The following is a 72,089-nucleotide window of genomic DNA, read 5'->3' as shown; positions in this document are numbered from 1 at the left end:
ACAAGAGAAGGAAGGAAACCTGAAATCTATCAAAGGTGTAGGACACCCCTACCTGCTTAGGTACAAGCCCCAGCCCCTTGCTCTATGGAGGAGTCTTTCTCTCTCTATTCTATCCTTCAAATAAAAGTTCTGACTCTTGCTTTGGCATTTCTTGGGTGTTTATTCTTCAACACCAGGGGAATGGGACCTGATCTTGATTTCTAGACTTGTTTCAGCATAACTAAGAGGAGGAGGAGGAGGAGGAGGAGGAGGAGGAGGAGGAGGAGGAGGAAAAAGAGGAGGAGGAAGAGGAGGAGGAGCAGAGGAGGAGGAGAGGAGGAAGAAAAAGAAAGTAAAAGTTTCCTGGTCAACTCTACACAGTGGCATGTACCTATAGTCCCAGTTTCTCAGGAAGTTTTCAGGAAGATACTTGAAACCAGGGTTTCAGAGCTAACCTGGAGAACATTGTATCTAAACAGCTCAGTATCTAAAAAAATTTTCTCATCAACACAAAATTATTGCTATATTTTTTTGTTTTCATAGATAAGAGAAATGTGTTTTTTTTCATGATTCTAAAATTAAGAGGTTAAAGTCAGTGTAATGAGAATTATAATGTCTTATAGAGTGATTGATAATGATTGATAAGAACATTATGTATATATTGCTATATATATGTATACATTGTATATGTGTGTGTGTGTGTGTGTGTGTGTGCGCGCGCGCGCTTGAGAAACTGAACCCAGAGATGTTTATTTTTTGAAACAGGGTCTCATTCAATTGCTGAGGCCAGACTCAAACTTGCTGTACTCCTGCTTCAGCCTCCCTGTCACTGGGGCTACATTTTGTGCCACCATGTCCAGGGCAATATGATGATGTTTTAAACGCCAAATTTTAAAGCTTTTGATATTTTCATTTGTCATAATTTGGTATATCTCTATTAATGCATATTTAAAATACCTGCAAACTGAAATATGTTAAAATTAGTTAAATTTTAAAAGGTATATGTACAGTGGGAGAAAAAAATTAGTATCTGGAAGAGGATTGATCCTTGAATAACAATCCAGTTTTCAACATGATGCAGTAAGAAGTTCTTGTTTGGTGGATGTGGTGGCACACACCTGTATTTCCAGTGGCTTGGGAGGTTGATACACGAGGATGTCAAGTTTGAAGTCAGCTTCAGCAACTGAGTGAGATCCAGTCTCAAAATAAAAAAATAAAAAGGGCTATATGTACTTCAGTGGTAAGTTCCCCTAGGTTCAATCCCCAGTACCAAAAAAAAAAAAAAAAAAGAAAAAGAAAAAATCTAATATTTGCTTTTTCTCTATTTTACTCCATGGTACAGAGATATTAATTATTTCATGTATCCTATTTAATGGCGCCTATGCTTTTTTTGTGTGATTATTTTGGAGATGTTATGATCATAGACAATTATAAGCATGTTAATAGAAACATAGGAGATTTTATTTAGAAAGAAACTGAAAATGCTGAATTTTCTGCAGTCTTGGGCTATGTGGTATAGAGGACTTCCAACCTGATTAATCACAAAATGGATATTGTTAGCAGTTCTTATCATCAGGTGCCTGGATTCTTATCTGATGATAACTTTTTGATGTTCCCATACAATATGGAATAAAATATGTACTTCCACAGCCTTTACTTCCTTCTGTGTGTACATGCCAAAAGGCATTTAAACCAATAAAACTTTCCCACCACATGAGAACAAAGGGAGGTGGGTGAGGGAGCTGTAGAGGGGCTTAAGCAGTGAGGGCAAGATGGTGAGTCAGGAGGTTGGGGGCAGAGAGAGAACAAAGGAGCATGGAGAGGTTCTTTTGATGAGGTCAACTTCCTGCATTGAAAGAAAGCACTCAATGACACAAGCAGGGGACCCAATCAGAGAGACACTTTTGTGTTCCTGCTCCTAAGTGGGTGATCCAATAGAAAACAAAAACAGATATATGGACAAAGGGATACCAATTAATAAAAGTAAGGAGCATATAGATAGAGGAGGAGATAAGAAAAGGAGGAAATTCCCAGAGAATAGGACAAATCTCCACAAGACACCCAGCTCTGGGGCCCCTTCTCTTCAGAAAAATCCATCTCTGTATCTATGTTGTCTTTTCAGTAAATCTACTTCTTACTTGCTATCTCCGAGTCCTGTTCTTCAATTATTTGCTGAATAGAGATAATAAACCCAGTACCCCTAGACAGTAACAGATTCGGAGACTCATCCAGGATAGAAACCATTGACTCAAAGGTTAGTAGCACTCATTTTAAAGAGCTGATGAGTGGAAAATGACTGTTGATCATCTGGCATTTCTTTGATTCTCAGAGGCCAGGGAAACCCCAGCTATGACTAATATGGATGAATTCCCAGACTGTTATTTTTTCTCTTTCTGTGATCTTTGTCAAGAACATAAACAATAGGCTCCATAGTCCACGACAGAACCAGTCACATTTATTTTACTCCTTGTATGAAAATAGTTTATCAGTTAAGGCAAAGTCGCTCCTAATTTGTCTCTACCCTATGCAGAGACCTTGTCCCTTTTATCATGATAGTTACCCCTAATCAAAAGGCCCTATGATAGAGGAATATCTTGACTTCTTGAGACATTTTAGAAACCACCTATCTCTCTCCCTTGTGTCTTTAAGGACCCTGCAAAAGAAAGGAAGGAAAAGAAAGAAAGGAGATATTATTATGATCATCACAGGATTTCTGTCAGAATTGATTTATAGAAGCTGTTTGGAACCTCCTTGTACAGAAAAAAAGCCCCATAAATGTGGACTGAGAGACCATGTTACTAGTTCAGGAAAGTGTCCTCTTCCTGGGGATTCCAGCATAAATTCTTTTACAGTCAGTATTTCCCCCTCAAGATTCTTGTTCTCCTGAGAATTCTGAATCCTTTTTTTTTTTTTTTTGACAGAAATAAAGTGGGAATTACATGCTTCCTGGGAATGAAAACATCAGAAAGATCTGGATAACAAAAAGAATTTTGGGGATGTGGACTGCAGAACATGGGTAAGCTTGGCTAGTCCCTACCTGGACATGGTCCCTCTTGGATAGATTCTGGGCCAAGTCAGTCTACCCAATTCTCAAGATAGAACCACCCCTCTGGACTTGTAAAAGAATGAGGTGGGGTCTGGGGATGTGGCTCAAACGGTAGCACTCACCTGGCATGTGTGCGGCCCAGGTTTGATCCTCAGCACCACATACAAAGATGTTGTGTCTGCCGACGAAAACTAAAAACTAAATATTAAAAATTCTCTCTCTCTCTCTCTCTCTCTCTCTCTCTCTCTCTCTCTCTCTCTCTCTTTCTCTCTCTCTTTAAAAAAAAAAAAGAATGAGGTGGGGATAGAGAAACCCCCCATCAAGATGCCTTACTTCTTTTGATTCCAGATGGGATCTAATTTTTTTCCAATATCCTTCCCAAAGACTCACCTCTTCCCTGCTGCTCAAAAAGTGGAATATTTTGGACCCCCCCCCCAATTAAAGAGAAAATCTTTGATCTTATTTTTCAGAGTCCAGGCCTCAGTACCCACTAGGAGATAGAGAAAAATAGCCACTTGAAGGGACCCTAAATGACAATACTATTCAGCAATTAGATATTTTATGTAAGTGCGAGGGTAAATGGAGCGAAATCTCTTATGTACAATCATGCTTTTATCTGGGAGATTATTTTGAATTAGCAAAAAATTGCAAGGTTGACACTCAGAGCCTAGTGACAATCTGCTGCTTTAAACTAGACACAAAATCCAGATCAGAAAATCTTAATTACAGAGATGATAAAGGGACATTTACCATTAAACAGGAAGTTATATCAGATCCAACTGAAGGGAAAATAGGTACCTAAGACTGCTTCCCCATTATATCCCCACTTAAAAGGATTGGAGACCAGTCCTCCTTATCATGGGACAAACTTCACCTATGATCCCAGAGTTGCTAGGACATCTGCTTGTTCAGAGCATATTTACTCTCAGGGCAATGCCAGACAAGGATTCAAAACCAAAATAGTTAACATTCAATTTTCATTCACTGAATTGAAGATATAAAGAAAGACTAAAAACACAGAACAATATCTCCTAACCTCCCAGTAGTTACCAAATTTTTATGACTTAGAATGGAAGCATGTTATGTTGCATTTGAGTCAAACCTTAACTTCTTAACTTCTTTGGAGTCTTTGAGAAGGCTATTGAAAGAGGAGAGGACTACTATACAACAAGGGGATGGAAAGTAACCAAAAGTTGAAACATCCCCAAGGGGAGTCAGGTAGATCCCCTCACTGAACCAAACTGAGATGCTGATAGACATACAGATGAATGGGACAGACATTGACATCACTTTGTACACTGTTGTTAAAAGGAATGACGGGGGCCCAGGTTAAGATTTTCAATTATGCCCATCTGGCCTCTGTCATTTAATTGGAAAGGCAGCTCCGGCAGTCTTATAATCAGGACATAAAGAAGGAGACATGGAGAACTGATAGCAGCCATGAGAGCAGGTGCTCAGGGGTACCTCTCCACCTCCTGTTTCTACTGTGGGAAAGAAGGCCATTGCTAAAAGGATTGTCCCCAGACACATTGACCACATATTGGATTGCCTCCCTGAATTTGTTCTCTGTGTCAGGGAACAACTGGAAGGACAGATGTCCTCAGAACCTGAGGGAATTGGGACTTTCACTTACCAGTTACCAATGAAGGGTCTCACGGGCTTTCTTTATGGTTCCCATGACTTATGTCCAACTTGAGGAGCTCAGGGTACACTTGCTCATGGACAGGCACCAGATAAACTTCCTTCTCAACATGTAACAGAGTCCTGTCCTTCTCTCCTTGACCTAGGTCCCAAGATAAAGTAACCATATAGGGCTTATATTGCCAGCCGCTTGAGTGATAGTTTACTAGACCTCTTGCTTGTTCTTTGGGTGATTTCCAACTCTTTCACTCCTTTCTCATTATGCCAGAGACACCAACTTGTATCTTAGTAAGAGACCTGTTATCTCAATTAAAGGTAAATCTGTTGTTGCCTCTGGGGAATATAGCTGGCTACACTTAGTAGAGGAAGAAGTATACCCTACAGGTTGGTCACAGTGAGAAGGACCGTGGACTGCAACCCCTGTTGAAATTTACCTTATTCTTCCTATTTTCCTCACCCTAACAGTATCCCTTAAAATCTGAAGCTAAGAAAGGACTAATATCTACTTTGAAACAACTGGGACTTTTGGTAGAGTTCTCTAACCATTATAATAATTCTATAAGGGCCCTAATAAACGGAGATTAGAGTAGGACATTCATAAAATCAAAGAAGCAGTAGTCCCTTAAGATTCAGTTGTCCTAAACACATATACTTTCCTTACCCAAATTCATTTGCCTTTGAGGATCCTACTTTAAGGCAGGTCAAGTTACCAGGACAGTCCTTCCCCACGGATTTAGAGACAGTCCCTATCTGTTTGGACAAGCACTGGCATAAGACCTCATGGACTGGTCACACCCTGGTAGGGTATTACTTTATTATATAGATTACCTTCTTTTGTGTGGACCTTCAGAGAATAACAATTCTCAATTTTCTAGTCACTAGGTCTCCCAAGAGAAGGCTCAGTTGGAAAGTGAAACTCAAAAGCTTGACCCAGAAAGAATTTAACCCATACTCTTATATCCCCCTCCTCATACAGTAAAACAACTCAGAGCCTTTCTGGAAACACCTGGATATTGTAGAATTTGGATCCTTGGATATGCTGAAAAGGCAAGACACCTCTATGAGCGCCTTAAGAAAACACGGGAACATTCCAAGGCAGTTGTTGATTGACCCCAGAGGCAAGGAAAGCCTTCAATGCATTAAAACAGCTCTTACTCCAGGACCCTGCTCCAGGCCTGTCCACTCAGTCAACTTTTCAATTATCTGTTACAGAAAGGAGTGGAATGGCACTAGGAATGATTACTCAATCATTCAAGGGTACACCCCAGCCAGTGGGATAGATAAGTAAAAACATTAGATAAGGTAGCTAAGAGGTGGCCTGGATGTCTTAGAGCTGTGGTTGCAATGGGACTATGGTCCCTGAGGCAAATGATCTTACTCTGAGAGGGCCTCTAACTGTACTAACCTCCCATGACATAGGAGGAACCTGAAACTCTAAACATAGTTTCTGCTTAACCTACAGCCACATATGCAAATATCAGACCCTGTTGATATGTGGACCTGCAGTCTCTCCACCAGCTCTACCATTTGGGAAGAGATAATACTGTTACGCTAATATATATATACATATATATATATGTATATATATATATATATATATATATATAGATTTTTTTTTTCAGGAATTAGACTTGAAAGACACAGTCCTACAGATTATCCAAAGCTGTAAAATCTGCCTTCCCTTGGAACTCCAGCAGCTCTGGTACTTATTCTTTTGAATTCTTACATTATTGATTTCCTTATTTACTTTGTATCCTTTTGTCTATAGACAACACAACTTCACATGATGTTACAAATGGAGCCCCAGTGAATAGCCTTCCAGACTTCTAACAGGAACCCATTGATGTATATCATGAGTATTGGCCTCTGGAAAATCTTGCTGCTTCTCACTTTCTCTAACCTTCCTCAAAAGGATATCCCAGTTACCCCATTGATGACTTTTGTTAGCCTTAAGTACATAGAATGGTCATTGCTCAAGCTCCCAACAGTTGTCAGGGTATCCTCTGGGAGGGGGATTGAGAGTGATATAGAGGGCTTAGGCATCAAGGGCAATATGACTGAGAAAGCTGGGGACAGGGCCAGAAAAAAGGGCAGGGTGGGAGGTCTTCAAATGAGGTCAAGGGGAAGGAAAAGGGGGGGGGATGATGAACTGAAATCAAATTCCATGAATGTATGAGTTTGTCAGGTTGAACCTAACTACAAAGCTCTAATAAAATAAAACACTATTTGCATAATTTGCAAGATGTTTTTCAGAAAGCTTGTACAATTCTAATATTACAAATAAATATTAGGACAAAATATTTTTTCCAATTTTATAGGTTATCTTTTGATTTAATGTACTGTTACTAATGAAATTTGATTTTATATATATATATATATATATATATATATATAAATAAAATGAGTCACTTTGTTGTTTTGTGAGATGCCTGATTATATTTATATTTTTTGCTTGCTCATATTTCAGTGTGGATGTGTTGGGATTTACTTTATTTTTTAATTATGGTAAATATACCATAATTACAGATTATTCAAAGCTGTAAAATCTGCCTCATGATTTTTACCTTCCCTTTAACATAAAATCAACCATTTTTAAGGGTCTGGATCTGCAGTATAAAAAGTATCTACATATTGTTATTCAACTATCACCACCATCCATAACCAGAAATTTTGCATTATCCTGATTAGAAACTTGTACCCACTCATCAATGCCTCCTTACCATCTACTCACTGATGAACTTCCTGTCTCTATCAATGTGACTATTATGGATATCTCATAAAATTGGATGGACCATACAATCTATCATTTAGGGTCTGCTGTATTTTATTAAGCATAATACTTTCAAAGTTTATACATATCAAAGCATATGTTAGAATTCATTTCTTTTTAAGACTGAAAAATAGTTTATTCTATATATATGAACAGAATGAATAATATTCCATTCTATGGCACATTTTGTTTATCCATTCATCTGCCAGTAATCATTTCACTTGCTTCTAAATTTTGGCTACTATAAATAATGCTGTTATGTTGATGGACAAATATCTGTTCAGGTTCTTTTAATGCTTTTAGATATATCTGAAGGAGTAGAATTGCTGGATCATCTGGTAATTGTCTGCTTAATGCTTTGAGAATTTGCCATAGTGTTTTCCGAAGTATCTGTACCATTTTAAATTCCCATCAACTATGCATGAGTGATCCAATTTCTACCCATACTTGGTAACAATTTTATTTCCTGGTGTTGTTTTATACTAACCATCCTCATGTGTGTGAAGTGGTAGCTCATTATATTTTTGATGTGTTGGGTTTTTGTTTTTTTATTTGCAGGATCAGTTTTCTTTAAAAATGAAATTATGTCATTTGCCAGGAAATGAATGGTAATGGAGAATATCATAGTAAGTGAAAAAAGTCAAACTCAGAAACTCAAAGATCAAATGCTTTTTCTCAAATGCAGAAGCTAGAGTAAAATAAAGAGGGTGGGGAAGGATAGGATAACATAAAAAACCAATCAAATGTAAATTAATAGATATTAATATTTTCAGTATTTATTGCACACCTGTTCTGTTGTTTTCATGAAATGTGTGAAATTTTGAATGTAAAATGTTTTATGTAATAAAATCTACTAATCATTTTATTAGCATCATAAGTTCACTTGTATTTTCCTCTCCTTGAAGTTGATATTAGGCATATTGTTTTTTCTTTCAAACCTTTAATCTATCTGAAATTAATGTTGAGTAAGATGAGATAACAGTGCATGTGTCTTCCCGATAGTTATAACCAATGCTTCCAACATGACCTATCAAGTAAGGTTTAATTACCCTGATTCATGACCACAGTTTCCAATGGACACTGAGTTCTTCATAAATGGTAAGGTCTGAGTACAGAGTGGACCCTGTGAGGTGCCTCCCAGATTTCCAACCAGGACTGAAGAATTTATCTGCTTAGCTGCTGCTGGAGTATAGGTGAGAGATTTGGGGACTGCCTCTCCGTGTTCCAGGGATAGATTGCTTCCAATGAGTGGATACTACAGAGCATAAAGGTCCAGCCACTTTTTTCTTTCAAAGAAGAACAATTATCAAGAGCCATATGACTTTTGGGTTTGCTGAGCTTTTGTTGGGCCCCTACCTCAGGTGACTCCCCTCCGTTCAGTCTTGCATCTTCCCCTTTCTTCACTTCTCTTCTATGAGTGATTATTCCCAAATCATTCCCTGTAAACTTCCTAAATGTTGATCTCTTTATGGATGTTTTGTTTCATTAATGTATTGATTTTAGCACCATATATTTTGATTTATTTATAATTTTCAGGTATATCTTTGCATTTTTAGATGTTATCACCTGAATCCATTAGAGCTATGAAATTGTATACTAAAAACGGACTAGTAGTGTAGGTCAATAGTAAAGCACTTTCCTAGCACACCTGAGGCAAGGTCCTGGGGTGGATACCCAGTACCACATTAAACACACACAAGTACACATTGAATAACACAAAAATATTCACTAATAAACTCACTTAAGTGCTCCACTAAAACATCTTCTTTCATTTAAATCTGGCATCTTGAGCCAGACATGGTGGCTAGGCCTGTAATCCCAGCTAATTAGTGGTTAAAGCAGGACGATCAGAAGTTTGAGACCAGACTGTGCAGCATAGTGAAACTCCATTAAAAAAAAAAAAAAAAAAAAGCAAGGTGCTGAAGTTGTAGCTCAGTGGGAGAGCAATGTTTGGAATGTGTGAGGCACTGGGTTACCAGGTTATGATACACAACACCACATAAAGATAATTTAATAAAGTAAATATGATAAAGAAATTGTGACCATCTACCACTAAAAACATAAAAATAAAAATAGCAAAAATGAGATAAGCCAATCCCATAAAATCAAAGACTAAACAAATGTTTTCTCTGATATTCAGCTAATAAGGGAGAGGGGATTCATTGGATTAGAAAAATGGGAATGAAGGAAAGGGAAGGGTGATGGGAATAAGAAAGACAGTAGAATGAATCAGATATAACTTTGCTATGTTCATATATGAACACACCACCAATAAAAACTCCACATCCTACATGACCCACAAGAATGAGAAGTTATACTCAATGCATATACAATATGTCAAAATAAACTCTACTTCCAAATATATGTTTTAAAAACAAATAAAAATATTAAAAACCAAGAACCCAGCAAAAACCACACTAGCATCTTCCTTTCCCATCAATCTCAGCTGCAATGTAAAACATTTATACAATGACAACTTATTAGAAAGTGAAATTAAAATTCTTGCAAGAGGCAGTATTTCATGACGACAACAGGACTGATTCTAGAATTCCACTTAAATCACTCAAAAAGCCAAACACTAATAAGAATCTAGTCTCAAACAGCTAAAAATTGAAAAGGGGAAAAATATTTCAAAAATTAGTTGGCTCTTCTAAAGATGACTATGGGTTCACTACCAAACCTTTAAAGAATAGGAACCACTCCTTCTCAAGATCTACCAAGAAGTGGAAGAGGAAGGAACAATTCACAACTCATTTTTACAATACTATTCTGATATCAAGCCAGACAAAGATATCACAGGAAAAAACTAAGACTCAGGCCCTTTATGAGTATAGATGCAAATGTCCTTTAAAAAATAGATAAAAACCTAACAACCCAAAGTCAGCAGCATATTAAAAAGATTACATATCATTGTCACTGAAATTTATCACAGAAATACAAGGATAATTCAACTCATAAAAAAGGAATGTAACTGCGTGGTGGCCCACACCTATAATTCCAAAGACTGTAATGGCTCAACTGGTGGTTAAATCCCCAGTAGAGCTATCTCACAGACAAAAAAAAAAAAAAAAAAAAAAGGTACATAGGAGATATTGTGAGACATTATCACCAAACTGGGAACTAGGGAGATGGCCAAGAATGACTGCAACATCATGTAGGAACTCATATTTGTGGTCAAATATTCCTACAGTAAATGCAACAGACATTTTAAAACTAATCTCCTCAGATCATTACAAGAATTGGCAATATTGGTAATCACATCTGTAATTGGAGAAAAATATGCCCAATCTCACACCTCAGGCTGGGATGGAAGAGTTTGAAAATAGCAATAAGATATTACCACACAGAAGAGTTGAAAGTGGCTAGAAGTTCACACTAAAATCTGGAATACATTTTACTAAGCTAAGAATGGTTTCTTGCACATAACTACTATGTGTAGAAAGGTATTGTACCATAAAGTGCATTCTTATTACATACTAGGTCGTTAGTTCATAAATTGATTTTCCCCCTAGTTTCGTGAACACAGTATCTTCACGTCTAGGTCCTGGTCAGTCATGCTGATAATTAATAAACACTAAAGCCTGGAATATTGTTAATTGTGTCATACACCACATTAATAGTGAAGGAAAAATCAACATGATCATTTGAAGCAGAAAAAGCATTTGACAAAATCTAATACAATTAAAAAAGACACACACACAAAACAAAGATAAAAGGAAAATTCCTAAACCTTGTGAAATGAATTTATGAAAACATCTAAAATATTTACTAAAAGACACAGGCACAGAAATTAGGCAAGAAAAAAAAATTAAAGAATCCACTTGAAAAAAAAAAAAGAAGAAAAACTATCTGTTTGCAGATGGCAACATTTCACATACAGAAAACCCTAATCCAGTTGTGGCAATGAACTCTTGTAACACCTTGGGAGGCTATGTGGCAGGCTAAGACAGGAGGTCCACAAGTTGGAGGCCAACCTGCTCAATTTAGTGACACCATGTCTGAAAATAAGAAAGGGCTGGGGATGTGCCTAAGTGGTAGTGTCCTTACCTACAGTGCATGAGGTCCTCAGTTTGTTTGATCCCAGTACCACAAACAATCTCTCTCTCTCTCTCTCTCTCTCTCTCTCTCTCTCTCTCTCTCACACACACACACACACACACACACACACACACACACACAGAGAGAGAGACACACACAAACACACAATAATAAAGAATACACACACAATCATTAGAACTAATAATAAAAGTTTTCTTTTGCTATGATTATTGCTGTTGCCACATTTTAAGGATGAAAAAATGCTAAGTGTCTTGCCCATGGCCAAAGAGCCAGACAACATTGGTTCCTGAGCTTGGGTCTTCAGAGAACAATGCTCTTACCTTCCAGGAGCCATTTGTCCCAGCCCCTCAGAGCTTCCCCCATACCCCAGGAAACATGCTTCTCTGAACCTTGAACAGACAGACAGGACAACATATAAAGTGGCAAAAAGTATTTATAAGGATTAAGCAGTCATGGGGGTCATGGCACTTCCAATAGGGGAGTGAGTGAAGACTCAGGCCCAAAAGGCCTGCATGTGGGGATTATATCCTGGCATCATGTGCTCATCCTGGCATCACCGGGTGGGATGGACCTTCCTGCTGCAGCACTGGGCTGATGGGAAGATAAACACAGAGTTAGTACATGGGGCTCTTCCTCACCTCCACCCCACAGCTCACAGTCAAGTCCCTGGGACCCTGGGGGTAAGACAAAGGAGAAGGCTGGCACCACAAGTCATTAAAAGGGCCCTTGGGGGGCACTATAAGTTACCCATTCCACTATACTCCAAATGGTTCACTCCAGATGTTTCACATGAGACTTCAAGTAACAATTTCCAATAAAAAACATAATCACCTTTAAATCATTCTACATTACTAGACTAATCTCAGTTCTCATTAATAGCTGAAGAAACTGAGACCCAGGACACAAGGCCAACCAGCTAGTTAGCACTGCAGTCTTTTCTTTTTGTCTCTCCAGGGACACCTGGGTGTGTTCTGAAGCCCAGTGACTTGGATGCTATGCTTTTTAGTCCCATTATCCTCTTCAAACTCCAACAGCTTCTGCTTCACAGCCAGCCCCACATCAGGAGCTTCCTCCATCACATGTGCAACCCACAGACACCCCTTTCCCAATGCACACTGACTACTCTTTACCTCCTAAGTAGCTGCAGCCTTGGGAGAGGTGGGTTGCCAACAAGAGTTGAAATCCAGAGGTTGAGAGTTGGGCCCCGGGGAGGTCTGTGAGATGGTATGCTAGACAGTATCTTCGTGAACACAGGGCCTCCATTGGCTCCCACTCTTTCCACTTCTCCCTCTGGAGCCACATAGCGTCTGACATGTACCTAGGAAGTGATAGGCCAAATGAAAGGGGTCACTACTCACCTTGCCCAGGTCTCCCTGATGGCCCTCATCCCCTTAGCTTGGAAAGCGTAAATCTCAGGGCTTTCATCTAGGATCTGCATCCAGAATGAAGTTCCCCTCTACCTCACTTCTTGAGTCAAGAACCTAGAAAGGCACAAAGAAAAAAGTTCCCAGAGGCTCCCAAAGTGCCCTGGAGAAAGGAACAGTGAGTGTCAGGGCCTGAGGGACAAGGGAACAAGATCCAGCTTCACCCCACCAGGCCCAGGTCCACGACTTGAGCCTCTGGTTTACCAATTCACTTGGGTTCCAGTGGTGCACAGAAGGTGATATAAGAGTTTCTGACACAGCCCTGGTGGAAGGGGCTGTCCTCCTAAGGGAATTGGTCCTGGAGGAAGATGGGGTTGGGAAGAGGAGCTCAGAACCAGAAGGATAGGGCAAAGCCATTTTCTAAAGTTCCTCCCTAAGTTGGTCAGCTAAGCCAGGGCTCAACCCAGGCCTGGAGCAAGACTCCAGGATCAGGAAAGCCCAAGAGTGACCCAGGGTCTCCTGCCTTCCCAGGCTCCTAGGAATGACCTACTTGTGATCAAGCCTTCCCCAGACTCTGCTGACACTACACTCACCACCCCTCCTGCCTTCTCAGGGCTCTTCATCACCATATGCCTCCCTGTGCAACATCCTTGCTCTGTCTCCATTGGACACTCATGCCCTCCAACCATGTCCTTCTAGACACCTTGTAAGACCTTTCTTGTGATGCTTCACAACTTCTCCAAAGAGAGTGTTCCCACCCTAGTCCTGCTTTACTTTCCCACCTCTCATTTTTTTTTTTCTAAAAGTATGCCTTCATTGAATTTCACTATCAGGGAGGGTAGTGGTATCATGGATGTTCCATCATAATTTCCCAGTAAAAAAATCACATGACCTAGGACAATCTGGGCTAAAGGCCTTCAGTACACAAAGCAGTGAAGGTCACACACAAAGGTCAAGCCCTTCCCTAGACACTTCCTGGCTTCTCCTCTTCCTTATTCCACTTTTCCCTCACTCTATCCATCAGCTCCACCCCACCTCCTCTTTCAAGACCATGTTGGGTCTCACCCCAGCTTAAAAGAGTTTTAACCAGCAAATATTCTGCACAAGAGTAAGTGGCCCAGCAGCAATTTTGTCCAACTCTTTCAAGACTCATGCATAGAGATTTTGATCTTCAACACTACTCTCTACTATGCAGAACTAAGACTCCACATTAGGAATGGGAATATCTGACCATGTCCAAAAAGCAGCATGAACCATTGTGCTCTATGAGGTTCTGCCTCCTTTATTGCATTCAGAGCACTTGAGAAACTCGTGTCCAGCCAGGTGCAGTGGTGCATGCCTGTAATCCCAGTGACTTGGGAGGCTGAGACAGGAGGATTGCAAGTTCAAAGCCAGCCTCAGCAACTTAGTGAGACTCTATCTCAAAACAAAATATTACAAGGATTGGGGATGCACCTTCAGGGTTAGAGCACATCTGGGTTCAATCCCTAGTAACAGATTTTATAAAATTAACAGCAGACTATTAAAAGATTGCAGAAATTTTAAATAAGAATTTTTGATTATGTGTTTATAAAGTATAGAAAATGTTGATTGTACATAATGTACAGAAAAATCCTTAAATGAATGATATAGTATTTAAAAACTGAGCAGTAAATTCCAATTCATTCCTTTCCCCACAAGGAGATGTGAATAGAATCCAATAGCTCTGAAGAACTTAGATCAGCTTTTCTCACTGGCTCTATTCCTGGGGTTCCCTCTCCAATTCTGTGTCTCAAACGCCCTCACACTCCACAGGACCAAAATAAATTGGCATCTTCTTCTTGCCCCATCAGCCAAATTTCCTGCTGCTTCTCCTTCTTCCCCATATGTGGGGGTGGGTGGTGGTGGGGATATCAGGCTTCTCTCTGTTTCTTTCTTTCCTTCTATCTCCTTTCTCTTCTATTTCCTTCTTTTGGTTTTTTGTTTCACTCATTTATTCAGATTCCCTTTCTGTGTGCTGGAGATTGAAGAACCCAGGGCCTTGCATATGCTAAGCACATGCTCAACCAGTCAGATACATCCCCAGCCAGAAATATTTTGAGGAGTAAAAAATGCTTTGGGCTGGGGTTGTGACTCAGTGGTAGAGCGCTCACATATGTGAGGCACTGGGTTTGATCCTCAGCAACATGTAAAATAAATAAAGATATTTCTAAAATATTTAAAAAATGCTTCAATCAAGCTAGGCATGGTGGTGTACACCTGAACTCACTGTGACTGAGGGGACTGATTCAGGAGGAAGGCAAGTTCAAGATCACCCTTAGCAACTTAGTGAAAACATTTCAAATTAAACACCACACACACACACACACACACACACACACACACATACACACACACACACACAAATAGAATTTCCTTGTGTTCAATACCTAGTAGCAAAAAAGTAAAGCCAGTCACTGCACTGAGGGTGGAGCATGACCAATGACAGTTGGTGGCGAGCTTATCAGTAAACCAAGGCCCTGAGCACCATAGGGAGTGGTCAGGGTAGCACAGAGAGAGAGAGAGAGTATCCTGGGAAAAGAGGAGGCAACCCAGCCCACAGCACCCAGGCACATGCAGAGGAAAAGCCCAGAGAGTTAAATGCTAAGACATGCAAGAGGGCTATTTCAGCTACTTCAACTTTCAGAGGCTGTGTACAGTCCAGACAAAGAGAAGTCTGAACAGTGTCTGCTGGCTTTGCCCATTGAAGAAAGCAACATCATGGCAACAAGACTGAGTCTGGGTTGAGGCAGGCCACGAAGTGAAGGGTGGAGCTAGTGAGCATGGCCAAGGCTTTCATGAAATAAAGCACAGAGGATACAATAGGTGGAGTGGAGGGCTGACATATTAAGAGTGGGACTTGACTGGCTTTTAAGATGAGGGCAAATGTGTTATAAATGACTACAGGAAGGAATGGTAGTAATGTAACAGCAACACATAGGGCACTTTCTGGTGTCAATTATTGTTCTATGTGTCTTTTGAGAATTAACTTATACTTTCCTCTTTTAAAGATAGGAAATCTAAGTTACCTGGTGGCTAAGTATCATACACAAGTTCTAACTGCTAGTACCTTGTAGACCTGCGATTTAGTGGTCTGGCTCCAGATCATTGCTACCAACCACCAAGCAAGTGACAGGAGTTGCAGTCAGGGAACGGAATAGGGAGGGAATGAAAGTGGAAGCATGGAATCAATGCCTGAAGTGGGTGCTGCAAGTAATGGACAGGAGCCGTGTCTGGTGAATCCTAGAAGGCAGGCCACACTTAGGTCCCTTGAGACTAGAGATCCTGGACTTGGAGGGCTTCATTTTGAGCATAGGAGGAAGGACTTGGGGCTGGAAGAACCACAGGATGGAGAAAGAAAAAAGGCTGCCAGGCAAACTCAATGATGGAGTGAAGCTGGAGAGAGGAGAAGACAGGCAGACCACAGGGCTGAAGAATAAGGTCTAAGCACAGGAGTCACAGGTGGGAGGGGAACCAGATATGGCAGAGGAGGGGTGGTGACTAAAAGGATGAGAGGTGATGAGCAGAGAGGCTTCTCTGTTTGTTCAGCTGTCTAGGGGTCTGCAGCTTCCCCCTCCCCCATTGATGCTGCCCACCAGTCTTCCTTTAGTCCAAAGATTGTCATACTAAAGGAATCCCAGGGAAAAGATGTCCACGCCTATCATTCCTATTCAACTCTACAAAGAAATACATGCACACAGATTGGAAAGAAAGTATCAAAACTGTTTTTCACAGATGACATGCCTTTTCATGTTAAATGAACAAAAACACTTAGGAGTAGAGCACCCCTGATTTAATCCCACTACTGGAAAAACACAACACTAAGAATGTATGTTCTTTGGGTTATGCTATGCAGAAAATGAAGTGACCCACAGCTTGCAAGAAAATATTTCCAAAATATAGATCTGAATCCAGTATAGTGAATTTTTAAAACGTAAGGAAACAACTTTTATTTTAATGGGCAAAAGATTGCAGCAAACATGTTATCAAAGATATACCAATGGACATTCAAATATGCTCAACATCATTATTCATTAGGAAGACAAAAAGTGGAGCCTTAATGAGATGCCACTACTCATTTATTAGGTTACAATGAAAAGATAAAACACAATAACAACAAATGACAGTGTCAAATCTGGGTGAGAATGTGGAACAACTGGAATTCTCATACATTGCTGGAAGAAATTAGAAATGGTGCCTGGTTTTGGATGACAAATTTGAAGATTTCCTATAAAATTCCACACACAGTTACCTTATGACTCAGCAATGCCCCCCCCTAAGAATTTACCCAACAGAATGAAAACTTATGTTCACATGCCTGTACACCAATGATTGTAGCAGCTTTATTTATGACTACCAGAAACTAGCTAGTCACACCTGAATTCCAGCAGCTTGGGAGGCTGATGCTGGAGGATTGAAAGGTCAAAGCCAGCCTCAGCAACTTAAGTGAGCCCCTAAGCTACATAGTGATATCTTGTCTGAATTTTTTTTTAAAGTTCATTAAAAAATTACAGAGATGAGGGGGATGGGGAGCTGGGGCTGTAGCTCAGTGGTTAATCACCCCTAGGTTCAAGCCCTGGTGTAAAAGAAAAACAGAACATAAACACTGGAGAAAAACTAGATACAATGAACAATCCTTCAATTGTTGAATGTGTAATCTGTAGGGCCTCCATATAGAACTATACAGCAATGAAAATAAACTACTGATATGAGCAGCACATTGACGAATCTCAAATTCATTGTACTAAATAAATGCAGCCAGACTAAAAAGGCAAAGACTCCATTTGGGTGTTATTCTGGACAAAGAAAAACCAGAAGTATACAGGGAAAGAAACTGACAATTGATGAAGTGATTTTCTGGGGAAATGAGGCTGTTCTAATCTTGATCAAGGTGGGAAGTACAGGATGGTATCCATTTTTCAGAAACCCTGACCATGAAGAACAGAGTTGGGAGGAAGAGCATGAGAAGAAGATTAACATTAAACAGGGGTGAGAGGTGGGAGGGAAAAGGAAAGAGAAGGGAAATTGCATGGAAATGGAAGGAGACCCTCATGGTTATACAAAATTACATACAAGAGGAAGTGAGGGGGAAAGGGGAAAAAAAACAATGGGGAGAAATGAATTACAGTAGATGGGGTAGAGAGAGAAGATGGGAGGGGAGGGGATGGGGGGATAGTAGAGGATAGGAAAGGCAGCAGAATACAACAGACACTAGTATAGCAATATGTAAAACAGTGGATGTGTAACCGATGTGAGGCTGCAATCTGTATACAGGGTAAAAATGGGAGTTCATAACCCACTTGAATCAAAGTGTGAGATATGATATGTCAAGAACTATGTAATGTTTTGAACAACCAACAATAGAAAAAAAAAGAAAACAACTATAAAAAAAATCTTGGAAGAATAGGGTATAGGAGGATAAGAGGTAAGATGACAAGTATTTAAGATGCAGTTAAACTGAAGGATTAATTGTGGTATTCTATAACACAGTAGAATGACTATAGTCTACAGAAACTTATGATATATTACAAAATAACCCAGAGTTACCAACACATAGAAATGATGAATGTCTGAGGAAGTAGAAATGCTGATCCCTTTGATTTGATCATTATATATATGTGTATGTAGTGAAATATTGTTATGGATCCCATAAGCTTGTACAAATATTATGTGTCAATAAAACAAAAATAAAATTGTAAAAGAATAAAAAATCCCTGACCATGGACAAAAAAAGTGTGAATTTTACTGGATAAAACTATTCCTCAATAAAAACAAAAATCCCACCATAGCTCCCAGGTTTTTACTTCATCCAAACTAAATTCTACGCTTGATTTTCTGGGCCTTGTTAATCTTGACTCTCACAGTGTCAACTTCATTTCCTATGCCACACCTTGTGCTTGAATTAGAACTTATTCTCATCATTTCCTTAACATCCTACTTTTGCATAGGTGTGTCTGTCATAGGCAATGCCCTCGTGTCCTCTGCCTCTCCACAATCACACCTACGACCCATAGAGTGGCGTGTCCTACTCTACAATGCAGACATCACCAAACTTTCAGTTTCTTCCAGGTGGATACTCCACTCCGGAACAACCCCTCTCATAGTGTTCCTGGATACCTGTTGGTGTTATTCTGATTGCAGATTGCTTATAAACCAAGTGCGGGGTGTACTCATGAACCCTTATACCCATCCCTCAAATAACATGCAGCCCAGCACACAGGAGGCTCTGGAAGCAATGCACCCAGGAAGGAGAATGACCAACAAGCTGCAGGGGGAGAAGAGATCTGAGCTGCATCTTAAGAGGTGAGTCTGGAAGAACTAATGAAGCACCAACAAGGGTCAAGGGCAGTGGAGAAAGCACAGAAAGTGCCGGGTGTCAGAGGTGCAAGTTGCCTCCACACAACCGGGTACCCAGAACAGGCACTGGGCACTGCTTACCTGGCCCTGGTAGGGGCTCCTGTGGTGCTCACCGCTACAGACTGGATCCAAAGCCCCAAAATGAGTGTCAGCAGGGCACTAGTGTCAGGGACAGCTACTATGAAGCTGTGTGGCAGGTTAAGAAGCCAAGCTAGGAGATGGCTCCTCTCTGGCCCAGCTCCTGGACCTGACCCACTGCACTCTTCATGGCTCAGCATCCATGTGACCCCACCCACTTAGTCTTCCTCCCTGGGCTGCACTGCTAGCCCAGTACACCCATGGGAAACCTCACTCCACCATTCTGTCCTCCTGCCTGTCCCTTTTCTACCTTCATTACCCTTTCTGTGGCCCTGCTAGATTCTTAACTCCATGCTCCATCCTATCCTGTCCATCTCCCTGGCCCCACTTACCTTAGAGGGATCCTTGACAGGTCCTCCCCAAGGGGCTTTTCCCTCTAGCCCCATACACATCAGCCCAATCCTTGATTACCAGGCCTCTTGGCTCTCTAGCCCCACTTCCTCCTCTCCACCCCCAATCCCTGCTGTTCCCATTGTAGGCCCTTGGGACTGTGTGGATATGCCGTGGCTTTGACCAAGGAGAATGGCATCTCTCTGATGCACAAAAGGAAGATGATGCATGTTACCAGCAGAGCACCCAGGTACAGGGAAAGGGACACGAGCAGCAGCAGGAACAGCTGGATGTTAAGTGCCCCACACAGTTGTTCATGCGCTGACAGTGGTGGTCATACTCCTAGGGGAGATGAGGCAGGTCTCCAGGATCTATCTGGCCTGCCCAACATCACCTCCAAATGCTCAGGGTTCCCCCAACACAGCCCTCTAGGCCATCTGCTCTCAGTCCTACACATGAGCTCCCATATCAGGGAGAAACTGGCATTTCTGCACAGTTAGGAGTCCATGCCTCATCAGGTCACCTATCATGAGTGAGGTGTCACTTGGAGTAGGATATAGAATAACTCTTGGCCTCTGTTTTCTCAGGTACTGGATAAGAATGTAGAGATCTCCCTGGCCCAGCCAGCCTTCTGCATTTGGAAACCTGTGCTGAATGTGCACAGGAGAGAAGGGCAGTCAGAAACCAGGAAACTCTCCAACTTGAACACCCGGTGAAGACAGGCAAAGGTGCCCAGAACAGAGCAGCAGCTGGCCGAAGTGTCTGGGTATCTAGTTCAGCAAGCCAGGGGATGGGAGAGGCACTGCCTTTCCTCAATCTGACTCCACCAGGCTTAGCACATATGTGATGCCCTATTCATGTCAGCACTTGTGCAAACAGGGCCAGGCCCTCATGAGGGGCAGGTGCACAGAGGCAATAACATATGTAAGTGACCAAGAGTGACTGGAGCCACTTTTAGCAGTCTGGGAAGATTGTCCCACTCCTGACTCACTAAGACTATGAGGTTCCCCATCTTGGCCAGGTGTCCAGTGATGGGTTGGTGAGTAGACAGAGAAGAGGAATACTCACCTCCACAAAGATGTTGCAAAATTCATAGTGGAAGGTCCTGAGTGGGCAGTGGAAGGAGCAATGTGTGCACCAGGGCATTTGAAAAGCCCTTTGATACATTCAGGCCACATATATTGCTTCAGGGTCCTGCTAGAAGGAGCCTGGAATGGAAAGAGGTTTGGACATTGACAGGAGGCCCTTCCATCATGAGGTTGCTCAGGGCAACCCCACATCATCACTGGACAACAAGAAAGGTGGGGAAGAGGTGGGCAGGGGAATCCTGGTCCCTATTAAGCAAGCTGACCAATCCGATGGGCTGGTAGAAGGGAGTTTCCAGCCATAAGAGCTCCCTATAGAGAGCTCCCCACATTTGAATAGTGATCAGTGCTTAAGTCATATGTGAAATGGGAAGGAGGAAGAGAAAATTGTGTGGTTTAGAAGAGCCTGCTGGCCTCTCTTGCCAGCCTGCCCACTCTTCCTTCCTAAAGCAACTAGAAAAAGTCCAGGATTCTGTTTTTTCACACCTCGGTGGCTTGGGAAATAAAGTGCCAGGCCTCAGTACTTGGGGTGCCAGCTCCTTCTTCCAGGGGTCTAAGGCCTTACCTCAGTGTAAGTTGCCAGGGTCAGACAAGTTCAGAGAGATCAGGCTGCTGAAGGTGACCAGAAACTTTCGGCCAGTAACCAGGTTAAAGCCCCAATCCCCATTCAGGAAAAGCCACTGCCTCTGAAACCAGAGCCAGACTCAGTTCTTGTCTGGGGCAACTCAAAGTTCCCCACGAGGCCTGGCTCATCTGAGGTCGGACTCACAGACTTTAAGGACAGATCTAAATATCCAGGCTGGAGACAAACCACAGAAACTCCACCAAATGTCACCAGCATTACCAACCTCCCACAGTTCCCTAAATGCAGCAGGCACTTTAGACCTCTGTGCTTCTAAAGATATATCTTTCTTCTCCATCCTGACCCTTTTTCTCCACCTCCCTGCTTCTGAAATCTCATTTTCTATTTTCACTTTTGTCTCTTTGTAAATAACTTGTCAGCTTGGATGAGAGACTCACGGAAAAGCAAAGAACATGCCACTGGCATTCAGCAGGAACACTACATTCAATGTGGCAAAGAGACTTGGGATAAATCAAATATATCCAATTGGACGTTGGGTAGGGGACTTCAAGTCATTGGAGAACAGCATATTTAGGTCCCCAGTCCTCAGCAAAATGAAGCCACCAGTGAACTCTTCTGAGTTGACACCCAGAGTGCCATGACAACAGCAGGGAAGGAAAGAAGTATCAAGTGTGACATCACAGAGGTTCCGAAATGGGGGCTCTGGCTGCTTCCAGTGACTTCTGAGAGCAACCATCCCCTGCCCCCACATACACACATGTTGTAGACTGGGACATCCTGCTCTTATGATGTTGCTTTTGTTGGAGCTTGTGATGGTGTGATGTGGTTTGTCACCCAAAGGTTCATAGGCTGGAGGCGTGGTCCTCACTGTGACAGTGTTGAGGTGGCAGAACCTGCAAGAATGACGGTCAATGGGGATGATGCCCTCAGGAGAGAGTAATGTGCTTCTCAAGAGCCCCCCAGTCTTCCTGAAAGACCTTTAGTCAAGTGATTGTCATACTAAAGAATCCCATGGCAAAGACGCCCACTCTTTTTTTGTTCCTATTCTATATTGAAAAGAAAAATAAATAAAGACACACAGATTGAAAAGAAAGTCATGATACTCTTCTTCACAGATGTCTTGATTTTCCATGGACAATGAACACAAGAAAAAATGCTAGGGGAGAAAGTCAGCAGTAGGCCATCCCTGATTCAACCCCCAGTACCAGGTAATACAACATTACCAAGAACTCCTGCTTTTTGGAATACAGGACATGACAAGCCACATAGGTTAGAATCCAGTATAGAGAACTCATAAAACTCAAAAAAAAAAAAAAAAGCTTTTTTTGTAATGGGCAAAAGATTGGAGCAAACACTTTACTAAAGAGATACTAATGGATAATGAGACATAAAAATATACTCAAAATCATTACTAATTACAACAATACAAACAGGAGCCTTAAAGGAATACCACTACTAATTTGTTAGGCTAAAATTGAAAAAACAAAATCACAATAAATAACAATGTCACATTTTTGTGAAGATGTGAAGCAACTGGAATTCTCATACATTGCTGGTAGAAATTGAAAATGGTACAGTAGTTTTGGAAGACAAATTTTGGCAATTTCTAACAAAAGTTCTACACATAGTTACCTTATGACTCATCAATGTCATCCCTAAAAATTTTCCCAACAAAAATGAAAACTAATGTTCATGTTCATATCAGCTTTATTTATAACTGCCAGAAACTCGCTGATTAGAGTAGCTCACGCCTGAATCCCAGTGGCTTGGGATGCTGAGGCTGTAGGATAGCAAGTTCAAAGCCAGCCTCAGAAACTTAAGTGAGGCCCTACCTCACTTAGTGAGACCTTATCTGAAAATTAAAAAAGAAAGAAAGAAAGAAAGAAAGACAGAGTGGCGGAGGGGAGCTGGGGATGTAGCTCCGTGGTTAAGCACTCCTGGGTTCAATCCCTTGTTAAAAAAAAAAAAAAAAGACAAAACAAACAAAAAACCAAAACATATGTCCCCAAATAGAATGTAAAAATACTTCAATTTTTGAAGTATAAATAATCTGTAGGGCATCCATACATTATTAGCAATAGATGGAAATAAACTACTGTTATGAGCAACCTTGATGAATCTCAAATGCATTGTCCTAAATGAATGAAGCCAGACTAAAAAGGTCAAAGACCCATTTTATACATGATTATGGACAGAGAAAAGCCATAAAGACATAGGGAGACAAATTGATAGCAAAGATGATGAAAAGATTTTTTGAGGTAATGAAACTGTTCTAATTTTGATCATGGTGGAGAGTGCAAGAGAGTAACCATTTGTCAAAAATCCATAATTGTGGACAAAGAAGGGAGAATTTTACTATATGTAAGTTATTCCTTAATCAATCAATGACTTAAAAAAAAAACCTGCTCCTAGGTTTCTACTTCAATCAAACTAAATTCCATACTTGACTTTCTGGGCCTTATTAATCTTGACACTCACAGGGTTAACTTGTGCTTGAATTACAGCTTACCCTCATCAGTCCTTTAACATCCTACTTTTGGGTTTCTTTGCCTTTTTGCACAGGTGTGTCTCTCACATGTAATGTGCTCCTGTCCTCTGCCTCTCTACAATCATACCTAGGACCAGCACCAAACTCTCAGTTTCTTCCAGCCTGCTACATCATTCAGGACCAACCCTCTCTCAGATTGCTCCTGTGTATCTGCTAGTGTTACTCTGATCTCAGGTTGCTTATCAACACAAGTGCAGGATGTAATTACACACCCCTATAACCATGCCTCAAATAACATACAGCCTAGCACACAGTAGGCTCTGGAAGCAATGCACTCAGGAGGGCACATGACCACCAAGTTGCAGGAGGAGGAGAGATTTGAACTGCATCTTAAGAGGTGGGTCTGGAAGGGCTAATGAGGCATAAGAGGGGCAAGGACAGTGGAAAAAACATAGAAAGTGACAGGGGTGCAAGTTGCCTCTGCACAACTGGGTATCCCTGCACAGACATTAGGCCCCACTTACCTGGCCCTTGTAGGGGTGTCTGGTGGAGCTCACTGCCACAGCCTGGATCAGCATCTCTAGGATGAGATGCTCCAGCAAGTCTCTGGTGGAAGGTACAGCCACGATGAAGCTGTGTTCAGGGTAAGAAGCCAAGCCAAGGGACAGTTTCTCACTGGCCCTGACCATAGACTAGACTCCACCCTACCTGACTCCCCCAGTTAGCCCACCCACCTACTCTTTCTACCTAATCCAGTACACCAACATGACACCTCACTCCACCACCTGTTGTTCTGCCTATCCTTTTTCAGTCTTTATTACCCAATCTGTGACTCTGCTACATTCTCACCTATACACTTCAAAATGCATCCTACGCTGCATATGTCCTGACCCCATTTGCTTTGTCCTTCATGGGTCCTCCCAAGCGGCTTCTCCCTCCCTTACCTCTTACATAACCCCTGCTCCTTGGCTATCCCTGCCTCCCTCCCCAAACCTGTTATGTTCTTAGTGTGGACCCTGGGGATTCTATAAATATACCATGGCTTTGTTCTCAGAGAATGACATATCTCTTGTACACACAAGGTATATCCTGCAGGTCTCCAGCAAGGGACCCATGTAAAGGCCAAGGGACAGGAGTAGCAGCAAGAAGGTGAGAAAGTTTGATGGCCAATGCAGTTTTCACCCACCTGCAGTGGTGGCCAAACTTCTAGGGGAGAGTAGACAGGCCTCAAGAGTCTATCTGTCCTGGCCTCCATCACGCCCAGGTGCTCAAGCCTACTCCATCCCAGCACTTTAGGCTGCTTATGCTTGGCCCTACTCACAGGGTCTTGTCTCCAGGGAGAAACTGGCATTTCCATTGTTAGAGCACAGTTAGGAGTCCATTGCTTATCGGGCCACCTGTCGTGAGTGAGGTATAGAATAAAATAACTCCATGTATCTATTTTCTCAGATACTGGATAAGGATGAAAAGAACACCCTTGCACAGACAGCCATGTGCACTTGGAAATCTATGCACACTGTGCACATGATAGAAGATCACTCAGAACACAAGAAACACTACAACTTGCAGACACAGAGGCTATGACATGTGTTAGTGATCAAGAGTGGCTGAGACCCACTTTTAGCACTCTGGGAAGGTGTCTTCTACCCACCCCTGGCCCACTTGTGCTGTGAGGTTCTTGGTCGTGGCCAGGTGCCTGGTGATAGATTGGTGTGTAGATACTCACCTCTACCCAGATGTTGCAAAAGAAATAGTGGAAGGTTCAAAGCAGCAGTGGAAGCAGCACTCTGGGCACCACATCTTTTGGAAGGCCCTGTGGTACACCCATGCCACATATGGAATGCTGGGATCCTTTTGCAGGAATCTGTCATGGGAAGATGTTTGGCAAGTGGTAGGAGGCCCCTCCATCATTCTGCCGCTTGGTACAGCCCCATAGCATCACTGGGCAACAAGAGGTGTGGGGAGGAGTTGGGCAGGAGAATCCTAGTCCTTGTAGAGCAAGTTCTCAGATAAGGTGGCAGTTTATTGCAAGAAGAACTCTATATAGAGCTCCACCCTTTGGAATAGTGAACAGTGCTTGAGGTCATGTGTGAAATGGGAAGGTGGAAGAGGGAACTGTGTGGATTGGAAGAACTTGCTGGCCTCTATTTTCACACCTCAGTGGCTCAAGTAATGAAGTGCTAGGACAAAGTAAAGATGGCATTGAGAGAAGGAATCCAGAGGCCAGAGGTTGGGATAGTCCATGGTATGCCACCTCCTTCTCCCAGGGGTCTTACCTCGACACTCTCTTCAGAGGCCTTACCTCAATGCAAGATTCCAGGGTCAGAAGTTTGAGAGAAATCAGGCTGCAGAACGTGATGACAAAAAGAAGACCTGTAACCTCTGGAAAGGCCCACTCCCTGTTCTCAGCCAGACACTGGCACCTGAAACCAGAGGCAGACTGAGTTCTAGTCAGGGGTAACACAAGGTCTGGCTCATCTAAGGTACGACTCACAGAACTAAATACCCAAGCTAGAGACAGACCAGAGAGACTCCACCAAATGTCACCAGCATTACCAGCCTCCCACAGTTCCCTAAATGTAACAGGCACTCTAGAACTCTGAGTTCCTAACTATATACCATTCTTTCCACTCCTTACCCTCTTTCTCCACTTCTCTGCCTCTTTACTATCATTGTCTATTTTTTCTTTCTACCTCTTTGTTAAGAAACCTGATAACTTGTATGGGAGACTCACAGGAATGTCAAGAAGAGGACACTGAAGTTGACCAGCAGCACTACATCAAAAGCAGCAAACAGGCTTGGGAGATACCAGGAATATCCGACTGGAGGTTGGGTTGGGGGCATGACATCCTTTGAGAATGGCATGTCTAGGCCTCCTGTTCCCAGAGAAATAAAAGCCACCAGTTACCTCTTCTGGGTTGCCACCCAGAATTCTGACCATATCAGGGAAGGAAAGAAAGTACCAAGTATGTCTACGTCCACTGACTGCTGAGAGCAACCTTACCCCATGACCACATACACACATGTTATATACTGGGACATCCCGATCTTATAATTTGGGCTTTGTTGGAGCTTGTGAGTATGTGTATGTGTTTTTTACCTTCAAAAGTTCAAAAGCTGGAGGCTTGTTCTTCAGTGTGCAGTGTTGAGGTGGTAGAATGCGTAAGAATTGGGGCCAAGTGTGAGGTAATTCTGTCAATGGGGATGATGCCCTTGGAAGGGAGTTATGTAATTTTACTGGGCCCCCATTACTTCCTATGAGAGTGGGGTGCTATTTAAAAAAAAGCAATTCTACTCCCTCCTCAGGTTTCTGGGCCTGCAATCGCCTCCCCTTTCATGCCTTTACCATGATACTATTCACCAGGTTGTGATGATACTCACCAAAGTGAGTGTGATTTGGCAGTCACAGGGGCAGCCAAATCTTGGACTCTGAGCTAAATAAACCTTATCTCTTTATAAAGTACCCATTCTCAGGTATTTTATTAGAGCAACAGAAAGCAGGCTGATGCAGAGGATCATATATCATGGTTTCTGGGGAAACAGCACGAAGAGAAGCTCTCTGCTGATTCTCATCACCCTTTCAGGCCCAGTGCTAATTAAAGCAGACAGTGCTCATTGCTTGTCTTATCTCCACTTCTTCATTTTTATTGCATCAGAGCTCCAATTTGGAGCTCTGATACAACAAATACCTACGTAGCAATCTACCCAGCTAAATAACTTCCTAGTTTCACTCATATCAAGGGTGACATGACACTTTTCTGGTTAAAGAGACATGTGCAAATATCTATTGAGGATTTCTGGAAAAGCAGTTGCCTTTTCAATAAAAGGGAAAATGATGCAGTTGGCAGAGCTCTGTCCCAATTTTTTTTTTTTTTTCTGTTTCAAAGCTAGGAATATTGGCTGGGTGACACCTGGGACCCTTCAGGCAACAAGTCATGCTACCTAGATATGACCTGTGACATTCTTAAGTCCCTGTTGTATTCATCAACTGCCTCCCCCTGAGCTACATATTATGAGAAAATAAATGGGTTACTTTTACATTGGCATGAGTCTATAGGCTACTGAGCACCTGAAACCCTCTGTGTTTGGCAGATTTTTTCCCACTATAAATGTTGCTGAAGGGCAAAAACTATTTCCTTATTCCAGTTGGAGCTGAAAATGGCCAAATATTTGTGGCTTTTCTCACAGTAATTATAGAGGCCTCTGATCCAGGTGACATTAATTTTACTCTACAACTGCTATGACTGACTGACTCAGAAGTCTCTGCTGAGATGCATCAACTTCACAGATGTCCAAAGCTCATAAGTACTGCCCCCTTTTTTTGGACAGGGGTTTGAACCCAGGGACAATAAGCTACATCCTTTTTGAGACAGAATCTGAGGCTGGCTTTAAACTTATGATCCTCCTGCCTCAGTCTCCCAAGCCACTGAGATTATAAGCATGTGCCACCATGCTTGGCCAAAGAAATTAAATTGATTATAAATAGATCAAAATTGCTGTCATTGAGGCCAGGGTAAATGGACAGATAATGAATGCTTGGGTCAGAAAGATGCAGACTGATTCAAAACTAAATAAAGTGTAATATCCCTCCTCCAACTTGTTGCCAAGGTTACTTGCCTCCAGGGAATTGTTCCTCCTGGCCAAGTGTTGTTAATGAGTACTCCCTGGATGGCTCCATTTCTGCATTTCTGGGCAGATATGGAAAATAGGGAGATGTACTAGGAAGAATCCTGAAACATATCAAAGGGGCAGGACATCCCTATTCTCTCAGGCACCAGCTCTGGACCCCATCATCTCTGGAGGACTCTCTCTCTCTTCTAGCCTTTAAATAAAACATTTTGTTCTTGTCGCTGAGTTTCTTTGGTGTTTGATCTTCAACATTGGGGGAATTCTGATTTTCAAGACCAGTTTCAGATGGGGGCTCTGCAGTTATTTATCACCAGGGAAAGTTCTTCTGCACCCCATATCTTTTTGAGGTGAACTTTCTGCTTTTCTTTCTGGAGGAAAACAATGGGCACCTAGTGGCTAATTAAATGCAGTTATTGCAAGCTGCCTGCTACAGGCTTGGGTGCCAGGATTCACTGCCTAGGTAGCTTGTAATCACCTGTCCTGTATTTTAGGCATGTTGTGTTCTGCCAAATCTGTCTCTCACTTTACTATCTATCTTGGAGCATGTCTGGCATGAGTACACACTATATATCTAATCCTGGTCTGCCTTGGATGCGTGGAGATATGGACGAAGGGTTGGAACAACTGTGAGAGATTTTGGTGGTGCCAGTTTGTGATGAACCACAATGGTTTCTCCCCAGACTCCTCTCCTGACTGCCCTTATGGCATTTCCTGGGATAACTGGTTGATTAAAAGGTGCTCTGCAAAAGCCCCAGGGACATGCACCACTGGATAAGCTGAACTACATTTACTGGCACACATTACTCTTGAGCATTCCATTCCTCTACTGATCAGACTCTAGTTATTGAGGGAGGGACATTTTACATGGAGTGGTTCATAAGAAATGCCTGGGTTCCCTTTGTTCACATATGAAGCCTTTACAAGCCTGTAGGGCTTCTCCCCCTTGTTGTTTCTGTGCTCCATGAGTTTCTTTAGCTGTAAAAGGGAGGCATTTTCAAATTACTCCTTCTGTAAACTCCTCCAGGAAAAGGGAAGCAAGAATCTAAGGACCATTAGATGTCCTCCTTTGGCTCAGAGAGTAGAGAAATACACTCCATGTAGATCAATTTTTTACCATGGGCTATCACATTTGGAAGTTTAACTGGGAAAGCAGAGGTCAGTCATGCTTCTAAGTCTGAACTCTTGAGGGTGATGATAGAAGTGTTTCCTGGCCATCAGAAGGTCTATAGGGTGGCATCCCTAATGAAAAAAAAAATGGAGTTTCCTCTGACACAGGCACCCGAATTCTGTTTGCTTGTACTTAGATGGGAGCTTCGTAGTCAACAGCTATGTCAGGTTTACCACTAGCCTGCATACTGTGAAAATAGGGATTTTCATTTTGTTCAGAGGGTAGCCTCATCCTCAAAAAGGAGGGGTGGTAAAGCTGGTGGCTAGAGTGTCTGGAAGCTAGATGCTCAAAAAGTGCCTCATTTCTTTTGCTGCTAGGCTTCATTAGTAAATGACCTAGTCACAGTTGGACAAAAGAGATGTCTCATAGTTTCCTGCTTACTATCACTGAGGTGAATGGAAACTCGATTCTTGAGGAAACCAACTATACAATCACATTGTAAGATACTGTGTTTTTAAAAAAAGCTAAAATGCTCTATTTATGATGTTTTGTCTCTCAAGTTCAGAACAGTAGCTTCTCCTCTTAGCTTCTGCCACATATCTCTCTCTCCAAGGATTACAGAGAATGCAGATTTGCAAGACTTTCAAGGCTTACAGGGGACCAGTTTGAGACCAAAGGTGTCACTTTTAAATTCAAGCCACTGTAGGACCTCAATGTTTAGCTGTTATCTGCTCTTATACTGTACCTCTGTGCTTTCTTAAGAATTTCCTCCCTAAAAATATAAAACAAGAAGAAAAATGAAATGCTGTCATATTACAAACCTCCTTTTAGGTATACAGACTGACTCTATTCTGAGCCAAAAGTGCACTTTGATCTGATGAAGGTGATCTCCATGATCTTTTTCTAGTATAATTATGGCCATATCATTATTTTGGTTCCTTTTTTTTCTATATTTTTGAGGTCATGGTTTTATGTCAAATTCACATGTGGTCCTGTGCCTTAAATTAATAACATTTTGCGATCATTCTTGTTTTATCTATCTATAGAGGTTTTTCCACTCTTTTTTCAAATCTATTTTTCAAGGGTTGGCTTTCAAATATATTGAAAAATTTCCTTTACCAAATCCTAAGAACAACACAGACATGGTGATGTTCGGCATAAATCTGATAGCCACCAAGGACAAGTGGCCAGCTGAACAATCAATTTCAGTGTTCACCATGGCTGTCAGACTTCACTCTGGTATTTGTAACTATACAGGCCTGCACTAAATTAAAATCATAATATAAAAGTCTGATAAGCTCTATTTTAATTTCCAATAGATTAAATCTAGTGGATGCTTTAATAAACATCTATATTCATTGCCTCCCACCTTTGGGGATCTACCTAAAAAAAGCTACAAGATCTCTGTTTCCTGTCTATTTTATATATGTGTACACAACTTTATGTTGTATTATACTGTCTATGTGTGTGTGTCCATATGGCATGTATGTACATGGTATCAAAATTGGCATATACACTTGCATACAGATTTGCTCATGAGGCAAAATTTTAAAAAATGGATCTAAATACCTTTTAATCCACATGACTTTTAAAAAGTCCATTTTAAATTATATAAACAGGTAAGAGTAGGCTGTCTTTAAAATTACTAACTCACATGATTTTCTAGGAGGTCAGACAATTGACAGAGAGGAGGTTTCAATAAAATATCTAGAATAAAATATCCATTGCTTCTAGGATTTTTTTCAACAGGGAAGTTAACACTAATTATTACTTTTCTCTAATATATATATTTTTAGAGTTAAAATGAGTAAATTAGATTTAACATTGATGTGTTTGTTAGTGGAGACATCTGACCAATTTACAAAGTGCTAAAGTATCAACTGCTAAATATAAAATCAAGTATTCTTGACATCTTAAATTCAATAAGGTAATATATTTAAACATTATATGTGTTTTCATAAATAGGGAAATTTAAAAATATGTTAATTAAATTTTAAAAAGTTTGCTTTGTTTCTGTGTCCCCACTAAAAACAAGGTTAGAAAGAGTTAATATTTTATAAGTTGTAATTTTAAATACAAAGAGTACAAAACATTTCAATTAAAGTACTATAAAACAAAGTATCTCATCATATTAACTTGGAGTAATTGGCCTAAATTAAAAAATTTTATAAAAATTGTTTCAGAATATGAATTTAAAATGGGGTCAACAACTAGGAAAGAAATATAAGAAGGTTCTAGGTATGAAAATATGTTTTAGTATGGAAAGTAGAAAGGGAAAATAAATGTTTGGAATTAGAAAGTTCTTTATGTGGTAAAGTAAAAGTTATAGAATGTCTAAATAAGTTGTAAAAGGTTGGTGGAGGGTAAACTTCAGAAAGTTTGTGTGTTACTAAGTTGGTTATATATAATTAGCACATTCATTTATTTAAGGCTTTTTCCTAAAGTCAAATATTAATGTACTTATATAAAGCAAATTTTAACATTCTATATGTTGAAGTAACTAGGATTTCTTGACACTAATCTGCTCTTATCTATCTAGATGATTTATTGTCTGTTAAGTTGTATTATTTGCAGAAACTAGTTCCAGAATCCAGGGAGCTGGGAATAAAATTCTGGAATTTTCTGTTTCATTTTCCACACTGGGAGGCATATTCTGACTACAACAGGCCATCACATTGTATATAATCTTAAAAAGTACAATGGGGAAAAATCATATTTATGTTACAATAACTTATGTTTTTTCCAAAAGCAATTTGTTAATCACAATGGCACTGTCTTATGTTTCTCATTTCCCACTTGATCCAGAACAATTCTTACCAGGTGGATGACATTTTTAACCCCATGTCTTTAGCCCTTTGTGGTGTCTTTGCCAGGTGGCTTTCAGCTCCTCTCGTTAAGGAACAAAGTTTATTTCCCCGACTCTTGACTTTGGATTTTGTCTTTTGATTTATTTAGCCAATGAAATCACGCTGAAGTCATTGCATACCAGATTCAAGAGCCTGGACTTTTAGAGGTCCTGTGCATTCTCACTTGAATCTTACATTATTAATATTGTCAAAAAGATGCATATTTGGGATTAAACCCCCTAAACTGGGAGAGAAAACCACATGGTTCAGAGACAGTCTGCCCCAGACAGTCCCCACTTAGACCATCCAGTCCAAATGAATGTGAACTAAATAATCACAGGTCCTATGCTAATGAGTCTTAGCAGTGTTTGCCATTCAGAATTAACTAATTCTTGTTTAGAGACAATCGTTCATATTACAATAAATTCCACATTAAACTATCAATGTTTCAAGGTTTCAGTTTCCCACTGAAATAAAGAATAATATATTCTCTTGTATATAACACCTTTCAAAAAAAAATCTGGGTTGTAAAAGTATTTTACATATATTGATTATCTTCTCCTGTGATCAAGCAGAAAATTTCAGCCAGGCATGGTGGTGTATGCCTGTAATCCCAGTGGCTCAGGAGGCTGAGACAGAAATACCACGTGTTCAAAGCCAGCCACAGCAAAAGCAAGGCACTAAGCAACTCAGTGCAATTCTGTCTCTAAATAAAATACTAAATGGGGCTGAGGATGTGGCTCAGGGGTTAAGTGCCCCTGAGTTTAATCCCCAGTACCCTCTGCTCAATAAAATGTATAAAATTTCAAAGATTTCCTCTTTTTTGTTATCTTAATCCTTCAAATCTTCACATTTCTGTCACCTATTCAGCTGTGATAGTAACGGCTCAAGGTTATCACTGAGAAAGTAAAGTGATCTATTCTTAGTGGCTCTCTTTATATCAAAGAAGACATTTGACATTTGTTTTTTAGGGCTTGGCTAGCTTCACTTAGCATAATCTGCTCTAATGCCATCCATTTCCCTGCAAATTCTATGATTTTGTCGTTTCTTAGTGCTGCATAATACTCCATTGTGTATAGCTGCCACAATTTTTTTATCCACTCATCTATTGAAGGGCATCTAGGTTGGTTCCACAGTCTAGCTATTGTGAATTGTGCTGCTATAATCATTGATGTGGCCGTATCCGTATAGTGTGCTCTTTTAAGGTCCTCAGGGAATAGTCCAAGAAGGGCAATAGCTGGGTCAAATGGTGGATCCATTCCCAATTTTCCCAGGAATCTCCATACTGCTTTCCAAATTGGCCTCACCATTTTGCAGTCCCACCAGCAGTGAACAAGTGTGCCCTTTTCCCCACATCCTCGCCAATACTTATTGTTGTTTGACTTCATAATGGCTGCCAATCTTACAGGAGTGAAATGGTATCTTAGGGTGGTTTTGATTTGCATTTCTCTGATTGCTAGAGATGTTGAGCATTTTCTCATGTGCTTGTGGATTGATTGTATGTCCTCCTCTGAGAAGTGTCTGTTCAGGTCCTTGGCCCATTTGTTCATTGGATTATTTGTTATCTTATTGTTTAATTTTTTGAGTTCTTTGTACATTCTGGATATTAGGGCTCTGTCTGAGGTGTGAGGGGTAAAAATTTGTTCCCAGGATGTAGGCTCTCTATTTACCTCTTTTACTGTTTCTCTTGCTGAGAAAAAACTTTTTAGTTTAAGTAGGTCCCATTTGTTTATTCTTGTTATTAACTCTTGGGCTATGGGCGTTCTATTAAGGAATTTGGAGCCCGACCCCACAATATCGAGGAAAAGACTAACAGTAAACTAAGACGAATGGGGGGAGAGAAAGGAAGAGAGAAGGGAAAACATATGGAAATGGTAGGAGACCTTCAGTGATACACAAAATAATAAGAGGTTATGAGGGGCAAGGGGGTGGGGGGAAAAAAAGGGGAGAGAATTGAACAACAGCAGAGGAGGTAGAGAGGGATGTTGGGAGGGGAGGGGAGGGGAGGGGGGATAGTAGGGGATAGGAAAGGTAGCAGAATACAACAGTCACTAATATGCCATTATGTAAAAATGTGAGTATGTAACAGAAGTGAGTCTGTATTATGTATTTGGGGAGTTCAAAACCCAATTGAGTCGAATGTATGAAAGATGATATGTCTTGAGCTCTGTAATGTTTTGAACAACCAATAAAAAAAAAAATAAAGTGAAAAAAAAAAAAAAGAGAAAGTAAAGTGAAAAGGAAAAAAAGTACCCAAATTTGGATTTCCAGCATTTTTCCAGCTGTATAAAGGAAGACAACTGAAACAAAACATAACAACCATTACTTAAATTCACATAAAAAAACATGTCTGTTCATTGCAATAAGAGAGAACAGTTATACCAAGTGAAAGATACCTTTACAAGAAAAAGAAGAAAGAAAAAATGAACTCATATCATGTTCTTTTTTCTTCATCAAAACACATGAGCTATACTAATATGAGTTCAGGCATATTGTGGTTGCTAACATACCAATGTAAAATGTGCTAAAATATTATATTAAACAAAAGTTAGTAATGAATAACAGAAAAATCAAGATAAAAATGAGTCATGCCACAGCTATATGTTCAATTTATGGTAAGGAGATAATGTGTTTTAAACTCTACATGATGTATAATTGGAACTGGAATAGTTATGTAATTAAGATGGCATGCTGCCTCCCATTATAATCCCCACCCACTAGAGAGATGACAGATGGGTCATTTCAAGCTTTTAACTGCAGAGAGGGAATGGGCTTATTGCTTCATCTGTCAGGTAAGCCACTTTGCAGTCATCTTCAACTTCATTAAAGCTTTCCTATCTTATAAGAAATACATTTCAATATGGAAAAGAGGTTGTTTGGGGATATTTATGCTTCACCTCTCTCATTGCTTCATCTGTCCTATGTCAAATTTCTGCCCAGAACTCTTCTACAAAGTCTGTAATAAATTTGGCAATAATCCTGCAACCCTCAGAAACAAGATAATTAGACCAGAAATTCAGTCATCTCTCCATATCTAAACATTTTCTTTTCTTCCAGGCTGACCCTAAACAAAATATAAATTAGATAAATGGTTTTCACCTTTGCTTTCCTTTCATTAACTCACAATAAGCTTACCCTTCTGTAATGTTATATGGTCATTTGCACTCTTCAGACTAGCACAATGAGGACAGTACTTTTTTATAATGTCATGCTGCTATTATTCAGAAAATGTCAATTTTATTCAAATTGAATTTGGATTACAATTAACTGTGATGCACTACATTCTATTTTTCATATCCATAACATTGTAAAGCACTGGTGAAAATAACTGGTGGTTTTAAGTACCTTCTTAAGGTTGAGTCATACCATACAAGTGACAGTAATAAATGATAAAATGATCTTTAGTGGGAACTTGTGGAACAAAACTTAACAACCATCATATGCAAGCAAATCAATTTATTTAGTTAGCAGAGTGAGTAAATCATATAAAGAGTCCCAAGGCAGTTTATTTGTTCAAAAGAAATTAATTATAGACTATGTTTACAATCACTAGTCTTAATTAAGGAAATCTAGTCAAGTGAGGAAATTTTAGCAAGGAATTTCCTGTATATCTAAATACAGCAAAGCATTATACAAAATCTGTCAGTAAATAGTCTTTATGAGAAGTTTTCAGATCTGTTTGCTATTTAATATATCATAAATTTACCTAGTGACATTGAAATAATCCAGAGATTACTGTTTAAATCACAAGTATGGTATAAAGTGTCAAGGGATTTCTATTTTTTTAAATATGAAGTGTAGAAAACCACCTATTAAGCTAAGACAATCACTAAAATGTTTAATTACTACTATTAAACTACTATTAAAAATGATTAAATTATTTCCCATGTTTTATAAGTGAAGTATTTCTACTTGTACATGTTAACTATTCAGTAGATTAGACTCAATGGCTTGCAAGTAAGGCTGTGTGTGTGTATTTGTGTGTGCATGTGAGTGTGCATTCACACTTGGAATTGTAACCAACATCTCCTTCATTTCTACTTTTTCATCTTAGGATATCTGACAGTCAATTGTTCTCTTTCTTTCAGCTAAAATAACTCATTACATTTAATTAAAATACAAATTAGCCTAATTTCATGTTAGAATTGTGACATTTACTAACCAATTAAGTGGATCTTGATATCTAAAATAGATCAGAAGTTTTGTTTCCCTCTTTTGTTTTATTTGAAAACTATACAATGTACATTCACTGCTTTCAAGTGCCATTATAGACTTTAAATTTAAAAATAATATAGATCCCAGAAAAACCTAAGTTTTTACATCATGTAAAAATTACTGCAAACCTATATTTTTAATTTTCAGTTTTAATCTGTGCTCAACACTACAAGTGTGATTAAATTGATCTATGTGGAATATGAAATTTTCTCAATAAATATTATCTGCATGTTTATTTTCTATTCTATTCACATTTGTAGGATGATCTTCAATGAATTATAACATTATGATGTAAATTTGACAATTCAAATATTGCTAAAAGAGAGCAAATTCTTGATCTAATTATGAGAAAAGGGAGTACAAATAAAAAAAAACCATGAGTAAAAATTTTAAACATAAAACAGAGAAAATTGCTTCTTTTCTCAAATAAATTAGAAAGTAGAGATTAAATCAGAGGCTTAATTTCAATTTCCCGAGTTTAATTTGGCAAAGTTTCATTTGGATAATAAATGATGAATAATCTTGTGTATTAATACTTGATTAAAAGAGATGAGGTATTTAAAGAGAGAAATTTCTAATTGTATAATTATGATCTTCAGCCTATTCTACCAAAGAAAGTGACAAATTTTATATACATATTATATATATATATATAATATATATATATATATATAGTCTGTGTGTGTGTCTGTGTGTTTATATACCTATATACATATATATACACAGTTATATATTTATATATACATATATGATGCAAAATACAAATATTATTATCTTTTTATTATCTTTCTTAGCATATGTCCTAAGTCATAGAATATAGTAGAACGGAGCATTAAATAAAAGTTAATTTATTTATGGCTAAAAACCACTATGAATATATGCTAACATTTTTAAAATCAATTTTAATTTTTTTGTACTAAAAGTTAAAATAATCAAAAAATATATAAATGTATTTTCTGCTTTCAAGTGCCATTATAACAATTTAAATTTAAAAATAATATAGAACTCAGCATAACCTAAGTCCTTACATCATGTAAAAAATTACTGCAAACCTATATTTTTAATTTTCAGTTTTAAATACAAGAATGAATATATATGTATATATATATAAAACTAAGAAAGGGCCAGAAGATAACTCAGTACAGTATAGCTTAGGTCATTGATGGAAACTGAAGCAGCTCACAGCAGGCTTATATTCTGTCCTTAGAGTAAATTGTGATGAAGAATATGTGGAAATGATTTCAAATGATCAAAGCTTTCATATTTGAAGGAGGAGGGCAGGAGGTTCAGTTTGAATTCAAAACAGAATACAGAACAGGAAAACTGTAAACTTATTTTACCCATCAACAATACGAGCTTTTTATAAGAAGCAATGTTTATGAACAGTGTAAAGGTAATGACAAAAGAAAAAAATATATATACATGCATATAATATGTTTTTATTTTTAAATACAAATACATAAATATTTGAAGTTTAAATAAGTATGTTATGATTTACACATTTAAACATAAATATTGAATAATTAGAGTAAATATATATAAATATTATATATTTATATATAAATACTTGTATATTATATATATATGTGTGTATATATATATATATATATTCATTTGTGTGTGCATGTATATTTGTGTGCCTTAAACTTATTTTCTCTAACTTGGCATCTTTGTCAGAAAAACAGTCATCTTCATCGCATTAAGGCTCAAATTAAGAGAAAAATATGCACATTGCCATAAAACACCCTAGATATCACTTTAAACATAAAGTATAGGATTAGTTCATCTAGTTAAACTGTAAAATTTCAAATATACAAGGTAACTTTCCAATAGAGAAGAAAATATGTTTGCGATGCAGTGGATCATCCAATAGGGCAAAAAATTAAACACAATTATAAAGTCTGAGGAAAATAATCATAAAATCAGATATCCATAGTTGTGGATCTATATTTTTTTCTTAACTTATAGCCAATAAGATTAACAGAAAACGTTCTTCCAAAATTTTCTATAGACACCTCATATTTTTTATTAAACCAGGAAATAAGTGCACCAAACAGCACTTTTTGTTGTCTGTAAGATACAAATTTGCCAAGCGAATTACAAGCAATTGACTGATACCCAAGAATAATGTTAAATAATCAGTCTTTGTAGTCTAACAGAAGAAAAAAATTGTAAGAATATCAAAGCATATTTTCATAAATATAAATTCAGAAAGAGTAATACCCTTGATATGATGATTGGATATTGTGAAAGGAAACTAAACATAATACAGTATTGATAAAATATAAAAGATAGTAATTCAAAATGACTTCAAATGGACCAAAAAGTGGTCCAATTAAAAAAAATAAAAAAATTTAAAATAAAAACAAAGTCATCAAACAACTTAAAAGCAAATGAATGACAAAGCATCAGATTTGAACTTTTCTTACTTCAAATGATTATGGTTTATTTAAAAAATAATGAATCTTGGCAAAGACAGGGGAGCTTATATGATCTTATAATAGTGAAAACAACTATGAAATCTGTGTAATGTGTAGGAGTATCTGTTTAAAAGTATTTAAGTGAAACCAAAGTAACACTTGAGGGATTGTCATGATTAAAAAAAAAAAATGGAATCAGATGTTGGTGAGCATCCTGTTTACCCATACATAGCATTTTTCTTGATCATTTATAAATTCCTAGAATGACAAAATAGGTCTTACCTATTTTACTAAGGAAACAGAATTTGAAGACTGATTACTCAAAATGCCTAAAAAAGGATGAAGAAGTGTGAAGAAAAGGGAAAATTAGGAAAGAAACACACAACACATTGCAATCTCCCCTTGAAGCAATTATATGCTGATGAAGTCATCAAGACAGATCAAGATTCTAATAACTCCAAAATGAAGCAAAAGCAGACTGAAGTTCTGAGCTAAGATGTCAGAGGATCTCTTTGCTGAAGAGAAAATAGGTTAGAATTCAATACATATTGTGAGGTAAATACCATAGACTTGGTTGAAACTCTAAAAGTCATACAAGATAGTAGTAATGGAAAGATAATGGAATGAAATAGACATTATTATTTTATGTATATATGTGACTACATGACCAATATGATTCTGTAACATATACACTCAAAAAATGAGAAATTTCATCTCATTTATGTATATCAAAGTGCATAAATGCATTCTACTGTATTGTATAACTAATGAAAACAAATTAAAAAATGAATTAAAAAAGGAGCAATTTAAAGATTTTTTTAAATTGTTGAATGACAGCAGTTTTCTCATGTATTTACTTTGTAAATCTGCTTGGTCCACTTGAAGTCATTTTAAATTTGCATTCCTTATATTTCTTAGCTTATCTGTTAGGTTTGATTTGTTTTCACAACTAATTATACTTTTTTCATAACTAATTTAAGAAAGAATTTGATTCTTCCAAAACTTATGTCATAAGATGGGCATGGTAGTGCAGGCCTGTAATCCCAGGATTTTGGAAGGCTGAGGCAGGAGAATTACAAATTCAAAAGCAGCCTTAGCAAATTTATCAAGACTCAGCAATTTATCAAGACCATGTCTCTAAATAAAATACAAAAAAGGGCTTGAGATGTGGCTCATTCATGCCCTTGGGACCAATCACTGGGAAAGAAAGAAAGAAAGGAAGAAAGGAAAAGTATAAGTAAAATTAATGATTCAAGAGATACAGAAGAACAAAAATTAATAACATGAAAAGTAGGTTAACAGGAAGTATTCCAGATTGAAGTTGAAGGGTAGAAAACCAAGAATGTAAAAATACAGAAGTGATAAATAAAGATACGAACATATGGTGTAAATTCTTATAGTAAAGAGTAAAGGAAGGGGGTGATAGTTTAGAAAAACAGAAGAAAAAATACTTGCTAAAATTATTCAAAAATGATAAAAGATATTGAACTACATAAAACGTATACAGAAACATTTAAGACATATAATAAAACTGTTTAAAATGGCAAAAGAAAAAAATAGGGGCAATCAGAGAAAAAAGTGCATTTTCTTTAAAAACAACAATAAAAATGTTCATTGATTGTTCAAGAGGAATTATAGAACAAGATTTCATCATTATGCAAAATAATGAAAGAAAATATTGCTAGTGAAGAAGGCTATAAAGAGATGAAATATCTTCAAAAATAAAAATAAATATTTTTCAAAAACAAAAACTGAGAGTTTAAATTTTAAAAAGATAAAGAATACTGCGTCTTGAAAAATAAAACAAGAATGAAGACTATCAAGATAAATTATCAGTCATGTATAAGTAAATATCCATAGTTTAAGTAATGATGATGATGATGATGATGATGATGATGATGTATTATCATAATGGGATCAAAATGCATGTATTGACAAAACTAATAAAACAATCACACAAGCAAAGTCAGTCACTTAGTGACACCTAAAAAATTTGCATGTTGAAGTCTAATCCTTATTGTGATGGTGTTTGAAAATGGGGCCTTTGGGAGATATAGGTCATAATGGCAGAGCTCCTTTTGTATAAGGACTTTAAATTTAAAGAATGAGACAGAGGTTCTTGTTCTCTCCTGTGTCCCATGTTAGTTTTCAATGAGACAACAACCATTTGTAAACCAGAAATTTGCCCTTCACCAGGCACCCTGGAAACTTGATCTTGGACTTTCTATTTTCCAGAACTGTAAGAAATAAGATGTTTTTGTATAAGTCACTCAGTCTAATTTGGTATACTAGGGCAAAGTGACTATATATATATATATATATATATATATATATATAGTAGCAATCTGTGGCTCAAATGCCACAGATTATTGCTATTTTTACAAATGCAAAGAATTTTTCTTAAAGGAAGGATTCAATATTTGCTCTAATCTCTTCTACAAATTTTCTCTACAAATTTTGCAATTAAATTGCTTTAATAAAGAGAAAATCTAATGGATCCCTTACCCTCTCTGGAAGCCACTTATTAATGTACTATCATGTGCCATATATGACATTTAACTTCATATAACAGATTGTTCCATAAGATTATAATTATGTTGAAATTTTTCTATCATCTAGTTACATTGTTTTAATGTTATGGCATAATGCATTACTTTTTTTTTCAGTGTCAATGATTAAACTCAGGAGTTTGTACATGCTACACAATTGTTATAACTTTCAGTTATATTTCCGGACCAACGTATTCGTCTTTTGTTTGTGGTGATCCTGGTATAAACAAACTGACAGATAAAGGTAAAGCAAAATTTAAGAAAATAATAACCAACCATGTTACTAGCTTCCATAGTTACTATATTATCCCTTTTACCATTGTTAGGGTATACACCTTCTACTTATTAAAAAAAAAGTTTGCAACAAAATAACATATGCATTGTTTTATTGTCAGCAGCCTCATACATCCGTTTTTATTGTGTGCATTGATTGCATCAAGAGGCTATGCTGAGTAATTGAACTGTACCATTTAGGTTAGTTGAAGTACACTCTATAATGTTTTCACAGAAACAAAATTGCCAAATACTGCATATCTCGGAAAACATCAATTTCATTAAGCAATAAATGACTCTATATTGTAAAATTCCATTATGACATTGGAATAAATTCAAGAAATAGAACAATGAACAAAAGAGAAACATTGAATTAGGATTTAATAACTATTATGGTTTGGACATTACGTGTCCCTAAAAGTTTCTGTGTTAATGCAGAAATATCCAGAGGTGAAACTATTAGATTATAAGAGCTATAAATTAAATTGGTTCACCAAGTTTGAATGGACTACCTTGTTGGTAACTATACTCAGGTGGGAAAATGGCTCAAAGAGGGATACGTCGTCAAGTGTACATGCTGGAAGAGTTCCCTGTTCCTTATAGCTACAACCCACCTGACTATAGTTATCACTCAGTCCACTCAAAATAATTCTCATAATCTAATAATCTCATCTCTGTATATTCCTGCATTAATGAAGAGGATTTTGGGTGACACTTCATATCCAAGTCATCATTCTGCCACAGGGTCCCAAAAGTTGATATGTATTTCATAATACATTTATACATTTATTCCATCTCCAAAAATTCTACAGTCTTTACAGTTCTAGCATTGCCCAAAAGTTCAAAATGTAATCTGAAAGACTCTTGGCTGTGAGCTCCCTCAATTACCAAAAGCAAGTATATCCCAGTGGCTCTTCAGGAGGATAGCAAATTCAAAGCCAGTCTCAGCAACAATGAGGCACTAAGCAACATAGTGAGGATGTCCTTCAATAGATGAATGGACAAAAAATGTGACTTATATGCACAATGGAATATTACTCAGCAATAAGAGAGAAAAAATCATGGCCTTTGCAGGTAAATGGATGGAGTTCAAGAAGATATTGCCAAGTGAAGTTAGCCAATCCCAAAAAACCAAATGCCGAATGTTTTCTTTGATATAAGGAGGCTGATTCATAGTGGGATAGGGAGTGGGAGCATGAGAGGAATAGACAACCTCTAGATAGGGCAGAGGGGTGGGAGGAGAAAGGAGGGGGTATATGGGGTAATTAATGATGGTTGAATGCGATGATCATTATTATCCAAAGTATATGTATGAAGACATGAATTGGTGTGAATATATGAAAATTTTTGCTCTATCTATGTAATAAAAATTGTAATGCATTCCGCTGTTATCTATAAATAAAAAATAAACAAATAAAATATAAAGCAAAACAAAACAAAACAGGGCTGGGCATATGACTCAGTGGTTTAGTACCCCTGAGTTAAATTATCAGTACACCCTCCCCACAAAATAGCAAGTTACATATATTTAATATGCAACAGCATAGAGTAAATATTCCCTTTCCAAAAGAGAAGAATGGGAACCTAGAAAAAAGGAATGTGACCAAAACAAGATTATAACCCAGTTGGGCAAACAAGTCCTATAGCACCATCTCTGGAATCTGGGTGACATGGCTCTAGGCTGTGAACTCCTCAGGACTTGGGAGCCCCTCCCGTTCTCTATGATCTTACAGAACAAGCACGATTTGGAAAATGCCAATGTGTCTACTAGCAGACCTTGGCTACAGTGGCCTTTGAGTGCATGAGCATCGTGAAACCATATTCTAGGTACCCATGATGGGTGTGGTCTTGCCAGTTCCCAAGATGAGATGCCCTCAAGGCTATCTCTGTAGTGGCTATGATCTTTTCAACAACCACACTTTCCTTGTTCCCAGTTTTAGTCCTCTGCTAGGTCCCTCTTCCAGGATATTTTGCCTCATCTTGGGTCCCAGAGCAATGGAGTCATATGACCATGGAATGAAACTTTGAAGCTATGAGTCAAAATAAACTTTTCTTCCACAAATTTGTTCTTATCAGGTATTTTGGTTACAGACATGAAAAGCTTTGTTAAGAAATGTGCATATAAAATTGGGACCATTCATGGCTAGTTTTGTGGAAGCAAGGTTAACATTATATAACAACTCCTAAACTGAGTTATCTGCCCTTCTACTCACTGTCCATAAAAGTAAAGAAACTCTAGAACTGGAAACTAGAATAACAGTTCTTTCAAGCATGTAAGTTAAATATTAATTAGATTCTTGTATACCCCTTTTTAAAGCCCTCTGTTCCCTCCGCAGTTAGAATAGCAGCCTCTGTGACAAGAGTCTGTTTCCTTTTTCTGTTGCTAAAAAAAGGAATAAAACTTTTTTCTTCTTTTTCTCAAAACTTTGTCCTTGTTATTGGATTGACATTGATGACAGTATCAGGAGAGTTACATTTCCAGAATCCTAACTAGCACTGCAGAAGTTGAAAATCCAGTCTGGTTGTCCCTGCAGTGTTTTAATTTGCCACCTGGGCATATGACTGTAGTTCATTCCACTGCATACTTACATCTGAAACTCTGAGCATGGAACAAAGTAACATGGATGAGTGAATTTATAATCCACTCCAAAAGCAATAGTGCTTTCAGTTATAGAAAAGCAGCAGCTATAGTACCTGTGATCAAGCAGCCTCTGAGATGGGGCTACAGGTATGATTCTGAATGCCTAGAATCACTTTTCTCAGAAGAGGTTTTTTTCAGAACAATTATGCAATACATAGTATTCTCCCTTTAAACCCTTTTCCACTTAAGTTACATGATTGACCTGGTTTTCATTTAAGAACTTTATTATATCTTTGATTTATAAAATATTCTTATAAATCAATAAGAAATAATAAGTGATTGGACAAAAACTACCATAGCGATTGTGAAAGTGTGTGTGTGTATGTGTGTGTGTGTGTGTGTATTCCCTTTGATGCATTTATAATTCTTATGAAGTAGAGCACAAATAAGAATATGAAAAACCTGAGAATAAAAATTATATGATTTAGGGAAATTTTATGACAAAGGGCTCAACAAAGAAGTGAATTTCAAGAATAAAAATGATCTTTAAGCATAGTACAGTTACAAGTACAGCAAAGGTGAAAATAACAAAATGATTATTTTGCAATTTGGCATGAAAGCATCTTTAGCACACATTGTCAGATTAAAATACCCTGTATCTTTATGAAAAGTGTTACTAGCCATTTAATTTGGTTAACAACTCAAACGAAGAGTTAATAAATATTAGATGACAGCAAGTATGATTGTCAAGTATGATTCTGCTGTAATAAAGGAAACTGAATTAAACAATCTTTCCTATACTTCTATAGAATCTAATGGCAGATAGCTAGGCTCTACACACTTTTGAATTGTGGAAGATACAGTTTTTCACAGGGAATGTTTTAAATTTCTATTATTTCAGAAATTTAAATTTGTGAACTAGTTCTCTCTGGCCCTATAAAAGCAAATCGTGGAGGGGAGGGTACTAGAGTGCCTTCTCAGGTCTAAAATATTCATAGAGTGGAGGACCCTTGCTGAAAGGGAAAGGGAACTGAGGGGAGAGGGAGAGGAGAGGGTAAGAAAGGAGAAAAGAGAAGGTGGATTTGATTTAAAAATGATGTATGTGTGTATTGAAATTCCAGTGAAACCCATTAATATGCATTGACAATTATAATAATAATGTTTCCATCCACTTATGTCAGGGGATCAAATGGGTAATAGCATTACTTTGAAAAGTCAAAACTACAACTATTCTCAGGGCTGAGTGAAAAATGCTATGGAAAGACTGAGGATTTTAGACATCTGCATTTATTGGAATGGGATAATAAACATGGAGGGAAATGAATTACAGTAGATGGGGTAGAGAGAGAAGATGGGAGGCGGGGATAGTAGAGGATAGGAAAGGTAGCGGAATACAACAGTTACTAATAGGGCATTATGTAAAAATGTGGATGTGTAACCGATGTGATTCTGCAATCTGTATTTGGGGTAAAAATGGGAGTTCATAACCCACTTGATTCTAATGTATGAAATATGATATGTCAAGAGCTTTGTAATGCTGTGAATAACCAATAAAAAAAAAAGAAAAAAGTCCTGCTATTTGGTTGGTTTCTTTTTATTCAGTCAATTGAATTCTAACAGTGAGAGATTTTAGAGAAAACTAATCAATGTCTGACACTATAATGTGTGAAATGTAAGCACTTCTTGAAACATTAATGTCACTGGAGAAAACAGAATAAAAACCAGCTGGCCTCCCCTAGACACACCTCACTGTCAAAAATAAAATATTGAGTTTGCGATGGATGAGGACGTCACTGATTAGGAAAAAATATTGAGTGGAATTCATAAAGAGCAACTTAGCTCAAGACATCAAGGACTGCTTACAGAAACATATTCTTTTATTTGATATTCATAGTAGACACCAGTTTTGTCCAACTTTTGTATTACAGAGAGGATATCAATATCCAAGGAGGTAAAATGATATCTTAAATGTTTCTACCATAATAGCTAAAGGATATAGATTTTAAATTAGGAAACACTAGATTTTATCATTTAAAGATGCATATTTATATAACATTATTAAAGAAAACATGCAAATATTATCCCAAAGCTCATGGTAGAAATACCTGTAAGTTATTAGAAGGAGGTTTTCTATGTTGAAAAAAAATTAAACAAACAAAAACAATACAGGAGGTTCTGGGGCTGTGGCAATTTTCTGACTTTGACTTGGTTGGTCATTTTCTAATTATAAATTACATTAGGCATTTATGAGATTTTATCACTATGTTTTATTCCATAGTGTAAAGTTAAAGGAAAACATTGGAGGATATCACTATGATTTCACTGGGTGGTCACTAATGAGTTTCATATGGAGAGTAATAAAAAGTTCACCTCTGGCTATATATTACTGTGGTGATAGCAATAGGAAAAAAAGTGATACCAAACATGAAGATATGTAGACACTACTGTAAGAGTAGTGAAGATATAATTTTAAGGAAGATTTGAATTTGAAAGACGATTTAGAAATGGAATCTGCAGAAGTAATGACAGATTCATGGAATATGGAAATGAGAACAGTCCAAAAAATTTCAAATAAGTTATTTCTAAAAGTGCAGGCTGAAGTGTTGAAGCAAGGGAAGGAGACAATGAGTTTAATGTGAGAACATTTGATTTGAAATGCCTCTGAAAAGGCAAGGTAAAGTTTTATGCAAGAGAAAGTTGTGAGGAGCAGAAGAATGACATTGACTAAGAGATATTTGCAAAATGCATGAATGGCAGTTAAAGACAATGAAATATGTGAAATTGCCACAAAGATGATTTAATGATAATAAAAAATAAATGGACTCAATATAAATCACTTTACATATAGATATGCTAAAAGAGATTGGAGAGTTAATTGGTAAAAAGTAGACAAAATAATAAGGGGTATTTCAGAAAAGATCATCACAAAGTATCACTTATAGCCTTGTCTCCCACAAACATAGATGCAAGATACATAGGTTAAAGCGTAAGTAGATGAAAGGAAAGTAGACTAATGATAAATGATTGATAGGTTAAATCAATAAATAGACAAACAGATATGAAACAACAGTAAGGAAGACAGATGTACATACAAGATTTGAGGAGAGACCTCGATGATCAGCCTTCCTAGCTTCATTGTGTACTCTTTTTCATACATGTTTTACTCCACAGATAAAATATTTACACATTTTTAAAGACACTTCTGTGCATATGCTGTATCTTTGTTCTAAAATCATATTCTTCCTTTATTTCAAACCACTAAATTCTAGCTATATTGTAAACATAAGCTTATCGGTACATACTCTTGGGGGATATTATCGAATTCTACCAATAAATTTACCTGAGTCTTGTATTCTTTTGAACTTATCCATATATGTTCTTTTCTCACTGTATTACATCCAGCAATAGCCCTCACAGTCCTCTTCAGCAAGGAGGCCTTTAGTTTGAAGAGCAAAGACATTCTCTGTGTTTTGCCTTGCACAATAGTAGGCAAATGCTCTGCCACTGAGCTACATCACCAGCCTGAAACTTGTCTTCCAGTAATTCACAAAATGACAAAAACAATGGTAAATGAGTGGTACTGAAACATGTCTTCTAGACCTTTTAGAAAATATGGAGTTGTCCCTTTGGCCATATATATAAATCCACAGGAGGGAGATACTGCAACCATTAAGAAAAAAAATTTTAAAAAAACTATTCATAAGTGAATGTGCTCAAAATACCACTATGGCAAAACTGGAATAATCTAGCATTGCCCAGCATGCTGTTGGTATTGTTGTATTAAGCATGCTAAATGCTCTTAAGAGCCAAGATAACTTTCTGAAATGAGTGTAAGTTACTGAGGAGAAAAATAAAGAAGCCATAAGGTACATGTGAAGTAGTCAATTGATACAATTTACATTATTGTAGTAGGGGATTAAATGGTATGAAATTATTTTTATTGAAATCTTATATATATATATATATATACATGTACATATATTCACATGGGTGGATATATATGTATTATAAATACACAACACACACACACACACACACACACACACACACGTTGTTGTTTGAAATGGGGTTGCAGTATGTTGCCTAGGCAGGTTTCGAACTAGATATTCTCCTGCCTCAGCCTCCTGTGTAGTAGCTGGGATTAAGGAATGAGCCACTATACCTGCCTTAAATCTTAGATATTTTTAAATTACATTTTTTTTCTGTCACTTTTGGATATTATGTTTATTTATTTATTTATTGTTGGGGTTGGGGATTGAACCCAGGGCTTTATGCATGCACTCTACCAACCGAGTTATATCCCCAGGCCCTACCTTTTAGATATCTTAATGATTCTATTAGCTGACATATAATGAGATATTATTGGTCATCTTTTTGGTACATTTCTACATAGTAATTGGAATACCTAGGCAATTATTTACATTAAAATACAAATGTAAGCTGGGTATAGTGGCACACATTTGTTATCCCAGCACTCAGGAGACTGAGACAGAAGGATCATAAGTTCAAAGCCAGTCTCAGCAAAAGTGAGTTTCTAAGCAACTCAGTGAGACCTTGTCTCTAAATAAAATGGGAATGTGGCTCAGTGGTTTAGTGTCCCTGAGTTTAATCCCTAGTATCACCCCCCAAAATACAAATGTATATAGATATGGTAGTTATTTAAGTTGCCTTCATACATGTTTAATCTTAATATGCAAGCCTTTGAAGTAATTGAAAGTATTTTATTTGAATAACTATGTTTCGGTGTCAAACCTGTTCAAATGCAAGGGGTCTAAACTTTTACTATGCAAATATTATAAGGGAAAAGACTGTCACTTTATAAAATTGTATAAATGACAAATTTCAAATGTTTCCAACTTCATCAAAAAGATTCCAAGTTCAACATATTTTTGAACATTTGAAATACACTGTGTATAAATCAACTGAGGACAGGCAAAGTGACAGTGCCTGTGGAATTCACTACCTGTCTTCCCTTGGTAATGAGACTGACTAATAATTCTCTGCTCTAAATAACTGAACTTCACTAATGTGAACCCAAGTCTGTAAATTATATTTTATATGTAGCTGACTGGTAAGCAAATTTGATTTCATGCAAATATTTTGAAGTGGATTAGTTGATGGAGAAACGGTATCTGAATGCTAATAACATGCCTCTCTATATACACAGGATGAAATCTCCTTCAATCCACAGGGAAAGTGTCAACATTAATAAAAGCAATGTCATGCTATACCTCCCCCATAGCTGGCCTATATTGACATGAAAAATTATAATGGCAGAAATACAGAACTTTTCAGATATAAATAACCTTACTGTTTTATGAAATTTTTATCAGGAAAGAGTAACAAAAGAGAAGGAAGGAATCCACTGCAAAGAATTTTATTGCCATCTATTGACAATAAGATTTGTGGTAAAATGTAAAATATTTTTATTATATAATTTTGAATGTCCTACTTATTAAATGATGACATTTCAGTGGATAGAAAAACAATTGCTATGTAGAGAATATGGGTTTGAGGATAACAAATGGATATTTATACCATCTCTTAAGCATCTTGATAACTCTTTAGAATGCATTTCTAAAGTAATATATGTCATAAATTAAACACTTTGTATTATAATTTGTAACACTACTAGTATGAAACTGACATTTATTTTTGAGGATTAATATTGGCTAACCTATTCTGATTACTATAGTTTCTTTCTCAGAGAAGTTACTAGATAAGAAATTGCAGCTGAATATTTATTAAGTTGACAAAGATCCATCTGCCTATCTTACAAACTAAATAATTCAATTTTAATTAAATGCTAATTATATGAAAATATGTGTGTATGCCTTTGCGTATAGGTGAAATACTTCAGAAGGAATAACAGCAAAGAGTCAATTATGATAATTTTACAATGTTTATCTAAATCAAATTGTATATTTTAAATACATAAAATTTTGTTTTTTAATTAAACCACAATGAAAGGTGAAAAACAAGGAATATTCAATCTAACTAGTTATTTATTTTAAAGAAATTTTGACTCTTGCGATTTAATGTGTCAATCTATCTAGTTTCGCTAAAAATTTAATCAGTTGTATAATGAGAAATGTTTTCAACATATGCTAAGTGTCATCTTTACATTCATTTACCATAGCTTCTTGAAAGTATGTACAATTAATGGCCAAAGAAAGTCTTATTGTCTTTTTCAAGTTCATTACTGATTTCTAGAACAAGAAAACACTATTATATACAATGAATTATTTCAACACAAAGTGGCTGCTATCAAGAATGTTTGAAACCCTTTCACGATTCCCCATGTATAAATTGTCTTACACTAATCCTTTAATTTCCAATAGAGCTAGTTTCCTATACATTGTGGTGTTTTCCATTATTCTGCTAAGGGAGTTGTAATTGTTAGCTTAGGTGGAGTGATGACCCTAAGCTACTCTAAACCTATTACAAGAAAGCCATTTGAAGTAAACTCTGGCAATGAGATTAAATTCCTCCCAGACCTATGTTAACACCAAAGGCAAAGAAAGACAATTGGAATTGTACCTATTTTGTAACTGGATATTTATAAAGTATAAACTAATAGAAGAGCTTTCACCATGGTAGATGAGATTTTGTTCTTTTTTTCTAACATGTGTTATAAAGGATTCAATTACTAATTTTATTTACTTGAAATTCTAGAAAGTTTTCTAAGATCATGGTAAGGTTTTAGTGAAATAATAAAAAAAAAAACCTTAAATGCCCAAATCATTTTTTTTCTGACTTGATCTTCACGAAAGAAACATGACAAATATATATGTGTGTAAGTGTGTGTGTGTGTGTGTGTGTGTGTGTGTAAATTATGCTATGAATTCTCTTTGTAATATAGAAAGAGGTCCATTTTCTGAGGTACTCATTAAATAAAAAACAATATGTTGCTTTTATTAATGTTGACACTTTCCCTGTGGTTTGAAGGAGATTTTTCAAATTTGTCAACATTATAAGTATAAAAATGGAACAGTACAAGTTATTTTTTTAATGAAGCTTAAAATTTTGTAAGGAAGATTTTATATAAAATAGAAATGAATGGATAAAGTAAATTTTCAGCATTGTGCCAGTACTGTGTGTATATATGTGACTGCATGACCAATGTGATTCAGCAACTTGTATACTCAGAAAAATGAGAAATTATATCCCATCTGATTCAAATGTATGCTATATCAAGGTCATTGTACTGTCATGTGTAACTAAAACAAATTTTAAAAAAAGAACAAAAATACATACATAATAAAGTGTTTAGAGAAGAAGAAAATAAAGCTAGGAAATATTCATACACTTCCTAACATTAAGCAATGACACATGACTAGTCAAGACTCTAAAATCACAATTTCTATTCTTAGAGCTAGACTGTTTTGTCTATGAGAAATATAAACTGTGGATTACCAAGTCCATAAATAGAAAGCTATTTGTAACAAGTTGGTCAGAGCAGTCAAATCAACAAATTCTTAGAGAAAGTGACATTTAATATGCATATGGAGGCCCATGAAAGCTAGTGTGAGGGGCTAAACTTAGATAACTTAAGGAATATTGGCACCAATTTCAAACAAAGCATGATGGTTTAAGAAAATTCTCTAAGTTTAGGAAATTGGAATTAATAAGTGACTGTGATCACAGATATACTTGTTCAAATGACTTAATTAAATTTTGGAAAACTGGAACAATGTGATTATAAGGTTAAAATGTAGTCTGTGATGGATCTTTAAATGCACTTTTGTTGATAAGATTAATCTTTCAGTATGATTATACTTGAGGAAGTCTACTTGGAATACTGAAATCTATATAAATTTGTCTATACAGTTTTGGCTTATCAACACCATTTAAATAAGGAATTTTACCCATCCTTCCTAGGTCATAAAATAATACAAAAAAAAAAGCATTTAAAGTACTACGAAGTGGAATCTGGAGAGATTTTTAGTTAAGTATTTGAAAACCTTTATGTCAATAACCTTTTTTTAAAAAAAGGTATATATGACAGCAAAATGCATTTTGATTCATTGTACACAATCACAGCACAACTTTTCATTTCTCTGTTTGTATACAAAGTAGTGTCACACCCTATGTACAGTCTTACATGTTATCTAGGGTAATGCTGTCCACCTCATTCCACCATCTTCCTGCACCTACAAACCCTCTCTACCCTCCCTCCTCTTTGCCCAATCAAAGTTCCTCCATTTTCCCCATGTCACTCCCTTCCCATATTGGATCAGCATCCACTTATCAGAGAACATTGAGCCTTTGGATTTTGGGCATTGGCTTATTTCATTTAACATAATATTCTTCAACTCCATCCATTTACCTGCAAATGCCATGATTTTATTCTCTTTTAATGCTGAGTAATATTCCATTGTGTATATATACCACAGTGTCTTTATCCATTCATCTATTGAAGGGCATTTAGGTTGCTTCCATAGTTTAGCTATTCTGAATTGAGCTGCTTATGAACATTAATGTGGCTGCATTACTATAGTATGCTGACTTTAAGTACTTTGGGTATAGACCAAGGAGTGGGAAAAACACACATTGGAGAAAAGACAGCCTCTTCAACAAATGTTTCTGGGAGAACTGAAAATCCATTTGCAGCAAGATGAAAATAAACCCCTATTTCTCACCATGTACAAAAATCAAAGTGAACCAAGAACCTAGGGATTAGTCCAGAGACCCTGTGCCTCATAAAGTAGGCCAAATCCTCATCATGTTGGATTAGGCCCTGACTTCCTTAACCTGACTCCTAAAACATAAGAAATAAATTGAAAATTAATAAATGAAATGGTCTCAAAAAAAGCTGCTTCTCAGTAAAAGAAACAATCAATGAGGTGAACAGAGAGCCTACATTTTGGGAGCAAATTTTTATTTCACTAATCTCCAGGATATATAAAGAACTCAAAAAACTTAACTCCAAAAACAACAACAAAAAAGGTACTGAATAGACACTTCTCAGAAGAAGATACACATTTGATCATCAACTCTTCAACATCTCTAGTAATTAGAGAATGCAAATCAAAACTCAGAATGGCAGTTATCTGGAATACAGACAACAATAAATGTTGGAGAAGATGTGGGGGAAAAGGCATACTCATACATTTCTGATGGGACTGCAATTTGGTGCAACTAATCTGGGAAGCAGTATGGAGATTCCTCAGAAAATCTGGAATTCAGTGATCTTATATTAAGATTTTTCTCGACTTTTTAAGTTTCCTCTTTTTCCAATGATGAAAACAATCTACTTCACTACAAGAAAAATCATGGTAGATTTGAATTATAGTCCACATTGCAGTTACCAAGAATATGATATTTTTTTGAGACTTGTAGTCTTGTTCTGAGGAGCCAAAATACAGGATATTTGTGAATGTAGAATCAAGTCTCTGGATACAGGAAAAGGAAGAGAAAAAGGAAGGAAGAGAAGAAATGGAGTCAGAGAGACTGAGAATATTAATTGTTTAATATATGGGGCTTAACATAAGGAGCTTACTCCTAGCCTCCTTGCTCATCCTCAGCTTCTTGATGTAGGTAATTGGAATTAATAACTGATTGTATTATATGCTATATACATGAATGCTACTCTGACTGACTTTCTTCACTCTTTCTGAAGGTTAATCAGCAATTTATTACTCCCTGTATTAAACATATTAATTGTATTTTTATTTCTGAATAGGCTGTCTTCCTTTAAATGTCATATATATGGGGTTTACTATGTAAGAGATATTATTGTTAGCAAAAACCATGCAACAATTTGAGGAATGTGCATTCATCCCCATCTTACAAATAGGGTAATGAAATAATAAGGACATTAAGAAATATGTTGTAGTTTACACTGAAAAAAGTTATAGAGGAGACAGGTTTGAACACAGGCAAGTGTCTCAGAAATCTGTGCTTTCAAACATGATGCTCTATTTTCTTACATAAGTGCTATAAAAATAAGAAAAGTTGGTCTATTTTATTTATTATTGTATTCCCAGGAACTTTATCAGAATCTGGAATATAAAAAGTGACAGATATTTTCATAATATGTGAAAAAATTAGAAAGTTTGCATATAGTAGGAAACATGTATAAGCAGATACTTGTTTAGGTTTGTGTAACATGAAACATGAACAGTGAATCTTAATGAAAACCATGGCTAAGACATTAACACATTGAAGTAACAAAGACCTTCACAAATTGCCCTATGAAAAGAAAATGGAAGTTAATATCAGAATTTCCATGTGCTAACTATATTCATGGTTTCTTAATCATACATGTATGATAATATTTGTATATGATGTTAGTTCATTTTTTAATTTTACTTTTTATTATTTTTAAATCTGAGAAATAATATTCTGTTCTAAAATTGTGGTTATATATTTTGTGAATAAGTAACTGAGGAAGAAAAATCCAGGAATACTTGAAGTCATTTTTATAATATTCATAAAATGTCAGACATTATATTACAAAATAGTATCAGTTTTTTATCAACCTTAGGCCCTTTACCCTATATTTACTGTATGGTGCATTTTACATTGCAAACCAAAATATTTCACTGTAATTGTCTTGAAATACTTTCAAATACAATTACATTAAATTTTATATTTCCCCAAATAGTATGAATTATTCTCCTTGTTTAAAAATCATATTTTCAGAAAAAGTAAAAGTATAAATCAAATACATTACACTTTTTTGTTAAATATCATGAGAGTCATTATTTAAGAAGATGATAAATTTTTAAGAGACAAAGTCATACAGGAGAAAATTAATTGAGTCTTCTTTCCTTTAAATACATTACAATTAACACACATTTACAGAGCTTACTGTTAATATTTGGATCTGGAATGTCCCACAGTATACCAAACTTCAGAGATCAAGATTAGGAGGAGTTATTAGATTATGAAGGGCCTGATATCATCAGTGTATTATTAATTCATTGACAACTGAACAGACTATAGAAATGTGGTGGAAAATGTAGACAGATGGACCTTGATTGGAGAAAGTAGGTTATTTGGAGAAAACTTTTGGTGACTATAACTTTTTTTTTCCTGGTCCCTTTCTCTCTCTTCCTCCCTGCACACCCTCTCTCTGTGCTTACTAACTACCACAAGCTGAATTTTCCTCTACTATACTCTTCCAACATGATGTTTCTCTCTCACCTTAGGCCCAAAGAAATGGAGTGAAGACCCAGGAGATAAGCCTCTGAAACTGTGACCCAAAATAAATATTTTCTTCTCTAAGTTGTTTTTTTCAGTTATTTTTCACAGTGACTAAAAGGCAGCTAATACACTAAGAAAGAAAATATTTTAAGTCCTTACAAAAATTACATCCTTAAACTTAAAGAGTTTTCATCCAAACATTCACAACAAGGACTTAAGGCATGCTCATAAATTACAGTATTCTTCAGGAAATATCATTGTATGTTTTACATTTGATTGACACAACTTTTAAATCACTGCACAATTATTAAATACTTCCATCATGAGTAATTTTCTATTTTGTTATTCAGATGCAAATAAATTGTATTATTTAAAGATCATAGGGCAGAGACACATGATTGAATTTCTAAAATCAATGAATGAAATCATGTGGTGAAAACTAAGGTAGACCATTATTTGTGAAAAAAAATCTATTAGTCATGGTGCTATTTTATTAAATTTATGTGGCCATAGCATTTGGGAATTGGGATGAAGTCATAAACCATAGTTAGAGGAGGTTTTGTTTTAAGAATAATATTTCCCCAAACTAATAATTTTAAGACATGTCATCTCTTCTTCCTTGGGGACAGCAAAAACTCTTTGAAAATGTAGACTGTATACCATTCTCACAGTGAAACATCTAATTCACTAGGACAAATAAAACATGTGTTTAGCAAAAACCTATTCTTTTCTGAACCATTTTGTTTTACTGGATGCTCATAACATTTAAAATTATGTCAATTTCTGTTATTGACATCTATAAATTTACAAGTGAGATTTAGGAACATACTGAAAAGTTTAGGAAAGATTTTGCTCTTTTCTTTTTTTATTCATCTAGTAATAACATGATGTCTAATGGAAAGTAAACCTGTTTTATTGGAAACATGCTGAAAGAGTTGGAGACATAGGCTTTTATACACGTCCCTTAGATCTATATAACTCACAGGTAGACCTTTTGTAGAAATTTTTGGACCAGAATGGTTTTCATCATTTTTTTTTCTTTGAGATAAACCCTTTGTAAGTTACCAGGATGACCTCAAATTCACAATCCTGCCACAGTCTCTTCAGCAGGTGGGTTGTTGGCAAGTACCACAACACCCAGCTTTATGGATCATTTAAATGTATACACACTTGAGAGTTAGCTGTTGTAGTGGTCAAACAGCATTTATTCAGAACTTTTGCATATATTTTTTAATTTCCACGTATTACCTGGACTCAATCCATACTCCTTTAAATAATACCTATGATATATATCATTTCCTGTTATTCCATCAGAATAGCAGTGCCATCTGCCTAGTACTTATCTGTTTTAGTTGGTCTTCTACATTATTTGCAATTTAACTGTTCAAAAATACAATGTTAATTATATCAAAACTTTGTTTAAAATATGTTAAAATATGTACATGATTCTCTCTCTCTCTCTCTCTCTCTCTCTCTCTCTCTCTCTCTCTCTTTCTCTCTCTCTTTTATAAAATGAGTTGGGAACCTTTCATCACAGCCTTCATTAAGTTCAACATCTCATTCCAGCTTCTACCTTAACATATCACATTTTTGTCTTATCAGATATAGAGAAGCGCCAGTAGTAATGACACCCATGCTTGGGTAAGCAAGAAGGTAGTTCATCTACAAATGACCACAAATCATTCCCTGAAGTTTAATGGCATCAACACCAATGTGTTCTTGAAATACAGTGAGGACCTCTGATTGACCACTTGAGAATATTTTTACATTCCCTACAGTCCAAAGGGGCTATCAATCATTTTGAACTTTGCAATTCCCAGCTCAATTTTTTCATCCAGATCATGCTATCTGTCAGGAATGTCATCCAATTTTCCTCATTATCAACAGAGATACGGAAAGGGAAGATGAAAACTTATTTCTCTATGAATCATTTCAAAACTTCTGATTAAAAATTCCCTCCTTTGTAGTTTACTATTATCTTAGGTTCTGCTATCCAGAGACTTTCATGTCTATATTTCTCTTATCACTTTAAGAGTCAGGGCTCCTATTTGATTCATCCTTTAGATTTCATTTAGTGCCTCAAATTGTGTCACTTTATGGCATAAATAAAACAATTTGTTCAGCTATCTGGAAGACAGAAAAAATAAACTTCACAGAATTATTGTGGATAAATCTGAATACAGGATTTTCTGCCTTGACTCTATTTATGTCTAAAAGTTTCTTTATGATGAGCATTGTTTTTATTTTTCATTAATTTTGACTGGAGCATCAAAATTATTTTTCAGCTTATAGATGTTTTACTTCTGCTACAGGTGCTCTGACTTTCCTTGAATAATAATTATTTATAAATTTTGTGTCTAAATTATATACCCCTCATGAAAATTCTCCAATACCACTGACACCACCTATCACTCATGCACATGATCAGTTTTTATACAGTAGAATAAATGAATGAAATAATCAATTAGCATGTTTTAAACTTTTTTAAAGAAAGAAAATAAAATTATTTAGAAAATAAAATTATTTTTAAATAGTTAAAACTGTTTACATAGCCCCATTGATTGAATTTTCTCAGAAAAAGGCAAGAAACATTAATTTTAAATGATTCACCTTCCTTTCAAATTATTTAAAACAATGAAATATGCATATTTCTAAAATAGCCAACATGAGTCAGTGAAACATTCAATGTTTCTAAAACTATTCAATCTACATTACCTCAATTTGGCAAAGCCATTTATTGGAAAGTAGAGCAATTTAGGGCTCTTAGTACTATTAATAAGTTTCACTAATAGGAGATTCAGTCCATTCTAAATAATTAAAGTATCTTACCATCTAGCAGCTATTGTAGCAGTTAGATGAAATAAATTGGCTTATCTCTAGTTTGTTACTAGTAGCTAGAAATGCATAGCATCAGCATAGCATCAGGAGTATTTCCATTATTAGAACTCATAATGGTGATATCAGCAGGGAGAGTTTAAAGAGATCTTGAATTCATAAAATAACTATCAGTCCAATTAAAGCTGTCCTTTGATCATGTAGGCATATAGACAAGTCAGGATGCTTGCTGTTGTACATAGCAAGAGTGGGTATGTTTGTAGTTAATTGGCAGTTTGGCATGATACATTGAAAATTTTTTTCTTAAATGTAATTTAAGAAAGACATAGAGTATACCCATCATCTATTACTACATAATAAATGACCCCAAAGATTAACTGATTAAAATAAAGGCCTTTTATTGTTTTCAATTGTGTTGGTAAGAAATTGGACTAGTTTAAGCTGAGAAGTTCTACTGTTAACATCTGGAGTGACTCAAAAAGTTGCAATCAGTTGTCAGTTAAGCTATTTGTTGCAAGCAGTGATGGTCTTGAGGATTTAATAGGCACTGACTATGTTACATAAATACAATACCCAATTGGAAGTCTTGAATAAAAACAAAGAATAAATCCCAAAGCAAATTATCCTATTCCATTGGCCCAAATAAGCCATGTGATAAATTCCAGGTCAATATGGTAAAGGGGCTATATAATGGTGTTGACAAAGAAATTTAAGATTGTTCTCTTTGGTTTCCATTTCTCTTGGGCAATGTACCTTGTCAGAGATTGATTGTCTAGACATTAGTAACAATTCTCTAACTAGTACTGAACTAGGGTTATTTTAACCCACTTCCTTCTCTTCTGCTTGCTTGATGCTCTGACAACCTGGAAAGTCCCATGGAAAATATCAATGTAGCCATTGCATTGTCTCACTAACTGCCTAATTCAGCTTCTGTACTTGCTTGCTTGCAGCTGTGTCAACCCAGATGTGGTTTTTGCTTTTAAATATCCTAAAATACTCAGGTTTGGGTCTAGTCCTTGCAGAGGCAATTATGGGTCCTGTAGGGAGTAGTCTCCAGGCTAAATAAAAACTCTTCAATTTGGACATAACTGGGACTTGGTGTGTTTTCTAAGAGACCTGCCCCACAACAATTATATGAACTATAAATTTAGAATGTTTCTATGAGACTTACCTCAGTTATAAGAAATGTGGTATTAATTTTATTTTTTATAATACTAATTCCTAGAAGTGTGATGTTATATATCTTTGTGTATTCTGTTTTTATATTTCGATGATTTTTGATACAGACCAGATTGTTATGCACCCAAATGCACATATTAGAAATGAACCTCCAAGGTGATAGCATTAAGTGGTAAGACATAACTAAGTGCAGTGGCATGTACCTGTAATCCCATCTAACAGAAAATAAGGGAAGAATATCAGGAATGCAAAGGCAGCTTGAGCAATATAGTAAAATTCCATAACAAAAAAAAAAAGAAAAGTTCTTTGAGAAGTGGGATAATTAATTAAAATTCCTTTGGGTAAAAGAAGAGATTCGATATATAACTCAGTTTGCAAACATATCTGTTTAAAAATAAAAGGGATATTAAATTTTTATCATTGTAGCAAAGTGAAAGAATATATGAAAATATTGATAAATATGTACATATGAGGACTATAAATCCAACACTTTTGGTCTGGATATGTTGATAAAAAAATGGATAGGTATTTTTTTTTATGTTAAGGTCTAAGGAGAGAGAAGGAAACAAATGAGGTTATGTCTAAAATTTAAAATTTTACCCACTCAGCAAGTTTTGGGGCTCCAGTAAATAGAAAAGAATGCCAAATCCAAGCTCTTAGATCTGCCTGTGTTGTTGAAACCAAGTGTGAGATCGGGAACACCAAAGTGGCTAGAGTTCACAAGTCAGAAATCCAGAAAGAATACAGTTACAGAGAAAAAGTGAGAGAGAAAGAATGAACTTCAGAGATCTATAGATGATTATACTCATCTCTTCAAATATTGATTAGCACATACACATCAGGGCAAGATCAGGTAAAGACTATTGGAAAGGAATAAGCAAAACAATTACTGGAAATCATAAAGGGTTGGGAATGGCTCAAGTTATGAATAGCCAGAGCAGGAAGTTCATAACACACGGACAAATGAATCCTAAGCTAAAGACTAATCCGATTTCACATAACAAAACCTAAAAGCAAACATAAAAAGGATTAAATTGTTTCCAAGTAAAGAATCCTAGGACAAAATCCAAAAACGTTTGAAAACTAGAAATAAAACATTTGGACACAATCACATGAAATTTACCTTGAATCTGATTCAATTAAAAAAATAGCTAGCATGCAAAAAATTGAGAAAAAAAAACTAAAAAAGAGAACAATCAATCGAATAGAAATAAGCCTAGAAATAACACATATACTTGAATTAGTAACAATAATAGTAGTAAAATAATAAGAATGATGGTAATGACTTACCTTTAACTGAGTTTTAACCATGTAAGAAAATGGAGCTAAGTGATTAATATCTGTTATTTTACACAATAATTTTCCTATTTTACATGGTGTGTGGAAACATTGATTGGTTAGAAAATTTGGTTAACATAAACGTGAAGCAAGGCAAAAATCAGATTCACTCTCAAATGTGCTGACTGAAATTTTTAGCATATGCTTTTGACTATTTACCTATATTGTTTTGTCATTTAAAGGTCAAAGCAATTTTATTAATATTGAATACTTTGTAATTTTGAGTGGAAGTAAATGGTAGGTCACAGGTCTTCCATCAGTCAGAGATAATGTTTGAAGACTGAACTAATTTGAAATTTTATTTTCACTTAATTCAAAATAAGTACCTCAAGTATCAGATTATATCACTACAAGAAAATTAATGAGTAGCATCCTTTTAATATTTTTTCAAAATATTGTAAAAAGTACAACTACCTAACTGTAATTAGGTGATTTCATTTACACAAAATGTACCTTTTTTTTCTCTCCATATTTTATGTTTTTTCAATGGTTTCTCTGGGAAAAACATCTGGAATTATCCTCACTAATTCCCATCCCAAAGCCAGATTATCAAATACCAAGATTATAAAGATTAAATCTGAAATATTGGCATTACAACCAAGTTGGTTAATGTTCAGCATATATCAATAATTTCATAAACTTTATGATTCACTAGGAAAAGTGATTATTGAGATTTTCACATTGAAAAACATAAAGTCACAGAATTCTTATACTGAAGGAAAACTTTATGATATGGGGAAGTAAGAATATAAGAATTCCAGTGATTACATCAGTAATTTCTAAATCATTAAAGTTATTTAAAAAAGATAAACACAGAAGTACACATTTTTGTCTTCATTGAGACAAAGGAATGAAACAGATGAGAAGTGAAATTAACTGATAGACTATTCTAACTCAATAGACTTATTAAAAGAAGTGCGTATATAGTATTTTAATAACTGAATTTGCATTACGAAGTTTATGTGTTGTAATTACTATTTTAAGAAAGTTGTTTCCACTTAGTTTTATTTAGATATTATAACAAGTCTTAGAAATATCAGTTATTAATGAAAATTGTGTTAATAGGTTTTTCGCCATATCTTTATTCATTTAAAAATTTCAAAACATATCATTTGGTTTACTCCAAAGCTTTTTAGTAACCCACTAGATTTGTGTAATGTAAATATCTCAATTGAAAAATGAATACATATAACATTTGATTTGAATGGCTACATAAACTAAAGGATGAGAACCAAACAGAATTGTAGAGTAAGGGAAAATATTTATGTTTAAAGAAAAGTATCTCCTTATAATTTAGTACAGCCATACATTTGAGTTCCTTAGAAGGAGCCTAGGTATTTGCCAAAGGCGAATTTGTTTTTAATAAAAAGAAAATACACTATAAATAAGTGAAATTATTTACGTACCTTTCTAAGGAAAAACATCATAATGTTTATGCCCTTTAAAATATGTTTTCAAAGAAATAAGATTGTTTTTACATCATAGTAAAGACTATTAATATTTGGAGACAGTTGATAAAAATTAAAAATCATTTCTAGTTCTTTTAGTATTTAACAAGGCAATTTTTAAAATACTGTAACAATACTAAGTAACTATTTTTCCTCAAATGCAGAAATTTCTTCCAGAGTGTTTGACAAACAGCATGGGGCTTTAGATGGTGCTTCTTCCAGAGCTTTCCTGATTTAGGCATTGGGCTCCCTATTGTGTGATAATAAACTTAAAAATAAAAATAAAACTTTCAACACAAGAATTTAAAACTCACAAGAAAGCGAGCTTGCCTATCCTCAAAATACATAAAAACAAACAAGTAAATCAAAACAAAAAATACTTTGGCCAACAACCAACAACAGATTTATTTTTTAGCATTTAATATATGTTTTCTAGATGCCCCTAACTTCTCAGTAAACAATCATTAATGTAGCCACTAGTATTTCATAACACACAAAATAGTTCACACAATGTACTTTACAACAAGCTGTAATGTTCTCACATAAATCTAGTTATCAACCTGCATGCAGCATGTGTAATTTCTAACCTGTATTTATGTTTAATATTGAATAGAAGATTCAGATATTTTTACATGGGTATTTTTTTGAGTTTTAAAAAGTCATTGGAGACTATTAACTTCCTGGAAATTCCACAACACCTGGTATATATCATGCATGACAAGATCAACAAAAATTAAATCCTGCAGCCTTTTTAAATAACAGATTTTGGATGGCCTGTTATTCCAATTACTTGAAAATATATTATTGAAATCAGTTTTGAGCTAAGCTTTGTCCAGTTAAGGGGATTGTTTTGAAGCAGGGGAAGAGAAACAATTACTTTAGTTAGGAGAATAAGTCAAATAAAATTCATGATGAAGAATAGAGCATGCAGTAAAATCATAAAATTAAACAGACTAATACCAAAAGAACCTGACTGTGGAGAAATAGGAGATAAGATTGGATGACTCCTAGACAGTTTCTCTGTCTTGCAAAAGTCCTTGTTTAAGTCCTGTTCAAAATATCAACCTAAAATTCTCCAGTTGTCTCCTTTATCATATTTTCTAAAGAATCCCTGACTATTCCACTTAATCATGGTGAAATTAGAGTGATCACACAATTTGGATTTAACATAGCAAACTTTAGAATGGGAAAAGCATTATTAGTAATTATGCCAAGATATCAGGTAGAAACCAGGTGTTCCAGGTAAATAAGTACAGATGGGTACCTTACTTGTCCTAGCAGTTATCAAAATCTGTCCACCAGCTTGGTTTCAAGAATGTTATCCTCCATAGTGAAATATATACAATTCTAGTTTTGTTTAGAATAAACATGGGTCTTTATATCACTCAAACCAGTTCCACAACAGTCAAAACTAATTTTCAATATGATAATAAGTGATTGTGGATTCCCATCAATCAATACCAGTCAATACCAGACCATCTTTCTTATTAAATGAAGCCACATTTTATTCTGATTTCTGTTGTTTTATTCAATATTCTTTTTTTAATCTCCAAGTTTCCATATAGGCTATGATATTTTATTGAGTTTTCACAATATTTAAACTCATATTGACTGTCCTTATTTTTTATAAGATTGCTATTTTGAAGAGCATTGGGAGGAAATTAGTAATAAATCCTTTAACTGAAGATGATTAGAATAAGTATATGGAAAATCTTAACCACATTGTATTATCAGTATATTTATACTCTTGGTGTTAATTTTGATCATATGACTGAGGTATTATTTGTCAAGTTTCTCCATTATATTTTCTCTTTTCATACTCTACTTACTAGAAAGACACAACTGTGCAGCCCACACTTGAGAGTGAGGAGTTGTGCTCTGGATTATAAACATTGTTTTGTTGTTCAACTTGTTCCAAGTTTGGCCAATGGGAACACTTTCAATTGGCTTCTGTGTTCTTTGAACAAAACTACATTACTGTGTTTGGGTTTTGTTTCCTTGTTTTTGCATGATTCCTTACTTCTGTAACTTCAAAATGTTCCAAGCTCATATTGTATCTTCCCTAGTTATATATTCCTATAATAATCAATTTCTTTAAAAAGCCCTTATTTATTTATTTATTTTGACAAATGGTATTAGAAATCATGATCTAGGAACTAGTATTTCATTATTAGTGGGCTGTGATTGCTTCTAGATCCTCTCAGCAGAAAGAGTAATAAAATATTGTGTGTTTACTAACTGGCATGCGTACACATACCTATAGATACTTAAACAGGTCTTAATTTGTCTCTGTATGAGGTAAACATGAGTTCATACAGATGTCTCCAGCTGTAATTCAGTACTACAATACTTAGATGTTTCTGAGTCTCTCTTTCTTTGTTGGAACTTCCCTTTCTAACAGCAATAACCATGGCTACCAACTTCATGCATATGCATTTGTTTACTTGTTCAATTCCAATATGTCTTAAAAGCAGCATCCTAATTATTAGTAGATACCAGATGGGAAAAAATTTTATCAAGTAGATTATAATTTTCATGTGAATTTTTCTTTTGCTTTTTGTCTCCTATGAACTTCATTCTTTTCCAAATCCACTTATTTTTATACCTTTTTTATCTACAACCTTCAGTAAGTCTATTTTATATAGTGGTAACACTGTATACTGTGCAAACTCTGCATCCTATCCTGATACCTTGACATTTTTTTAAATTTCATACAGAAGATTTAATCTCTATGCTTTAAAGTACTACACATTTTGAAAGATACTTGGTGACATGCACTCAACATTAAAGGTACCTTCATAATAAAGTTATTTATCTAAAATATCTCCAATGAACCACATTTCAATTTGCCTTCCTCCCACCAAATGCCTGCAACTACTATTTTCACTTCTATAGCTTTATATTTTACAAATATTATTTAGAAGAAATAACACAGAATGTATAACCTTTTTAGACTCACTTTAGTTAGAAAATACATTTTGAAACTTCATCTATGTTCTTGCATAGCTTGATAGCTCCTTTTTATCACCTAATAAAATTTCATTTACTGGTTGTGTCACAATTTCTGTGTTCATTCATTCGTTGAATAAAATTTCTGTTGCTTCTAGTTTGGGACACCATAAGTAAAACTCCTATAAATAACTTACATGCCAGGTTCTATGTGGACATATTCTCAGCTGAATAAATACCTTAAAGGAGCATGATAGCTGAATCATTTGTAGACATGTTGAGCTTTGGAAGAACTGTGAAACTGTTTCTCAAAATGTTTGTGTCATTTTAGAATTCCATAAAAAATAAATATGTGATACTGTTGCTCATTATTCTTATGAAACAAACAATTGGCTTTACTAGGTCTATAGTTGTATCTGATTTAATTTTAATTTCTCTCATAACATTTCTTAATTTTTATTTTCCTTTTCCCTGCTTATTTTTTTTTATACATGTTCTATCTTTATGTATCTGTTCAGACCATTTATTTTCTTAGCAATGCCATTAATAGAGCAGATGTTTTTTTTTGTTTGTTTTCTTACTTCAATGAAGTTAAAGTTACCTTTTTTTTTTTTTTAATTTATGGGTCACAGTTTTGGTATTATATACTCTGAAGTCTTTTTTTTTCTGAAATTCACAGTTTCTCCATTTTCAATGGATTAGTGTTTATATGCTATATTATTCTCAATTCTTTTACAAATTAACCAAAGTAACCTATCTGACATATAGCTAGATAAAGAGGGAGCTCTTTTTTGTAGACAATATATGATTAAATATTATATTTTACATTGTGAATGCTTCTGTTTGTAACAGGTAGGTACATTTAAACACTTTTTTTTACAATATTATTGGTATAGACAGATTGATCACTACAATGTTTGTAAACTTAAAATTCTGTTTCTTAGCCCCATTCCCAAAATTCTTCCTAATTTACCTAGTTTTATTTGCATATTTTGCATAATCTAATCTTTTCTCTTCTCTTAATTCAACAATTATACATCTATTTAAGGAAAAGTTGGTGGTTATTCTATTGTTCACAGTATTCATTTGTAATTAAAATCTATAGTAAAATACTCTAAAATATTAAATTGCTAACATCTAGTGAAGATATTTTATATTATATTTTTGTCAATATAATCAAAGTACAAAATATAAACACCTTAAAAAGGAGAAAGACTTAATTTTAGCTTATGGTTTCTGAGATTTCAGTCTATGGTCATGTACCTCTTCCAAAGCAGATACAGGGAATGGCAGAGCAAAACTGCTCAACTCGGGACAGCTGGGAGGCAGAAAGAGAAGGGAACGTAGGAACAAGAAATACCTTCCAGGGCACACACCCAGTGATATACTTCCTCCAGTCCTACCCTACCATTTACATTTTCTACCACCTCCCTGTAGACCATTCTGTTTTCAAGCATACACTCACTGGTAAGGCCAGATCCCTCATAAACAACCACTTCCCAAAGCCCCATCTCTGTTGGTAAACAATCTGGGAACAATCCAAATGCAAAACATATATTCTTCATAAAACAATATTCAAAATACTCTATATTATCCCTTAAGACATTTTTGTAATTCATTGTACTTTTCAGTATTTTTAACCCAATATACTGTTAGTATAAATATTTTAATTTATTCTTTTGATAAATTACAAATGAGATAAAAGTTTTTACTTTATTTTCATTTTGTCAAAGAAGATCTTATTGTTTTAATGTTGATCAAAATTTCTGATCTATATGATTTTCCTACTGCACAAAAACCATCTTTTTAACATTTCTTTCTGGAGAGTTAGGACTTTTGATTTTTTTCCTGATATGCTCAATATTTATTACTAAGAGTTATTTGATAAGATATAGAATTCCACATTGATATTGGTATTTATTTTTTATTCAATATAAACATTCCTTCAATCCACCTTCTTCTTGCTTGACTAGTTTGTAATTAAAAGTCTTCTATAATTCTTATTTTATTACTCTTATACTTGAATATTTCATAAAATTTGTCTCTTTTTTTGGTACCAGGGAGTGAACTTAATGGCTCTTGACCACTGAGCTACATCCCCAGCCCTATTTTATATATTATTTAGAGACAGAGTTTCATGGAGTTGCTTAGCACCTTGCTCTTGCTGAGGCTAGATTTGAACTTGAGATCCTCCTGTCTCAGACTCCTGAGCCCCTGTGGTTATAGACATACACCACCTCTCCTAGCTTGTCTTTGTTTTCAACAATTTATATGTGATGCTCCTATGTACACACTTTTTGGTGTTTATCCTGTTTGCTGTTCTCTGAGAGTTTTGGATCTGTGGCTTAGTGTCTATCACTAGTATTGAAAAATACTCAACCATTTCCACTTCAAATATTTCTTATTTTCTCTTCTACTTTTAATATTCCAATTACTGTATGCTATTCTTTTTGAAATTATTCACAGTTCTTGGCGACCTCATTTGTTTTTTACTTGTTTTATTATTTTGTATCTATGCGGTTCATTTTACTTAAGCTCATTGATTCTTCTTCTGCCATATCAAAAGATTATAATGGGCTCACCAAATAACTTATTCATTTTTGTTTTAATCATTTTTATTTTTCATACTAAAATTGGTTCATTTTAGTATCATTTTACTGTTCCCATTTGTTCTTGTATATTTCCATCTCCTCCCATTAAATATATATATTAAATATTATGAACTAAAGTTGTTTTAAATTTCCTCTTTAGAAATTCCAAAATTTGTTTCATACTTGAATATGGTTTTCATGGTCACATTTTATCTTCAAAGTAGATTTTTTTTTGTTTTGTTTTTTGGTGTATTTTTTTTTTTGATGTTACTGAAGTCAAGTATATTGTATTTGGTAATAAGATCTAGGATGAACAGGAATTTAGTGTTTTATCTTAATATGGTTACGAATTGAACAGTGATTAATTTTTGTCTGGCTATTTATGTCAGACTCTAGTGTTTTTAAATTGGCTTTTCTGATCATTGCAGCTTTTTCAGATGAAATTCGGTATTAATATCTTAAGTTACCCCACTATATTGCTAGGACATGATAGGGTCAATTATTGAGCCTTAGTCCAAGAGGTGTTATCTTTGTACAAGTTAGTTTCTATCTCTCCTTCGGTTGTGTATCATTTTCCTCTTAACCTCTATTATCAGTTTCCATTTCAATAAATCTGTTTCTCCTGTTGACTGTGTTAATCTTATCTCTTAAGTGAGACAGGGAGGCTAGAAAAGATTGGAATAGACAGTAATTCTTTTCTACCTGATGATATTAGCTTTCAGACTTATATTCTAGAAAGAACTACATAGGAGAAGAGACTTTTTTTTAAATGGAGAAGTCTCTGGATGTTATGCACAAGGATTCCTTCTCCCTTTTAGAGTCATGAAGAATCTTTCTTGTATCTTCACCAGGAAAAACTGGAAAAATGGTTCTCAGAACAGTAGGGCTCCTCTAAGACTGTAACTTTCAAGATTTTCTTATATTCATTCAATTCCACTTTCAGCTCTAAAATTAATTCATCAGAATTTTAAGGGTTCCTGACTATTTATAGCCAAAGTGATTTCTGTTTCAGATTAAGATATTAATTACTGTGTCTCTCAGTTGCATTCATTACTCTAGATTAGAGTAATAATTCACAATGATACCTCCTTTCCTGACAGGGTACAAAAAGACATTGATTTCCACTTTGTCAGCTTTTCCTTGTAAGACATGTGGAAACAATTTCCAAGATCATTATATGATATCAGTGAAAGTAGAAATATCAGATTCTGGGTTTTTTTTTTTTACCCTTTTTACCCAGTAGTTTTAGGAACACAATGCAAACCTTATCAACAAGACCATATTTTGAAATGCTTTCTACTTTAAAATAAAGGGTCTATGAACAGTATACTTCAGTTTAAAACTAATGATAAAATGCTTACCTGAGCTATTATTTATTGCATTATTATTTATTGCATTATATAATTTGTTGCATTATTATTCAAAGTAATAGTTATTTACTATTTTTGTTATTTGAACCATATTCCATAGCTGCGATTTTCCTTTTGCGCTTGATTCATTTTCTTCACATAATTTTCACTCTCTCTTTAGCATCTGATCTGTCAGTGTAGTGACATCCCTAGTTTTCTGATTAGTTCAGAGCTAAATTTGTGAATAAAACAGCTTCTGTTACAAGGAATATCAGAAATGATATTAAAGATGTATAAAGAGATTGTCTCATTTTGTAAGAAACACTTGAGTTGTGTGGCAGACAAATTGATATAATAAATTGATGACATTTGTGAGGATGGAACCTACAGAAGGGATTGAGGCAAAAAAAATGAAGATACTTAAATATATAGAGTTGAAAATGATGTGTAAGATGTTCATCTAACAAAAAAAATAGAGATAAAGAGTAAGATAATGAGAAGTTAAAATCAGAAATAATGTTATAGAAAAGGCAGTACATGATATGGATACCTTAAAACTGTGTTCTAAAAAAATGATAGTGTATCACTGAAAGAATAGGAGTTCGTAATATTTGATATTTTCTTTTCCTCCCTCCTTTTTCTGAATTTTATGCACCAATACTTAGCAAGGTAAAATGCACTCTGTAAAAAAAAAAATTACATCATGAGTTTCTTTCCTTTTTCTTTTCTCCTAACTCCTCTGATTACCAACTAAGGAAAACAGAAGCAGATCAGAAGTAATTCACTTATTTTGTTGCCTGAAATTCCATTTTTCTATCTGCTTTTTCCACAATTAGTTCAAATGTACAAAATTCAGTTTTCCTTTTTTATGACAAACTGGAAACCAGGAAGTAGTATCTTTACAGGATAAAATGCAAATACCATTTGGGTAATGACTGGCACATACTTCACCCATAATAAAACAAATACAGTTTTCATGATGGGGGCGGAAACCCACATAACTCAAAAGTAAAATCATGGCCTTCCCCTTCAGTTTATTATAGGTACGCTCCACAAATTCATTAAAAAGTTATTAATTTTCCCCATTTTCTAAAGTCTTCTAATCCATCTCTCCAACACATTGCAGATATTTCTTTCATTCATTACATATATCTGTTTGTTGAACCTGGTATTTTTTCTCAAGTATCATTTTAACTATTAAGCTAATTTTATTATTTACCATAGTACTTCTAATATTTTCAAGAATATTCTTGATTTAATTTTTAGTGAAGTTTTAGGACAAATCTTGTAGAAATTCATCTGATAAAATGTGAACTGTACTCCAACTGTTATTTTAAACTTCATTATACATTCTCTATGTAGTCCAAAATACATATTCAATAATGGAATTACTTGTATGCATATTGGAATATCTCTGTTTATCTTATGTTTTAAAATGGAATATTTTCATATAATCTTTTATGAAGACATTATTTTTCAGAATATTCATAAATTTCATAAATATTTATAAATATTCATAAATTTCATATAATCATTTGTGAAGACATTATTTTCAGAATATTCATAAATTTGTTTATTCCCTTAGTCCAGTATTTATGTGTTTCTTTCATGCTATCTTGGTTAGTTGTGAATTTATATATGCATTTCCATTGCTAGGTCTTAAATTCTAACATATTTACATGTTCCATTGTGCCTACTTATTGCAAAAATCATAACATATTTAAGTGGTTTATTAGAAATAATGGTCATAAAAGTTAGTTGTAAGAAAGACTGTGCAATTACAACAACTTATTAGTTGAAAGACTAAGGGGATTTTGATGATTGCTAAATAAAATTTAAATTTTGTATGAACTTATTTTAACAAGTATAGAAAACAAAAACATATATTTCTATATAAAATATACTCTTAAAAGCAATTTAGAGATTCTTAGTATGAAATTATTTAAAGTATAATGATAATGAATTTATTTTTCTCTGATATATTTTATCTAAAACTGAAGTACTATATGGTTTTTAAATTCCCTTTATGCTTCAGATTCAAAAATACTATAAGTTCAGATACCCTATAAATGTTAAAGTATATTATAACATACTACTTAATTTAAATGAAGAGATGACTGACCTATTCTTGTTATATGGTACTTGGATAGTAAAATATTTCAGTGGAAATTCAATGTACATATTTTTTTCTTTTTCAGTGACTCCTAACTCAATTACAATTTCAAACGAAAATTTTAAATTACACACATGAAACTTTCTTATAAAACAAAATAATCTTTCAAATTAAATTTCCATCTATTTATTGGTGAGTATTTGAGGACTGGGGGTTGGGAGAAGAGTGTGAAGCCTTTTCTCATGGTATGCTATATTAGTTTCTGAAATCCCTACAAAGAGTTGAATTAATTACCACTTAGATACTCACTAGAGAATTAGTGTGAAATACCATGATGCTTTCTGTTTAATTGACTTTTAAGTACCTGGTGAATCTTTCCTAGAGCTGCATGCAAAGAAACATACATACATCTCAAGAGATATGTGAAAATAATTACTTATTTATTAATTTTTCACCTAAAACAAAGTATATTAAAATTTATTTTCACCTAGAATATACAAAAATCACATTAAAATGTAAATAAAAAGACAATACAGAAGGAGAAAGTTTACCCAAAATTTACGTAGATGAATGTACTGAAACTACATTCTTTCTTTTTTTTTTTTTTTTGTATATGGGCACAACACAATGCTCTTATTTTTATGTGGTGCTGAGAAT

The sequence above is a fragment of the Ictidomys tridecemlineatus genome, chromosome 3, assembly GCF_052094955.1.
Source record: "Ictidomys tridecemlineatus isolate mIctTri1 chromosome 3, mIctTri1.hap1, whole genome shotgun sequence".
NCBI lineage: Eukaryota > Metazoa > Chordata > Mammalia > Rodentia > Sciuridae > Ictidomys > Ictidomys tridecemlineatus.
Note: the sequence above shows the minus strand (reverse complement) of the source record.